Below are 72,089 nucleotides of genomic sequence, written 5' to 3'. Positions count from 1 at the left end.
AGATGGAACAGAGCATTGAATATTATGCTTCATTACTTAATAGCATTTTTTTTCGACAAAATCACTGCTACGTTTGACCCACTTATGGGCTACCTTATAAAATTTGGTGGGAGCAGTGATGGTGGGAAGCCATTGTCTTCCAGTACAATGCATGATGAACTTCTCTAGATCGTGACTAAAAAAAGAAGAAAAAGTGAATGAGTTTTGCATGTCTTGAGAGAAGCAAGGTATTTCGGTTTGTTTCAACTCCTATGGCGTAAGGATGTAAATGAATAGATTCTTTTAGATCGCACAAAAACAGATGGCAGCACCAACGAACGTTTAGTGAAGTTGCTCAACAACAGATGGCAGCACCAATAATATATTATGATAATGAACGCTGTTTGTAGTGTTTAACACGATTTCCTCTCCTGACCGTTAAATAGTACTTAGCAGAGCTGTCTACCAAGTACATTTGTAAATAATCATTTCCCCCACAAAATAAATATTCCCTACAGGTGTTTATATGCTGGGGCGCGGCTACTTAGATATGAATGCTCAGAGAGATTTCTCCCTTCACGTGTGCACAGAGCACTAGCACGGAGAAGGACAATGTAATCTTAAAAGTGGTAGATGGTGTGTAGATCAGGTGTTTGTTTCGAAAAATGTGGCAGAAAGAACTAGAGAAACAGAATTTGTATATGGCATTTATCGGATCTAGAGAAAGCATATATGGCAGCGAATAGACACGGATGTGTCATATATATGGTGGGTAAGAGGCCTAATGTTCTTGGAGAATGGAAGAGAGAGTAGTTATCTGGGAGAGCGATAATGGGTATGCTTGAAGATAAAGTCGTCCCGGGCTACAGATAAGGCTGTGTGGAGTAGGGAGGATGTGTCGGAAATGAAACGTTTGAGGACAATGCGTGGTGTCAGGTCGTTTGATCGAGTAAGAGAGATGTGTGGTAATAAGAAGGGTGTGGTTGAGAGAGCAGAAGAGGGTGAGTTGAAATGGTTTGGACACATGGAAAGAATGAATGAGGAAAGATTGACCAAGAGGATATATGTGTCAGAAGTGGAGGGAACGAGGAGAAGTAGGAGACCAAATTGCAGATGCAAGGACGGAGTGAAAAAGATTTTGAGTAGTCGGGTCTTGAACATGAAAGGCGTGCACGGGATAAAATGAACTGGTTCGATATGGTATGCAGGGGGCGACATGTAAAGAGTGGACTGAACCATGGTATGTGAAACGTCTGGAGTAAACCTGGAAAGGTCTGTGTGGCCTGGACATGGATAGGAAGCTGTGGTTTCGGTGCATTACATATGACACCTAGAGACTGAGTGTGAAGGAATGTGGCCTTTTTTTCGTGTGTTCTTGGCTATATCTTGCTAAAACGTGAAAGGTCGACAAGTTTGGGCGTTTCTGCACACACACACACACACACACATATATATATATATATATATATATATATATATATATATATATATATATATATATGTATATATATATATATATATATATTTTTTACTTTGTCGCTGTCTCCCGCGTTTGCGAGGTAGCGCAAGGAAACAGACGAAAGAAATGGCCCAACCCACCCCCATACACATGTATATACATACGTCCACACACGCAAATATACATACTTACACAGCTTTCCATGGTTTACCCCAGACGCTTCACATGCCTTGATTCAATCCACTGACAGCACGTCAACCCCGGTATACCACATCGCTCCAATTCACTCTATTCCTTGCCCTCCTTTCACCCTCCTGCATGTTCAGGCCCCGATCACACAAAATCTTTTTCACTCCATCTTTCCACCTCCAATTTGGTCTCCCTCTTCTCCTCGTTCCTTCCACCTCCGACACATATATCCTCTTGGTCAATCTTTCCTCACTCATTCTCTCCATGTGCCCAAACCATTTCAAAACACCCTCTTCTGCTCTCTCAACCACGCTCTTTTTATTTCCACACATCTCTCTTACCCTTACGTAACTTACTCGATCAAACCACCTCACACCACACATTGTCCTCAAACATCTCATTTCCAGCACATCCATCCTCCTGCGCACAACTCTATCCATAGCCCACGCCTCGCAACCATACAACATTGTTGGAACCACTATTCCTTCAAACATACCCATTTTTGCTTTCCGAGATAATGTTCTCGACTTCCACACATTCTTCAGGGCTCCCAGGATTTTCGCCCCCTCCCCCACCCTATGATTCACTTCCGCTTCCATGGTTCCATCCGCTGCCAGATCCACTCCCAGATATCTAAAACACTTTACTTCCTCCAGTTTTTCTCCATTCAAACTTACCTCCCAATTGACTTGACCCTCAACCCTACTGTACCTAATAACCTTGCTCTTATTCACATTTACTCTTAACTTTCTTCTTTCACACACTTTACCAAACTCAGTCACCAGCTTCTGCAGTTTCTCACATGAATCAGCCACCAGCTCTGTATCATCAGCGAACAACAACTGACTCACTTCCCAAGCTCTCTCATCCCCAATAGACTTCATACTTGCCCCTCTTTCCAAAACTCTTGCATTTACCTCCCTAACAACCCCATCCATAAACAAATTAAACAACCATGGAGACATCACACGCCCCTGCCGCAAACCTAAATTCACTGAGAACCAATCACTTTCCTCTCTTCCTACACGTACACATGCCGTATAACCTCGATAAAAACTTTTCACTGCTTCTACCAACTTGCCTCCCACACTATATATTCTTAATACCTTCCACAGAGCATCTCTATCAACTCTATCATATGCCTTCTCCAGATCCATAAATGCTACATACAAATCTATTTGCTTTTCTATATATATATATATATATATATATATATATATGTATATATATATATATATATTTTTTTACCGCTGTCTCCCGCGTTTGCGAGGTAGCGCAAGGAAACAGACGAAAGAAATGGCCCAACCCACCCCCATACACATGTATATACATACGTCCACACACGCAAATATACATACTTACACAGCTTTCCATGGTTTACCCCAGACGCTTCACATGCCTTGATTCAATCCACTGACAGCACGTCAACCCCGGTATACCACATCGCTCCAATTCACTCTATTCCTTGCCCTCCTTTCACCCTCCTGCATGTTCAGGCCCCGATCACACAAAATCTTTTTCACTCCATCTTTCCACCTCCAATTTGGTCTCCCTCTTCTCCTCGTTCCTTCCACCTCCGACACATATATCCTCTTGGTCAATCTTTCCTCACTCATTCTCTCCATGTGCCCAAACCATTTCAAAACACCCTCTTCTGCTCTCTCAACCACGCTCTTTTTATTTCCACACATCTCTCTTACCCTTACGTTACTTACTCGATCAAACCACCTCACACCACACATTGTCCTCAAACATCTCATTTCCAGCACATCCATCCTCCTGCGCACAACTCTATCCATAGCCCACGCCTCGCAACCATACAACATTGTTGGAACCACTATTCCTTCAAACATACCCATTTTTGCTTTCCGAGATAATGTTCTCGACTTCCACACATTCTTCAGGGCTCCCAGGATTTTCGCCCCCTCCCCCACCCTATGATTCACTTCCGCTTCCATGGTTCCATCCGCTGCCAGATCCACTCCCAGATATCTAAAACACTTTACTTCCTCCAGTTTTTCTCCATTCAAACTTACCTCCCAATTGACTTGACCCTCAACCCTACTGTACCTAATAACCTTGCTCTTATTCACATTTACTCTTAACTTTCTTCTTTCACACACTTTACCAAACTCAGTCACCAGCTTCTGCAGTTTCTCACATGAATCAGCCACCAGCTCTGTATCATCAGCGAACAACAACTGACTCACTTCCCAAGCTCTCTCATCCCCAATAGACTTCATACTTGCCCCTCTTTCCAAAACTCTTGCATTTACCTCCCTAACAACCCCATCCATAAACAAATTAAACAACCATGGAGACATCACACGCCCCTGCCGCAAACCTAAATTCACTGAGAACCAATCACTTTCCTCTCTTCCTACACGTACACATGCCGTATAACCTCGATAAAAACTTTTCACTGCTTCTACCAACTTGCCTCCCACACTATATATTCTTAATACCTTCCACAGAGCATCTCTATCAACTCTATCATATGCCTTCTCCAGATCCATAAATGCTACATACAAATCTATTTGCTTTTCTAAGTATATATATATATATATATATATATATATATATATATATATATATATATATATATATATATATATATATATATTTTTATTTATTTATTATACTTTGTCGCTGTCTCCCGCGTTTGCGAGGCAGCGCAAGGAAACAGACGAAAGAAATGGCCCAACCCCCCCCCCATACACATGTATATACATACGTCCACACACGCAAATATACATACCTACACAGCTTTCCATGGTTTACCCCAGACGCTTCACATGCCCCGATTCAATCCACTGACAGCACGTCAACCCCGGTATACCACATCGCTCCAATTCACTCTATTCCTTGCCCTCCTTTCACCCTCCTGCATGTTCAGGCCCCGATCACACAAAATCTTTTTCACTCCATCTTTCCACCTCCAATTTGGTCTCCCTCTTCTCCTTGTTCCCTCCACCTCCGACACATATATCCTCTTGGTCAATCTTTCCTCACTCATCCTCTCCATGTGCCCAAACCACTTCAAAACACCCTCTTCTGCTCTCTCAACCACGCTCTTTTTATTTCCACACATCTCTCTTACCCTTACGTTACTCACTCGATCAAACCACCTCACACCACACATTGTCCTCAAACATCTCATTTCCAGCACATCCATCCTCCTGCGCACAACTCTATCCATAGCCCACGCCTCGCAACCATACAACATTGTTGGAACCACTATTCCTTCAAACATACCCATTTTTGCTTTCCGAGATAATGTTCTCGACTTCCACACATTCTTCAAGGCCCCCAGGATTTTCGCCCCCTCCCCCACCCTATGCTCCACTTCCGCTTCCATCCGCTGCCAGATCCACTCCCAGATATCTAAAACACTTCACTTCCTCCAGTTTTTCTCCATTCAAACTCACCTCCCAATTGACTTGACCCTCAACCCTACTGTACCTAATAACCTTGCTCTTATTCACATTTACTCTTAACTTTCTTCTTCCACACACTTTTCCAAACTCAGTCACCAGCTTCTGCAGTTTCTCACATGAATCAGCCACCAGCGCTGTATCATCAGCGAACAACAACTGACTCACTTCCCAAGCTCTCTCATCCCCAACAGACTTCATACTTGCCCCTCTTTCCAAAACTCTTGCATTTACCTCCCTAACAACCCCATCCATAAACAAATTAAACAACCATGGAGACATCACACACCCCTGCCGCAAACCTACATTCACTGAGAACCAATCACTTTCCTCTCTTCCTACACGTACACATGCCTTACATCCTCGATAAAAACTTTTCACTGCTTCTAACAACTTTCCTCCCACACCATATATTCTTAATACCTTCCACAGAGCATCTCTATCAACTCTATCATATGCCTTCTCCAGATCCATAAATGCTACATACAAATCCATTTGCTTTTCTAAGTATTTCTCACATACATTCTTCAAAGCAAACACCTGATCCACACATCCTCTACCACTTCTGAAACCACACTGCTCTTCCCCAATCTAATGCTCTGTACATGCCTTCACCCTCTCAATCAATACCCTCCCATATAATTTACCAGGAATACTCAACAAACTTATACCTCTGTAATTTGAGCACTCACTCTTATCCCCTTTGCCTTTGTACAATGGCACTATGCACGCATTCCGCCAATCCTCAGGCACCTCACCATGAGTCATACATACATTAAATAACCTTACCAACCAGTCAACAATACAGTCACCCCCTTTCTTAATAAATTCCACTGCAATACCATCCAAACCTGCTGCCTTGCCGGCTTTCATCTTCCGCAAAGCTTTCACTACCTCTTCTCTGTTTACCAAATCATATATATATATATATATATATATATATATATATATATAGATATCTGGGAGTGGATCTGGCAGCGGATGGAACCATGGAAGCGGAAGTGGATCAGAGGGTGGGGGAGGGGGCGAAAATTCTGGGGGCCTTGAAGAATGTGTGGAAGTCGAGAACATTATCTCGGAAAGCAAAAATGGGTATGTTTGAAGGAATAGTGTTTCCAACAATGTTGTATGGTTGCGAGGCGTGGGCTATGGATAGAGTTGTGCGCAGGAGGATGGATGTGCTGGAAATGAGATGTTTGAGGACAATGTGTGGTGTGAGGTGGTTTAATCGAGTGAGTAACGTAAGGGTAAGAGAGATGTGTGGAAATAAAAAGAGCGTGGTTGAGAGAGCAGAAGAGGGTGTTTTGAAGTGGTTTGGACACATGGAGAGAATGAGTGAGGAAAGATTGACCAAGAGGATATATGTGTCGGAGGTGGAGGGAACGAGAAGAGGGAGACCAAATTGGAGGTGGAAAGATGGAGTGAAAAAGATTTTGTGTGATCGGGGCCTGAACATGCAGGAGGGTGAAAGGAGGGCAAGGAATAGAGTGAATTGGAGCGATGTGGTATACCGGGGTTGACGTGCTGTCAGTGGATTGAATCAAGGCATGTGAAGCGTCTGGGGTAAACCATGGAAAGCTGTGTAGGTATGTATATTTGCGTGTGTGTACGTATGTAGATACGTGTATGGGGGGGGGGGGGTTGGGCCATTTCTTTCGTCTGTTTCCTTGCGCTACCTCGCAAACGCGGGAGACAGCGACAAAGTATAAAAAATATATATATATATATATATATATATATATATATATATATATATATATATATATATATATATATATATATTGTCTAGCAATAACATTAAAAGAATATTTTGATTAAAGACACCAAAAAATTCTTCAGGCTGTTTACACAATACTTTGCAAAAGCTGTAAACCTTTTTCATACTGGGCAGACTGGTGAGGATCTCCCAGTCAGGTTTAAGAAGCAGAAGTGGCGTATTAGAGCAGGACTGGTGTTCAATGTCTTGTTTATTCACGTTAGAAATTATGAACACTGTATTGATTGAACCAGATACTTACTTCAGTTAAGACCTGCAACTCTCTGATCAAAAGTATCACTGAATGTCCTTCCTCACTAACGACACAAAGAATTACAACACGAACGTTAGTGAAGGTCTGTATACCTGGATAGCTCGGTCGTGGGCAAAAACAAACAAACAAGTCAACAGTTTTAATCTGTCTTGACCGCGTCATGAAATCTTGACCGACTTAGTACCACGCCCGACAAGTCACCAGAAGACGCATTACTGTCGACGGAAACATAACAGTTTCCGCTGATGTCGGTCGGTATAAACAGACAGAAAGGTGCCAGGGCGTTCATCTATCCCCAGAGATGTCCACTTCACGGGTGTGGGTGGGGGGAGGGGAAGAAGGAGGGGGGATACCTGGTATCTGGGGAGGGGGGGGGGGTATTATTATTACCTTTTCGTTCACATGTTCTTTCTGGGTTTAGAGCAAAGACACCGTCGATAGAGGAACAAATGAAAGTTAGAAAGACGAGGAGGTGGATGATCAAACGACGAGGGAGACAACGAACGACAGTATCCAACTGAGTTAACGTTGGTGCGTTAGCTGGGGAGATCCAGGTATGTTATGGCCTCGCGCCTGCCAGTGAAACACGACCGGCTGAAACAGCGTAGGTCTGGAGGGAGGTACTGTTGGTCCAGAGGGAGGCAGTGCAGGTCTGGAAGGAGGCATTGTGGGTCTAGAGGGAGGCAGTGCAGGCCTGCAAGGAGGAATTGTTGGTCTAGAGTCCAGAGGTAGGCAGTGTAGGTCTAGAGAGGCAGTGCAGGTCTAGAGGGAGGAAGTGCAGGTCTAGAAAGGCAGTGCAGGTCTAGAGAGGCAGTGCAGGTCTGAAGGGAGGCAGTTGGGGACATCCTGGAGGATGAAGGTGTATGAGAGACGACCTAGGAGATGGAACAACACAGGGCTTGAAGACTGGCATATACAGTAGTAGATGGTGAGGTCAAGGGTGGCAGGGAAGAATGCCCGTAGTGGGACAAGGGTCAAGAACGACGCCCCCTACAGACAGGCTGGTTACCTTTAAGGTCAGGGGAGTGCCCACGACACTTGCACACACCGCTGACTCGGCAACACTAGGCTTATCTGAAAGTGTACAGAAATATTGACTATCTGGTACCCATGGCAAACATTAAACACCTTCCTACTCGCCATCCATAGACTAATCTGCTAGAGACATAACACTAACAAAGGATAGAAGCAGGATATTTCTTCTCATAATATCAAAAAATATTGTAGGTTATCATTCCATGATAAAGTGAAAAAAAGAAACTAATTACGAAGAAAATAAACGATGTTGGGTCTATGAGATCTTCCCCGAATATGATGTATATCACTGAAATATAACATAAAGTTCCATAAAAACAAATAATAATAACAACAATACGACTACTACTACTAATAATGATGGACATTGAGTAGAGCACCGATACCATTAGACTAAACTTAACTATTACCTTTATATCATTCGTGTGCAAGTGGCCATCATTAAACTATATAAGATTCATCAGCTAACCTTATCATCTGACCGTAACATCATGACAAGATATAAAATAACTCCAAGTGACGTACCGGGCGAGTGTGATAATCCGACACAACTAACAGTTTACCAACAATGTTGTTCTTGTACGCTCCATTTTAGAATACACACAGTTTCTATGTTGAAAACATTTTTTTTTTTTATTTCGAAGAGTATATGTAAGTAAAGATAAAATCCATCTCTGTAAGTTATCTGCATTTGATTCATGTTTAGAAATCAGCAGATATCCAGCAGCTGTTCTGGGGTTACTTATGTCGACAGGACGCGAGGAGAGATCATGTGAATTGTTTTTTTTTTTTATGTAGTATGTAAGTACATGTAAATTTCTCACATATAACTGTATTTACTCTACTGTATCAAGTTGTGTGGTTGTTTCCAGTCACGACATAGGTTTGCAGACTAAAGTAACGATGGGCAAGATTAATCATCTTGTTGCAGCATCTGGTCTGGTGGAGTCGGGCGTCTCGTCGTTGTAGCGAGGAAGGTTAGGTCCCGTATATCATCCATCGCTGGAGGGAGCTGAGGTCGACGTACATCAGGCTCAGGCAGGGGCTTGGTGAAGAAGGAAGGGCATGAGGCGGGTTCAGAGCACTGGTGACTTCCTCAGGAGTTTCTTTTTGTCGCTTCCTTTGTGTGTTGAGGTATTCCTTTAACTTTCGTCCATTGTTGTAGATCGCTCGGGAGTGCAGGACTTTCACGATACACATTAGAGATGTTGGAAGAGGTATGTAGAGAGCCAGTCTCCTAGACCTGGATGCTGGATCATCATCTACATCCGGAACATTTTGAAAACCCACGTGGGGTCTGTACTCCTGGAAGAAAGCAATAGGCTATTCCAGGCTGTGGACTTTCTGTGTTCCAGGCTGTGGACTTCCTCCGTTCCAGACTGTGGACTTCCTCCCGGTGATGTTTACCAACTGCGTCACTTCCCCTAACAGATATCGGGGCAGGGATTGGTTGACGGTCAAACACTGGCATATATCGTGGCTATCGTCGCTCTACCCAGCCCAGTGTTCATAAATCCATCGTAAAAATGTCAGAGTCTTCATAAAATCTGTGCACCATTTTTTCTCGCCATACCTGACACCCCAGCGTACCACAGCGCTGGGTTTAGGGTGGCATGATGTAATATCCGTTAATAAGAACTTCCATTGCCTAACGTCTATGAATAAAAGAATAAAACTCAATGAAGAAAAAAATGTTTGTCTAGGTGGTGGTCGTCTTTGCCTGAGCCATATATATCAAAACTCTTGATTATCTAATTATTGAGAGAATAAGAAAAATAGCCTATTTTTTTTTTCAAAACATAGTTCTTTGACCCCAGAATCAAACAGCTTCTGCAATTTCTCACACGAATCAGCCATCAGCGATGTATCATCAGCAAACAACTGACTCACTTCCCAAGCCCTCTCATCCACAACAGACTGCATACTTGCCCCGCTCTCCAAAACCCTTCCATTCACCTCCCTAACAACCCCATCCATAAACAAATTAAACAACCATGGAGGCATCACGCACCTCTGCCGCAAACCGACATTCGCTAAGAACCAATCATTTTCCTCTCTTCCTACTCGTACACATGCCTTACATCCTCAATAAAAACTTTTCACTGCTTCTAGCAACTTTCCTCCCACACCATATATTCTTAATACCTTCAGCAACCTATACTCACAAATATCCCTCTATCCCCAGCATATGTAACACTGATAAAAACACTTGCACACTGAAAAACCTACAAGTTCTAAATTACTGCCCTCCCATCTCAATCTTAAGCTTCATCCCACCAGACATACTACTAACAGAAGCAACTTCCTAAACATGAATCACACTTTCCCATCTGTAATCCAGCTATCATCCATCCCTACAATACAACAAACACATTTTCCACATATCCACACGACCTTTAATACCCATGAATTCATATTCACCGAGCACTCACTCATCAGTTGCCCAGCACTCTTCACACCCACATCACTACACTCATCACTTATGCTTCTGACAAAAGGAGGTGGCTAAAATCTTGAACACTGCAGGAGCCTCAGAAATAGATGGGACTCCTCAGACAGGAAGTATACAGACACACACACACACACACTACATACTTATACATGTATTTATGTTACGAAGCTTTTAAGGGTAATTCAAATGAAGAGGAACTAGAGGGATTAGTGTTTTCAATATCAAGGAGTGGATGGAACTACAGGGGATGTAATGAGTCAAAGGGTGATGGATGGGGTTAAGGTTTTGGATGCAATGAGGCATATGTGGAAGGGTTAGCAAATGGATTCTAAGAAAAAGATGGGTATGTTTGACGTTCAAACAGCAACTAATCCTTTAGACCTGTCTTTAACACCGGAAAATGTTTTAAAGATATAAACCTCCAAATCTTCACGGAGGCACAATATTGTTAATTCTGGACTTGAAGCAAAGTATCTATCAAGTCTGTTCTTAAAGGTACTTAATGAAATATTTTCAACCACTTAAACTACACACTCCATGTTAATGATCTCAATGAAAAAAAACAAAATGCCTCATTTGAGGTAAATCGTGTGCCCAGGAGTTTGCATCAATCATTACAAGTCAGATGAATTAAGCCTAAAGTACCTTATTAGAGATAATTGAAGCCTTTGAAAATTTTGAATACCTGTATCATATCACCTCTTAAACTTCTCTTTTCTAAGCTACAATTCTTGAGTTGTTTAGTAAGCTCACAAAGGATTTGTTTCTCAGTCCAGGAATCATCTTCCTTGATACTGTACTTTCTCCATTGTTAATCTTTTTTCAAGAAAGGTGACCAAAACTGAACACAGCACTCAAGATAGGGATGCACCAATAAACTGTAAAATAATAAATTCCCACTACTTAAATTTGAAAGCCCCACCTATGAATCCAAAAAAAATTTACTTTAAAGCTTATCTACCAATTACTTGGCTTTAGGCAATAAAATTATTACACTTCGAGTCCCTTTCCTCACATACATTTTATAGCTCAACAGACATCATACTATAGCTTGCTTCTTGTGTTTAATTCTCTACGTACAACGTTGCATGTATTGATAGTGAAATTCACTTACCACTGATGAGCCCGTAAATCAGTTTGTCTATAAAAAAAGATGAATTGGAGCAACTAAGATCTGTTGTCAGAAAAGGAGACAGCAAGGGAGAGGGTAAGACCGAGAAAGATGGAAAGATGGAGTGAAAGAGGCTTTACGGTATCTGCATCTGGACATTCAAGAGGGTAACAGACACACACAGAAAAGAATTGGATCAATGTGGTAAACCAAGTAAAAGTTTGCTAGGTATGACCGGATGGTATGTTATGTTTTCAGTATATTATAAATGCCAACCTGAGAGTGTATGTGTGCAAATGAGGCAGTTGTTTGTCTGCTCCTGATGTTACCTCATTAAGGAAGAAGAGGCAACTGTGTATAGAAAAAAAAAAAATTAACAAACAAATGGACAGTGACCTCCAATTTACACCATATGTTACGAGAAAGCATGGCAGACAGCACTGACTCCCAACTACCTAACAAAATGTTCCATAAAATGCTGCTGTTCGATCCCATGGTATTCTAATCCATGCATATATGGTTACACATAATATTCAATTTGAACAATCATAAAAATATATTTATCCATTTACGAGGTTCCATAATGACTAAATATCAAACACAAGGTTGTCTTATTTTCCATCACATGTTAAATTTGGAAAAACAAGAGATCAAGCCAGGAGTACAGAAAGCTGCCACAGTCCCCAGCAACTGAAGGCTGCTGGAATCTCCAAAGTTTTTCTAGTGTCTAGGGAACAGAAGTACTTCTTTTAAGTGTTTTTCTCTGAATCTTTACTCCAGTTTTTTCTAGCCAATCAATGCATGGCTTCAATGACATTGTTCTTTTGGTAATTGGTTCTCATCATATGTCAATATTTGAAAGTGTTATGGGTAACATATAGTTTTATTTACATCTATAAGACATTTTGCAATTTTTTTCCTTTCCTTTTATCAATACTTGAGGATTCCAGTGGACAGTGTCAGTTTCTAATAAAAGAGTATGTAAGAATTTGTGGATAATTCAAAATGGGATGACTGAAATGTGGAAAACAGTATACTCACATGTGCATATGCTTGTGACAAGCTTTTTTTGTGCGAAAGTAGGGAGTTTTACAATTGTTGGAGTCCATTTCTAAACATCCCTAATGTAGTATTCTGCATTTCACTGATTGTAGGTATGAATGTATGTATATATGTGTGTGTGTGTGTGTGTGTGTGTGTGTGTGTGTGTGCGTGTACCATGTAATAAGCACACACCCACAGCATCAAACAGCCTGGTATACCATGCCCATGCCAAGCAACCTGGGTTGCAGTCAGCTACAACACTAGCAGATGACATTCTACATTAAGATGAAGATGTGTGAATGGGCAAGCACATGTATATATGTGTAGGTGTCAAACATGAATGTTATTTTCATACACACTAAAATATTACTAAACATTTTCAAACACCAAAGAAACTTGGTATAATACCAAAACATAAACTGACTGCAATACCATGTTAACATAATCATAAACCCCAACCATGAAATGGAGATAACACACACACAGATATTGAGAAAGATCAGAAAGTACCTATAAATCCTCTGATATTCCTATTACATACAGTTGCTTCTATGTGCGGGCTTATCATGGTAAATGATGTTTTGTTTAACCTTGGTTACACAACTGACAGGTAAGATCAACATCTAGCTGTTTATTGTGCAGTAATATACATAGTACCAGAAATATTTTATCAAGCAAAATACCTAAGTTATATCTTGTACGCTTTCAAGTCACAGTTTAGAGAATAATACCTGATTCATAAAAATATTTCCTAGACCATAGTAAGAAACTATGAAAAATTCTTTTTAAGTATAACATTTCCCTTTATGAAGTTTTCATGAAGTGCATTTTTATTAATTAGAAAGATACACCTCCAAGTTCAACACTACAATGACCTATCATCCATACGTTTATATTTACATATATTAGGAACAAAAGAAAATTACATAAGACCTAAACTTAAAATTTTTGTCGAAAGGCTACAGCAGTTCTGTAACACACATTCTGGGTGCTGACAATTCAATTTGAATCAAAGATCATAGAAGTTAACATTTCATCATCCCAGTCACAAAGCTGATCTACAGGCAAAGGGAATTTTCCAAGGTGATACCATCTTTTCATACTCAACAAAGATACAAGCCTCATCAAAGACTTGGATCGGAGACCTGACTGTCGGGAGCACCTATCAAAGCCATCAAAGTCACAAGAAGCTCTTGGAAGTGAAGTATCTGACATCTCTGGTAATCTTGTTTCCAAAAGTTCAAATTCTTTGCGTAGTTGAAGAACAGCTCTGACATCTTGCTTCTTTGGTGATCTCTTTGGAGATGTTACCAAGGAGGTTTCCTCTACTTTTACAATTTTTGGAGAAGACTTTTGAGGGGAATACACGGGTTTTCTTTTACCACTTGCACCTGTTGATAAGTATGATCGTATGTCATTCTTTGCATCTGAATATCTATTAGTCTTCTTTTTGCAAGTGACAGGCATATCTTCAGTTTGGGAAAGACCTAGGCTGGATACCAAACATTCATCTTCAGTTTTTTGAACTGGAGATTTCTTAACAGTAAAGAATGTGCGAATATCTCTCATTGTCCCTGGCGAACTTTCAGCTTTCATCTTTTTGGCAGGTGGTGATGTCACACCATAGGAGGCTTGTGAAGAAATATCTTCAGAATCTTCCTCCACACTCCTCTGCTGATCACTTATCATTACTTGAGCTTTCAGCTTTGCTCCTCGTGCTTGCCATTCTCTATCCTGCACAGACCTTGGTGACTTGGGTGCCTTGGAAACTTTGGGACTTGCGGGTGATTTGATAATGCTTGGACTTTTGGCCTGAGGACTGGTTGGAGTCACCTGTGTTTCACAACATGAAGATATTTTTTTCGGACTGGAAGACCACACACTATTATTTGCAGCAACTGTTGCATCTCTGGAATGAGTTGAGATATCACTACTAGAAGGAATTATCTGTGAGTCAATTACACCTGCTTGTTGATCCTGAATAAGCACTTGAGCCTTCAATTTGGCACCTCGACCATGCCATTCACGCAATGGGGACAATTCATTTTCTCTTAACAGAGAGACTTTAAGTGATTCCTCAGCCTTGGAACCCTTCGATTTCTTACACTCTTTATGAGGGGAGGTACCCCCTTCACTTTTTTCTAATAATTCACTAAGAGGTACACAGGATATCTCAGATATAGGAGGGTTTTCACTAACATCAGCAACTGGCTGTTGTTTCATTATTAAAGGCTGATCCACTTGGCATGTGCACGCTTGTTCCTCAGCATCACTAGGTGAGCTTACTCTCTTTGGACTGTGACTAATTACAGACATACTTTCTAAACATTTGGAACTTGAATGCCTTTCTCTCCCTGACCTGGTTTCTGCTTTCTCTTGATCCATTAACCTTTCATTGATACATTTTTCATTATCATCTTCTAAAGATGGTATTGTAACTGTTGCATCAGTAGCAACGTCCACTCTTAGTGGCTCAATGTTAAGAGATTCTGACAACTTACTACTTCTCCTTCTCTGTCGTCCTATTTTTTCTGGAGCTCTGCTTTCAGTTTCACCTTGCAAACTGGAAGGTGTTCCTTTGTTGAAAGTCTCTAAAGATGATTTGGTTTCCCCTTCTGGTGAATCACTCTGGGTTGAACCGTTATCTGAACTGCAGACATATGGTTCTCCATTTCCAGGGGTCACTGGATATGAATTTTGGTCTATCAAACTTTCATTATCTGTTTTTTTAATATTAACCTTTACTTCTGTTTCTTCTTTCCCACTCTGTCGCCTCAATCTTGTCGGCAAATGTTCCATTCTTAATCTGTCTCTGAGGTCAGATATTGTTAATCTGTCCCCTTCACAAAGTTTGTTCTCTTTTAAAATGACTGAACTATCACTTAACTGTCTAACTTTTCTCCTAGAATGATATCTAATATCCTTATCATTACAACCTAATTCAACATCCTTTTGAGAATCCACTGTTGAATTCATAAATGTTTCTGCAGATTTAGTCCTTGATCTTCTCCTCCTTTTAATGCTCAAAATTTTTTCAGATGTGATTTTGGTGGTTTCAGGCACAGGTGAGTATGATGCCAATGATTCTTCACTCTTTTCTATACTGGCTGTACATGTATCACTATTTACTCTAATAGCAGGTGAAAGCACTGATTGGCTCTTACAATCTAATGGAGACCCTGCATCTTCTGTCACTTCATCAGATACAATTAACTGCTTCTCTGACTTTAATGGAGACACACACGATTTTTCTAGTTCTAGACTGGCTTCAGAATCAAATTTATCATACTCTAACCTAAATGGAGATACACACACAGATCTTTCTAGTTTTGTACTGTTTTCAGAATCTAATCTACACAAAGACACAAATTTTGACATTTCTCCCTCTTGAGCAGCCTCTTCAAAGTTCTTTGATGGAATGGGTGACTTCAAACTTTCAGTCACATCTGATGAAATAAATGATGTCTCTTTTAATTCCAACTGAGCCTTCATATCATGTAATTCAACATCTTGAGAAGCAATCATATCATACAGAACCTTAGACTCGTGAATCTTTTCAGTGCCTTTAGTTTGTTCTGATGAAATGTTAGAGACTGGAGATACATTCTCTTCAGCCAATTCCAAGGGAAGGCTTTCAAGAGATTCTGTTATATCTTTTTTATCCTCTTTCTCACAATCATCTTGTGAATTACTTTGTCTTCTCTGTGTTTTATTATCATCTAATTTTGGACTTGCTGTAATCACTGCTGCATCAGACAAAATTGGTCCTCTAGGAGACAAAACTGCAGTTCCAAAAGCATCAATCTGACTTGTTGAGGGAATACTGTCTCTTCTGATATCCTCATTATTTTGTCGCACATCAGATTTTGCTATTCTAAGTGGTTTTAAATGTAAAATATTATCATTCTGATAGGCTTCTGAATTCAAGCCTTTCAGCACCTTCTCGCTACCTTTTAGTTTCATGGTAGAAGAAACTTGAGATTCTTTTTCATCTACATTCATCCTCTCTGAACTAACACCACAACTAGAGGCTTCTTTAGAGGTACTTACACTTACAAACTTATTTTCTCTAAGAACAACTGGTGTAAGGGATTTGTTTGGATTAAGTTTCCATATTTGTCTTGCTGGGGTGAAACCTACCTTGCTCCCCTTAACAGTAAGTATTGGGCTAGGTACAAAATTTTCGAGATCTTCAACATTGGGGAAAAGGAAGTGGCCTGGGTTGACATAAACAACATTGTTAGCATCTGTTACATAACCTATTTGGTTTGTAACATCTCCCAAGGCAGAATCACCCACAAAAATGGCATCCATACTTGCATATACCTTAAAATTTGGGTTGTGGGGTTCAGTAAGCAAAACAGACATTTGCTCATTGAGAGAAGGAAGAGTAAACAGATCAAGTTCAACTGTAGGAACATTTTCTTCCTCCTTTTTTGTCTTCAAAACTGGTTCATTTTCTAAATCTTCCTTATCAACTTCATCAAAAAGAGTGTCTATTTCAGAAAGATCTGGAGTTTCATCTAAGCGAATTTTTCTTGGTCGACCTGGTCCTCTCTTTTTTTTCCTCCAACCTCCTCTAATACCCTTGGGTGCTTGTCTTGAAGCTTTGGGTGTATAATTTTCATTGTCAGGAGCTTCTTTCAGCTTTCTTCTGTATCCTTTATGATTTAATGTGGGACTAGAGCCATTTGTTTCGGTGGCACTAAATACACCTGGCTCTACTGAACGCTTCCTCCCCCTTTTCTTCATTTTCATATTAAGGAAAGGAGGAGTTTCTGCTACACAATTCATGTCAGGCAAATTAGGTTTTAATACCTGCTTACGACTCTTCTTTGTCTGTGAAGGCTTTAGAGCTCCAGTTTCTCCACTTGATAAACTCTTTCCTTTCTCTTTGGTTTTTGTACATACTGACAAAGCAGAACTCGCATTACAATCTGCAGCTTGCAAATCATATAGCTTATTTTTTGACTTTATATTGGCAATTTTTTTAATTAATTTTAGATTTTGCCCATTTACTTTTGGTATCTTCTCTTGTGCTTCAACAGTTCTAGATACTGAAGTATTCTGAGTCATACTACAAGATGGTGGCATGTTTCCTCCTGTAATCTGTACAGTAGTTATGCCGTTTATATTTGACGTTGTTGTTGTTGTTGTTGCTGTTGGTACTGCTTGAGAACCACTAGGAAGTGGAAGTATCTGGCGTGCATTACCCAGAGGAATAACATTTCTTGACCCAACAGACTTCATAACTATTCGTGGTCCCACACTAACTATTGGTAACGAGTTTGATGTTGACTGATGCACTATAACCTTACCCATGCCAGGATTACCAGCATGATGGAATTGATGGACTTTGTGGTATAGGTTGCCACTAGATGTTGTTACTAACTTCACTGTATTGGATTTTGTCTTTGTATCAATGTTAGAGTTTGATATTTCGCCATTAGATGTCCTAACAGCAGACTGTCCACTGACCTTAATTACAAAATTTGTCGCCGTTTTCAGTGCATCCCTATTATTCCCTGTCCTTTCACCAGCAGGATTATTATGTATTATTTTAGAAGAAGTCTTGTTCACTTTAACAATACCATGGCTTTTCCTTAAATGACCACTCATACTATCTACATGCACCCACATGGAGCAATGTACACATCTCAGCATTCCTATCTCGATAAGTTTCATCTCATGTGTAAGATCCAGCAGAGCCTTCTCAGCTAGATGGCGATGGTAGCTCTTTGATGAAGGAAACCAATGACCACAGCAGTAGTTTTGGCGTTCTAGGCCCCCTAAACCAACCAGTTTGATTGGAGAGACACGGCGTCTGGTAGTATCTGAGTTGGCAGGGGATTCACAAGTGGTTAAGGAGGCAGGAGTTGTAACAGTTGTCACAACCACACTTATGGTAGATGGTCCACTTGCCTCTGCAGTATTTGCCATAGCCTGTAAAAAGTACATTTTTTCATATATATAAAAAAAAGCAATAAACATAAATTACTGGGAAGAAATACATACTTACCCACATCCCTATTTTGAGTAGGCTACTGGAGAATGCAAACATCTAAAACCTATAGAACTTGGCTTTAATAGGTTTGGCTGATCCATGAGAAACATGAATTTGATAGATTTAAGGTTAAAAAAAAAGAAAAAGAGGATGCTATGGTAACCATATGGAATTTGATATATTTAAGGTTAAAAAAAAGAAAGAGGATGCTATGGTAACCATACCTGCCAAGGGCCTTGATACACTTACCCATAAAACAAACTGACCTGCTATCAAGAGTGACCACACCTAATGCCCTGTCACACAAGTTTAACTATTTATTCACAGCTCAGGAAAAAAAATTATGAGAATTGTAGTGGCTCAACAGACTAAACATAGTGATGGGAAAGCAACATACACAGGCTGAGTGTACAGTAATGAGTGGCCTTGAAACAAAATGCGGCATGTCCAGAAATTTAATGCTTAAATGTCCGAGACCCCTGGGACCAACCACAAAAGAATCTAATTCCAGTTCATCCTTGAATTGTTTCTCAGCTGTGTAAGTATGTTTCATACTTCTGGCAGTGTACAGGAGTAATATTGGCAATCATGGCTTTGTTTATTAGAGGGAGGAATTTAAAAAAATTTTAATACTGCTTTCCCCCTGCTGCCACCACAAAAGAGTTTGTGACTGTTCCTGTAGCATATACACAGTATATTTTTTGTATAGTTTTTAGTTTCTTTTACTGTTCTATAGATGTTACCAACGAGTATCTTAATATGATTCAGACTAATTTTTTTCATTTCCCCAAGACATACATACCAGGGAAATGGGCAGGGATACCAAGTACAGCTTGAAAAGGATCAATACAGACTTAGTGAAGCCTGCATCCTGCAGCCAGCATTACATGATAAAATATGTCAATTACACATAAGCAAAAAATGGGTATGTTTGAAGGAATAGTGGTTCCAACAATGTTATATGGTTGTGAGGCATGGGCTATAGATAGAGTTGTGCGGAGGAGGGTGGATGTGCTGGAAATGAGATGTTTGAGGACAATATGTGGTGTGAGATGTTTGATCAAGTAAGTAATAATAGGGTAAGGGTTGTGTGGTAATAAAAAGAGTGTGGTTGAGAGAGCAGAAGAGGGCATTTTGAAATGGTTTGGTCACATGGAGAGAATGAGTGAGGAAAGATTGACCAAGAGGATATATGTGTCAGAGGTGGAGGGAACGAGGAGAAGTGGGAGACCAAATTGGAGGTGGAAAGATGGAGTGAAAATGATTTTGAGTGATGGGGCCTGAACATGCAGGAGGATGAAAGGCGTGCAAGGAATAGTGAATTGGAACAATGTGGTATACCGGGGTCGATGTGCTGTCAATGGATTGAACCAGGGCATGTGAAGCGTCTGGGGTAAACCATGGAAAGTTCTATGGGGGCCTGGATGTGGAGAGGGAGCTGTGGTTTCGGTGCATTACTACATGACAGCTAGAGACTGAGTGTGAATGAATGTGGCCTTTGTTGTCTTTTCCTAGCGCTACCTCGCCCACATGAGGGGGGTGGGGGTTGTTATTTCATGTGTGGTGGGGTGGCGATGGGAATGAATAAAGGCAGACAGTATGAATTATGCACATTTGTATATATGTATATGTCTGTGTGTGTATATGTATGTATACGTTGAGATGTATAGGTATGTATATGTGCGTGTGTGGACGAGTATGTACATACATGTGTATGTGGGTGGGTTTGGTCATTTCTTTTGTCTGTTTCCTTGCGCTACCTCGCTAACGCGGGAGATAGCGACAAAGCAAAATAAAAAGATAATAATAATAATAATACAAATGACAGGTTAAACTTTTTTTCAACTTAGCTTGTCAATCACAAAAGCTGTTCTCGTGCAGAGATAGCAACATACTTGGGACCCTGTTTATTCTTTATTTTCTAACCTAATTGCTTTTCCTGCTTTGGCAAAACTATATCAGGAACAATGAACTATGCCCTTATTTGCATATATTCACCCTCTAGGTATCATGTATAATGAACTGAAACCATAGTCTACCATCTACAAACCAGCCCCTGTATATGTTCCCTGGTTCAGCCCCAACATATACCATATCAATCCAACTCATTTTATTCCATACAAGCCTTTCTGAATACGCAGGCCCTAATACCACACAGCCTTAATAATGCCATTATTTCATTTCCTTAAATTTCCCCTCATTCCTTCCTCTACTTCTGACATGTATGTCACCTTATTCAGTCTTTCATCAATCATACTCTCCAATGTCCAACCATATCAGCACGTCCTGATCAGCCCTTTCAAACTGTATTTACTCACAAACAGGTATATACAAAAAATCTTTACAACTTGTTCACTAACAAATAAAAAGCAATGATGATAAAAGAAAATAATGAAATAATTATAGTAAAGATCATTAATCCCCACACAACTCCATTAAACTTACTTTTGGATATGATTAAATGGCTGCTCGCCATTATAAATGAACTGTTTAAGCTATTCAGTAACTGTAGTACAATAATTACAGGGTATTTCAAAAATGCATTAAGCAGCAAGCCAGAAAGTGATAAATGAGGGACAGGGGCAGGAAAATGTGGCCAAATTTGTCATATGCCTCTCAATCTCAATGCAAACATACTACTGTGCCCACACCTCATACATGCACTATCAATACGTTGACTTTTTGGTATGATCATGGTAAGAATACATTCAGGGGGGGGGGGGGGGGATGTATCAAGCTGCAAGCCAAAGGGAGGTCAGAAAGAATGATGAGTGCTGTGTGAGGGCTTCGTTTTCACAGTCTTCAGGTGACTTCTGGTTTGATCAGATGACTGATTTACACTTACTGAGCTGTTCTTGACTAAACAGTAGCAGTAATATTTATGTTTCATTATTTATTTATTATACTTTGTCGCTGTCTCCCACATTAGCGAGGTAGTGAAGGAAACAGACGAAAGAATGGCCCAACCCACCCACATACACATGTATATACATACATGCCCACACACGCATATATACATACCTATACATTTCAAAGTATACATACATATACACATGCACATTCATACTTGCTGCCTTCACCCATTCCCATCGCCACCCCACCACATATGAAATGGCATCTCCTTCCCCCCGTGCATGCAAGGTAGTGCTGGGAAAAGACAACAAAGGCCACATTCGTTCACACTCAGTCTCTAGCTGTCATATGTAATGCACCAAAACCACAGCTCCCTTTCCCCCACAAAACTTTCCATGGTTTACCCAAGATGCTTCACATGCCCTGGTTCAATCCACTGACAGCATGTCGACCCCCCAGTATACCACACTGTTCCAATTCACTCTATTCCTTGCACGCCTTTCATCCTCCTGCATGTTCAGGCCCCGATCGCTCAAAATCTTTGTCACTCAATCCTTCCACCTCCAATTTAGTCTCCCACTTCTTCCCTCCACCTCTGACACATATATCCTCTTTGTCAATCTTTCCTCACTCATTCTCTCAATGTGACCAAACCATTTCAATACACCCTCTTCTGCTCTCTCAACCACAATCTTTTTATTTCCACATATCTCTCTTACCCTTTCATTACTCACTCGATCAAACCACCTCACACCACATATTGTTCTCAAATATATTTCCAACACATCCACCCTCCTTCAAACGACCTTATCTATAGCCAATGCCTTGCAACCATATAACATTATTGGAACCACTGTTTCTTCAAACATACCCATTTTTGCTCTCTGAGATCTCTGAGATAACGTTCTCGCCTTCCAAACATTCTTCAGTGCTCCCAGAACCTTTGCCCCCTTCCCCACCCTGTGACTCACTTCCGCTTCCATGGTTCCATCCACTACCAAATCCACTTCAAGATATCTAAAACACTTCACTTCCTCCAGTTTTTCTCCATTCAAACTTACCTCCCAATGTTCTTGTCCCTAAACCCTACTGAACCTAATAACCTCGCTCTTATTTCCATTTACTCACAGCTTTCTTCTTTCACATACTTTACCAAACTCAGTCACCAGCTTCTGCAGATTCTCACCCAAATCTGCCATCAGTGCTGTATTATCAGCAAAAAACTGACTCACTTCCTAAGCCCTCTCATCCACAACAGACAGCATACCTACCCCTCTCTCCAAAACTCTTGCATCACCTCCCCAACAACCCCATCCATAAACAAATTAAACAACCATGGAGACATCACACACCCCTGCCGCACACCGACATTCACCGAGAACCAATCACTTTCCTCTCTTCCTACTTGTACACATGCCTTAAATCCTCGATAAAAGTTTTTCACTGCTTCTAGCAACTTACATCCCACACCATATACTCTTAATACCTTCCACAGAACATCTACTCTTATTATATGCCTTCTCCAGATCCATAAACAACACATACAAACCCATTAGTTTTTCTAAGTATTTCTCATATCCCTAGGGATAGGGGAGAAAGAATACTTCCCATGCATTCCCTGCATGTCGCAGAAGGCGACTACAGGGGACGGGAGCGAGGGGCTAGAAACCCTCCCCTCCTTGTATTCAAACTTTCTAAAAGGGGAAACAGAAGAAGGAGTCATGCAGGGAGTGCTCATCCTCCTCGAAGGCTCAGATTGGGGTTTCTAAACGTGTGTGGATGTAACCAATATGAGAAAAAAGGAGAGACAGATAGTATGTTTGAGGAAAGGAACCTGGATGTTTTGGCTCTGAGTGAAACGAAGCTCAAGGGTAAAGGGGAAGAATGGTATGGGAATGTTTTGGGAGTAAAGTCAGGGGTTGGTGAGAGGACAAGAGCAAAGGAAGCAGTAGCACTACTCCTGAAGCAGTTGTGGGAGTATGTGATAGAGTGTAAAAAACTAAACTCTAGATTGATAAGGGTAAAACTGAAAGTGGATGGAGAGAGATGGGTGATTATAGGTGCCTATGTACCTGGTCATAAGAAAGATTATGAGAGGCTAGTGTTTTGGGAGTAGCTGAGTGAGTATGTTAGCAGTTTTGATGCAAGAGACCGGGTTATAGTGATGGGTGATTTGAATGCAAAAGTGAGTAATGTGGCAGTTGAGGGTATAATTGGTGTACACTGGGTGTTCAGTTGTAAATGGAAATGGTGAAGAGCTTGTAGATTTGTGTGCTGAAATAGGACTGGTGATTGGGAATACCTGGTTTAAAAGAGATATACATAAGTATACGTATGTAAGTAGGAGAGATGGCCAGAGAGCATTATTGGATTACGTGATGATTGATAGGCGCGTGAAAGAGAGACTTTTGGATGTTAATGTGCTGAGAGGGGCAACAGGAGGGATGTCTGATCAATATCTTGTGGAGGCGAAGGTGAAGACTTGTAGAGGTTTTCAGAAAAGAGAATGTTGGGGTTTAGAGAGTGATGAGAGTAAGTGAGCTTGGAAAGGAGACTTGTGTGAAGCAGTACCAGGAGAGATTGAGTGTTGAGTGGAAAAAGGTGAGAGCAAATGACGTAAGGGGAGTGGAGGAGGAATGGGATGTATTTAGGGAAGCAGTGATTGCTTGTGCAGAAGATGCCTGTGGCATGAGAAAGGTTGGAGGAGGGCAGATTAGAAAGGGTAGTGAGTGGTAAGATGAAAAAGTACGATTGTTAGTGAAAGAGAAGAGAGAGGCTTTTGGACAATCTTTAGAGGGAAATAGTGCAAATGACTGGGAGATGTATAAAAGAAAGAGGCAGGAGGTGAAAAAGACGGCAAATGAGAGTTGGGGTGAGAGGGTATTGTTAAATTTTAGGGAGAATAAGATGTTTTGGAAGGAGGTAAATAAAGTGCGTAAGACAAGTGAACAAATGGGAACATTGGTGAAGGGGGCTAAAGGGGAGGTAATAACAAGTAGTGGTGAAGTGAAAAGGAGATGGATTGAGTATTTTGAAGGTTTATTGAATGTGTTTGATGATAAGAGTGGCAGATATAGGGTGTTTTCATCAAGGTGGTGTGTGAAGTGAGAGGGTCAGGGAGAATGGTTTGGTAGACAGAGAAGAGGTAGTGAAAGCTTTGCAGAAGATGAAAGCTGGCAAGGCGGTGGGTTTGGATGGTATTGCACTGGAATTTATTAAAAAAGGGGGTGACTGTGTGTTGACTGGTTGGTGAGGATATTCAATGTATGTATGGTTCATGGTACATGCCTGAGGATTGGTGGAATGCATGCATAGTGCCATTGTACAAAGGCAAAGGGGATAAAGGTGAGTGTTTAAATTACAGAGGTATAAGTCTGTTGAGTACTCCTGGGAAATCATATGGGAGGGTATTGATTGAGAGGGTGAAGGCATATATAGGGCATCAGATCAGGGAAGAGCAGCGTGGTTTCAAAAGTGGTAAAGGAAGTGTGGATCAGGTGTTTGCTTTGAAGAAATATCTTTTTACTCTCCCTAAAGTTTAAAGGTACTCTCTCACCCCAACTCTCATTTGCCCTCTTTTTCACACCTTGCACCATTCTCATGACCTCCTGCCACTTTCTTTTATACATCTCCCAGTCATTTGTACTCCTTCCTTGCAAGTATCGTTCAAATGCCCCTCTTTTCTCTTTCATTAACAGCTTTACTTCTCATCCCACCACTCACTAATGTTTCTAATCTGCCCAACTCCCATCTTTCTCATGCTACATGCATCTTTTGCACAAGTCACCAATGGTTCCCATATGTCATTTGCTCTCACCTTTTGCCATTCTACACAATTCAAAATTACTGTAGTTCCTACTTATACAAACCACTACAGTAAACTGACCTTTGAACTATCCATAATGATAGAGTCTTCTTAACACAAGCTTATGAGATTATTTGCTGGACTATCTTCTAATGCAATCTGAAACAGAAACATCAGAATTGTAACATTTTCATGTCAAAGAAGGATTTCCCTGCTATATTACTTACAGCAAAATATTCTTTATGATGCAAACAAACAACAACAAACAGTGACAAAATCAAAACCACTTACTTTTTGTAACTACATCTTTATATCATATTGGTACTATACTCCATACATAAAATTTCCATTTCAATTAATATTTACAATTCTAAAGCTCTGGCAGAGGCCATCATCACTTGCAAGGTAAACCTGGGGGTGGCAGTTAGATATGTCCAGCCCATAAACATTTCCATACAATTTCAAAACCCTAAAGATGAAGCTCAAATATTTAGGGGGCCCCTCATATGGGGATTTATCAAATAAAAAAATAAATGTCAGTCTTATAAATTCGTAGGATACATCAAAAAAGTTAATAAAAGATTGTATTCAGGCAAGTTATGTGGTGCTGCACAGACTTTTGAAGTTCATGCAGCAGCTTATGGTGCACTGACTTTCAATGCTGTTCTCTTAACAAATAAAATAAATATCACCTCAACACCCAACCAGTAACATGCCTATTTATGTATCTCACATATGTATTTGCTTTCACTTCATAATAACAACACTTCACACTTTTGGAGACTCTGTAACATGATAACCAGTGAATAATAAATAATGATAGTGTAAAATGTTTGATGAAGCACCATATGATTTTCAGATATAACACATATTCTAAGTATTTTCTTCAGTTTTATAGATGGCATTTTTAATTCACAGCATAATATCAATAAAGTCTTTATGAGTTTTCTAACCCAACAGCTCAAGCAGGGTTGGGTCACTGATTAAGCAAGATGTTGGAAACCACAGTCCAAAGGCCAACATAATCACAGCCTAGTTGGCCAGGTACAATTTTAGATATTTGTCCTAGGCACTCTTGAACTTCTCTACTGTGCATCTCATAGTGTTTACAACAGTAGGTAAGACGCTGAAGAATCTCAGGCCCCAGATGTTTAAGAGGTTCTCTCTTTTTATGCATACTACACACTTGAATTTCAGACATACTCTAAAAAAGTCTTCCATGCCTGTAGTGCCAAAAGGATGTTATTTCTAAGTGTAAGTTGGAACCAATGTCTCTCTCTTCCCTAATAAACTTTAGAACCTTACTTTTATTTACATTTGCTTTTCCAAACTCAGACTCCAGCTTGTGTAAATTATCACTCGAGTCTGTCACCAGAGTTATCTTATCAGAACACAACAAGTGACTCAACTCCAAAGGCACCCCCATTCCTAAAAGACTGCAAAGCTACCCATCTAAGACCCTGACATTCAACTTCCTGACCACTCCCTCTGTAAATAACCCATACAGCCACAGTGATACCACACACTTTTGCTGCTAACCCACATTCACCTGGTGACACTTGGCCTTCTCTCCTCCTACTGCAAACATGCCTTACACTCTTGATAAAAACTCTTCACAGCAACAAGTGGCTTTCCTTCCACATCACATAACTGATAAACCCACCAAAAGGACTTCCATCAACCCTATCATACGCTTTCTCCAGATCTATAAAGGCCACATACGAATCCTTCTCATTCTCTAAGTATTTCTCACAAATTCTTCAAAACAAACATTTGATCTACATATCCTTTTCCATTCCTATAGGTCATACTGTTCCTCTCCAATCTGATTCTCTGTGCACACTTCCACCCTCTCAATAACCACTTTCCCAGTAAGTTTACCATGTATATTCAACTAATTCATTCACTTTTGAACCACTTGCCTTCATACAATAGCACTATACAGGCATTCCACAAACCCTTAGACAACTCAATATGAGATATACATACAGTGAAAAATCCAAATTAACCAATCAACAACACTGTCATCCTTCTGAGAGAGATATTCTTTACATATCCCTGGTATTTCCTCACACAAGCTTCCTTTCCATGCTTACCAACATTCAAACTTCATCCTATACAAGGTATTCACCACCTCTTCTCTTTTCACAATACTTCATCCCATGGCTCTCATTTTGCATACCTCCACCTCCCAAAAACCCGACATCAGCTGCCATATCATTACTTAACTACATACAGTAACTCTGCAAAATAATCACTCCATCTACTCTTCACCATTACCACTTCCCAATCTGTCCCCTTCAATGATGGTCTGATTTGTTCTCGTTTTCCTTACGCCATTCACCTTCCTCTAACATATATTCTTTTTCTCCCTAAAGTTTGCCAATAGTGTCTCATCCTAACTCTCATTTGCCCTCATTTTCAGCTTCTGCACCTTCCCCTTCACCACCTTCCACTTCATTTTGTACATCTCCCAATCACTACTCCCTTGCATGAAAAACCTTTAAATTTTTTTCTCTTACACAAACAACTTAACTTCCTCATCCCACTGCTCTCTACCCTTCCTCTTGTGACCACACCCCAAATTCCATAAGCCACAGGCTTCTCTTGCAGATCTAAGCAATGCTTCTCTGAATACCTCCCATATCTAGTCCAGACCACAAGTTAAATCTACTCAAGCCTTTTGCCATATTTTACCCTATCTCTCCTGGTATTTCTTCATGCAAGCATCCTTTCTCAGCTTACTCAATTTCACCACCCTCTTCCAACCCAAGTGATTCCCTTGTTCTACAAACATTCACCCTTGACCTAACAAGCAGTGATCACACATCCCACCTGATGTCCCTCTCAGCGCATTTACATCCAAATGCCTCTCTTTAGCATGCTTAAGAACTAGGACAAAATCCAATACAGCCCATATACCAGCCCCTTCAATAATTTTGCTTTAGTATATCCCTCATAGGCATTCAAATCATTCATCACTATTACTTGATCCCTCATCATAATTACTGACACACTCACCACGCTCTTCCCAATCAACTCGCCTTTCTTCCTCACACCTCATCATAAAATACAATCATCCACCTCTTGTAATCTACTTTCATTTTCACTAATCACTCTGGGGCTCACTTCCTTATACTATCTATCTATCTATCTACATCCCATTCACACATTCGCACAATTCTTTCTTCAGCAGAAGTACAATCACTTCCTTTGCTTTCACCTTCATTCTAACCCCAGACTTTACCCATAGTGCATTCCCAAACCAATCTTCCCTCTTCCATTAGTTTCACTCATGAGCTAAACCATTCAGGTTCCTCCTCCTATGTATACTATCTATCCTTTTTTCTTATCTTCATTACATCCATGAACATTCAAACATCCCAGCCTTAGCCTTCAAGGAGGATGAGCACTCCTCACTAGGCTCCTTCTTCAGGTCCATCTTTAAGGAATTGATATACAAGAAGGTTGGATTTTCAGCCTCTTGTTCTAGTGAGGTAATTCAAGCTCTCTTGACTTAAAAGTAAAGCCATTTGTCAGATATTTATACTTGAATGATGCAGTCCTCATTCAGGATTCCTTAATTTCTTTTTCCTTTCTATTATGCTCTTCTGGCAAGCTTATAATGAAAAATAAAATGAGGAATCTTTACTTGTCAATAGTAACTCCTATGACAGACTCAACACAAGTTATAGAACCACTTTAGCCAAGCAAAGATGAAGTGGCCTTTAACATTTAATACCATAAAGTAGTCATTAAGTTTCAAGGATTCCAGTGTACTGACATTTTTGCACAAGGGAATATACCATCAAGAAGTTGCTTCTGTGATCATAATGCAAACAATATGAAAACATTTCTTACCACTTGTACTGTAAGGGTAGTGTTGATAGAGCAATGTGTTACACAGCTTCAATTGCATACGTGCTACTCCTATTATGGCCAGACAAAAAAAGACTGATGTTGCCTTTAAGATAATTCAAATCTGTTTCCACACGTCATTCAGCATCCTGAGGTGAAGATAAAAGCTTTGTAATTTTTTTGGAGTCTACATGAATTATAAATCAATCATATATCTTTCCTCTACAAATATATGACAAAATATAGTCTGTAGGGGTGGGGAGGCCCTGGGAAGTAAGTCAGCTGTTGCTTGCTCATGATAAGGCACTAGAGGCAGCCTCAACAGAGAAAATGCAGAAGATGGTGACTGAATTTGGAAGAGGGTGTGAAAACAGAAATCTGAGAGTGAATGTGGATAAAAGCAAGGATATTAAGTTCAGCAGAGTTTGAAGGACAAGTCAGTTGGAATGTATGTTTGAATGAAGAAAATTGGAGGAAGTGAAGCATTTTTGATACCTGGGAGTGAACATGACAGCAAATGGAGCCATGGAAATAGAAGTGTCATAAGGTGGGGCAGGGTGAAGTTTCTGGGAGCACCAAAAAATGTGTAGAAAAAGAAAATGCTATTTGGGAGGGGGGAAAATGAGTATGTAAGGAGGAATAGTAGTCTCAACAATATGGTTAAGAGGCATGGGCTAGAGATGGGTTTTGTGGATTGAGATTGATGTGTTGGAAATTAAATGTTTCAGAACAATATGTGGTGTGATGGAGTTTGATCGAGTGTGTAATTAAAGGGTCAGAGAGATGTGTGGTTAAGAGCAGAACAGGATGTGAATAATCTGGACATATAGAGAGAATGAGTGAAAAAAGGTTGAAAGAGGATATAAGTGTCAGGTTGGGGGAATAAGGGGAACAGGAAGACCAAATTAGAGATGGAAGTTTAAGTGAAAAAGATTTTGAGTGATCAGGGCCTGAACAAGCACGAGGATGAAAGACGTGCATGAGATAGAGTGAAATGGAACGATGTGGTGTACTGGGGTCAACGTGCTGTCATTGGAATGAATTAGGGCAAGTGAAATGGCTGGGGTAAACCATGGAAAGTTGTGTGGGGCCTGGATGTGAATAATGATCTGCAGTTTCTGTGCATTACACATGACAGCTCAAGAATGGACGTGAGCAGACGTGGCCATTCTTTGTCCGTTCCTGGTGCTACCTTGCTAACGAGGGAAGCAGCAAATATGTATGAAAAAAATTACAATTAAATCATCTATTAATCCAAGACTGTTTATATATATCTGTGTCTTCAACTTAGTTGTTGAGTGCCAAGTAAATAAGGAATACAGCTTCATCTGCAGACATGGAGGTTCAACTTGCAGTTCCGGTTACCACTTGGGTCAATGCATCCCCCTAGAAACCCAAGGTGTAACAATGGGGGTATGTATGCTGAAGAAATCTAGAAGACAAAGAAATTAAATCAATAATACAAAATCACAGAAAGCACTCAACACCATGAGACTGGGAAAATGAACTAATGAAAAAGTATGACTGGAAGTGGTACTGTGTAAACTAACAAAGATGAATAATCAATAGTGAACTGCAAAGAACTGGATATCATTAATCAAAAGGAGATATTAATCCTGCTCAGTACTATATAAACTAGCAAATGAATAATCAATAGTGATCTGCAAAGAACTGGAAATCATTAATCAAAAGGAGATATCAACCTTGATCACATTTATTGTTTTCCAAAGGATACGCAGTAGTAACAAATGAGAAATATAACACGATGTTTGGGTCTGATTGTGGACAGGGAGTTTTCGTGCAATATACATGACAACTAGAAAATGGATGTGAGTGAATGCGATCTTTCTTCATCTGTTCCTGGCATCACCTCACTTACATGAGAAACAGCAACCAAGTATAATAAAAAGAAAAAAAAATCAAAATCATCTATATATATATATATATATATATATATATATATATATATACATATATATATTTATTCCCGCATCAGCAAGGCAGCATCAGGAAACAGATGAAGAACGGCCCATCCACTCATATAGACATATATATAAACACCTATACACACACATATACATATATCTACATATCAACATATACATATATACACTTTTTGGAAAGGATCACAATTTAGCGCGTGATCAAGTATATTCCTACGAGTACATGGGGAAATGAAACAAGATAAGTTCCCAAGTGCACTTTCGTGTAATAATGACATCATCAGGGTAGATACAAGAAAGAAATATAACAGTCAGTTGACATACAACAAACAGTTGTTGCAAGGAAGCCATTTACTAAGTAAGTGAAAAGTCAGTCACTACATACACACATATATATATATATATATATATATATATATATATATATATATATATATATATATATATATATATATATATATCTTTCTTTTTTTTTCTTTCAAACTATTCACCATTTCCCGCATTAGCGAGGTAGCGTTAAGAACAGAGGACTGTTCCTTCTTTTGGAAAATTAAAAAAAAAAAAAACGAGAGGGGAGGATTTCCAGCCCCCCGCTCCCTCCCCTTTTAGTCGCCTTCTACAACACGCAGGGAATACGTGGGAAGTATTCTTTCTCCCCTATCCCCAGGGACATATATATATATATATATATATATACTTTGTCGCTTTCTCCCGCATTTGCGAGGCAGCGCAAGGAAACAGACGAAAGAAATGGCCCAACCCCCCCCATACACATGTATATACATACGTCCACACACGCAAATATACATACCTACACAGCTTTCCATGGTTTACCCCAGACGCTTCACATGCCCTGCTTCAATCCACTGACAGCACGTCAACCCCGGTATACCACATCGCTCCAATTCACTCTATTCCTTGCCCTCCTTTCACCCTCCTGCATGTTCAGGCCCCGATCACACAAAATCTTTTTCACTCCATCTTTCCACCTCCAATTTGGTCTCCCTCTTCTTGTTCCCTCCACCTCCGACACATATATCCTCTTGGTCAATCTTTCCTCACTCATCCTCTCCATGTGCCCAAACCACTTCAAAACACCCTCTTCTGCTCTCTCAACCACGCTCTTTTTATTTCCACACATCTCTCTTACCCTTACGTTACTCACTCGATCAAACCACCTCACACCACACATTGTCCTCAAACATCTCATTTCCAGCACATCCATCCTCCTGCGCACAACTCTATCCATAGCCCACGCCTCGCAACCATACAACATTGTTGGAACCACTATTCCTTCAAACATACCCATTTTTGCTTTCCGAGATAATGTTCTCGACTTCCACACATTCTTCAAGGCCCCCAGGATTTTTGCCCCCTCCCCCACCCTATGATCCACTTCCGCTTCCATGGTTCCATCCGCTGCCAGATCCACTCCCAGATATCTAAAACACTTCACTTCCTCCAGTTTTTCTCCATTCAAACTCACCTCCCATATATATATATATATATATATTCCTATGAGTCCACGTGGAAAATGAAACACGATAAGTTCCCAAGTGCACTTTCGAGTAATAATCACATCATCAGGGGAGACACATGAGACAAATAACAGTCAGTTGATATACATCAAAGAGACGAAGCTAGGAAGCCATTTGGCCACATTCGTTACCGAGGTAGCGCAAGGAAACAGACGAAAGAATGGCCCAACCCACACACATACACGTATATACATAGACGTCCAAAAACGCACATATATATATCTATATATCTCAACGCATACATATATATACACACACAGACATATACATATATACACATGTACATAATTCATAGCCTGCCCTTATTCATTCCCGTCACCACCACGCCACACATGAAATGACAACCCCCTCCCCCGCATAAGCGAAAGGTAGCGCTAGGAAAAGACAACAAAGGCCACATTCGTTCACACTCAGTCTCTACCTGTCATGTATAATGCACCGAAACCACGGCTCCCTTTCCACATTCAGGCCCCACAAAACTTCCCATGGTTTACCCCAGACGCTTCACATGCCCTGGTTCAATCCACTGACAGCATGTCAACCCCAGGTATACCACATCGTTCCAATTCACTCTATTCCTTGCACCCCTTTCACCCTCCAGCATGTTCAGGCCCCGATCACTAAAAATCTTTTTCACTCTATCCTTCCACCTCCAATTTGGTCTCCCACCTCTCCTCGTTCCCTCCACCTCTAACACATATATCCTCTTTGTCAATCTTTCCTCACTCATTCTCTCGATGTGACCAAACCACTTCAGAACACCCTCTTCTGCTCTCTCAACCTCACTCTTTTTATTACCACACATCTCTCTTACCCTTTCATTATTTACTCGATCAAACCACCTCACACAACATATTGTCCTCAAACATCTCATTTCCAGCATATCCACCCTCCTCTGCACAACTCTATGTATAGCCCATGCCTCACAACCACAAAACATTGTTCGAACCACTATTCCTTCAAACATACCCATTTTTGCTTTCCAAGGTAACGCTCTCAACTTCCACACATTTTTCAATGCTCCCAGAACTTTTGCCCCCTCCCCACCCTATGATTCACTTCCGCTTCCATCCGCTGCCACATCCACTCCCAGATATCTAAAACACTTCACTTCCTCCTATATATATATATATATATATTATTTTTTTTTTATTATACTTTGTCGCTGTCTCCCGCGTTTGCGAGGTAGCACAAGGAAACAGACGAAAGAAATGGCCCCCCCCCCATACACATGTATATACATACGTCCACACACGCAAATATACACACCTACACAGCTTTCCATGGTTTACCCCAGACGCTTCACATGCCTTGATTCAAATCCACTGACAGCACGTCAACCCTGGTATACCACATCGCTCCAATTCACTCTATTCCTTGCCCTCCTTTCACCCTCCTGCATGTTCAGGCCCCGATCACACAAAATCTTTTTCACTCCATCTTTCCACCTCCAATTTGGTCTCCCTCTTCTCCTCGTTCCCTCCACCTCCGACACATATATCCTCTTGGTCAATCTTTCCTCACTCATTCTCTCCATGTGCCCAAACCACTTCAAAACACCCTCTTCTGCTCTCTCAACCACGCTCTTTTTATTTCCACACATCTCTCTTACCCTTACGTTACTCACTCGATCAAACCGCCTCACACCACACATTGCCCCCAAACATCTCATTTCCAGCACATCCATCCTCCCGCGCACAACCCCATCCACAGCCCACGCCCCGCAACCATACAACATTGTTGGAACCACTATTCCTTCAAACATATATATATATATATATATATATATATATATATATATATATATATATATATATTTTTCTCCATTCAAACTGGAGGAAGTGAAGTGTTTTAGATATCTGGGAGTGGATCTGTCAGCGGATGGAACCATGGAAGCGGAAGCGGATCATAGGGTGGGGGAGGGGGCGAAAATTTTGGGAGCCTTGAAAAATGTGTGGAAGTCGAGAACATTATCTCGGAAAGCAAAAATGGGTATGTTTGAAGGAATAGTGGTTCCAACAATGTTGTATGGTTGCGAGGCGTGGGCTATGGATAGAGTTGTGCGCAGGAGGATGGATGTGCTGGAAATGAGATGTTTGAGGACAATGTGTGGTGTGAGGTGGTTTGATCGAGTAAGTAACGTAAGGGTAAGAGAGATGTGTGGAAATAAAAAGAGCGTGGTTGAGAGAGCAGAAGAGGGTGTTTTGAAATGGTTTGGGCACATGGAGAGAATGAGTGAGGAAAGATTGACCAAGAGGATATATGTGTCGGAGGTGGAGGGAACGAGGAGAAGAGGGAGACCAAATTGGAGGTGGAAAGATGGAGTGAAAAAGATTTTGTGTGATCGGGGCCTGAACATGCAGGAGGGTGTAAGGAGGGCAAGGAATAGGGTGAATTGGAGCGATGTGGTATACAGGGGTTGACGTGCTGTCAGTGGAGTGAATCAAGGCATGTGAGGCGTCTGGGGTGGACCATGGAAAGCTGTGTAGGTATGTATACACGTGTGTGGACATGTGTATGTACATGTGTATGGGGGGGGGGGTTGGGCCATTTCTTTCGTCTGTTTCCTTGCGCTACCTCGCAGACGCGGGAGACAGCGACAAAGTATAAAAAAAAAAAAAAAAAAAAAAAAAAATATATATATTATCCCTGGGGATAGGGGAGAAAGAATACTTCCCACGTATTCCCTGCGTGTCGTAGAAGGCGACTAAAAGGGGAGGGAGCGGTGGGCTGGAAATCCTCCCCTCGTTTTTTTTAATTTTCCAAAAGAAGAAACAGAGAAGGGAGCCAGGTGAGGATATTCCCTCAGAGGCCCAGTCCTTTGTTCTTAACGCTACCTTGCTAATGCGGGAAATGGCGAATAGTTTGAAAAATATATATATATATATATATATATATATATATATATATATATATATATATATATATACATATGTATATATATAAATATATATATAAAAAAAAATATAACCCTCTCCCACAAACGATTAGTGGCAAAAGATGGCGACAAGAGTGGATGAAGGCAAGCATGAATATATATATGCGTATCTATGTATATGTCTGTGTACGTATATGTGTGTGTATGGGTGTTTATGTATATAAGAGTGGATGAGCCATTCTTCGTCTCTTTCCTAGCACTACCTCGCAGACGCGGGACACAGCAATTAAGTATAATAAAACATATATATATATATATATATATATATATATATATATATATATATATATATATATAATATATATAATATATATATATATATATATATATATATATATATATATATATAACAATAATAACAATAACAATAATAATAAAAAATACAACCCCCCTTCCACAAAGGATTAGCGGCAAAAGACAATGAGAGAGCAAATGACACCATTCCTGAACATATACCTACATAATAATTGACTAAACACCTCCCTCCACAACAATGACAAATTGGTTAGCTAACTTCATAGGTGGCCACTAAGCCAGAGTCTACCACAGCAGCTTCCCCTCTACAATGCTTAAGTTCACTATAACAAGTTCCCAAGTACCAGTTCTTTCTCGAACCCTCCTCAATTTCTTCCTTCACAACCTCCCATTTCCTCCAGCATAGCAAACTGTTAAGATTCTCATGTATGCAGATGACCTGACAATCACTTCACAGCACCCTGGTGTCAGTGAAGCAACGATAAACTTCCAATACTATTTCACAAAACTGGGCCAATAGCAAATCCAGAAGAAAATGTCTGCATCTAATCCTTTTGACCCAAGAAAAACACAAATCCAACTTGCAAACTCCCATCAGCTTGAATGGCCAATCACTCCCACTGAACAAAACACTAACTATTCTCAGTACCACACACAACATACACGACATTCACTTTCCAAACCACAAACATCAACACATAAGGCACAATGAACTAAAAGCCTTCAGAATGTTGACTGATGCCAGAATTGGGCATGAAAAAGAATCCTTTCATCCTCTACAAACGACTCCCTTTCTTCTCTAACTAAAACCTTAACTGTCTGTCACACACTATGTCAAAAGTAAATGTAACAAAACAGCAAACCAAACAAAATAACACCTTGAACAATCACTAGCTGCCTCACAACCACAAACACTCAACACTTACACAAAAAAATTTCCTACTCACACAATTCCATCTCAATATGCTCGACACTCATTTCTTTGCAAAAGCAGTAGACCTTTGCACCCCAACCACTTTAAAATACTAACCACCAATCCCTCAGTAGACAAAGAAATAGCCTATCAGTGTCTCACACTACACTAAACTTTACTTACAGATCATCCTACCCACAGCAAGCATTGCCTTTACAAAACCCATAAAAGCTAAAATGATTCGACATGCACTAAACTCCTGCCCTTCCAACTCAGACTTAAACACCATCTCATCAGTCATACATCCACACTTTATGTACGCTCTGGACACTACCCTTCCTACATTACCACAAACAATGATTTCACACAACTCACAACCCTTCATGCCCATGGTGCAACAACCACATTGAAGACACTGAATACATACTGCTCATGTGCCCTGCACTTTCCCTACCAAGGGACACACATTACTACACTTTATGAATTATGTTCCACCTGGAAGAATGGCTAGGTCCTTGAGTGGTGATGGAGTTTCTTAAAGTAAAAGGGGATGCCTGCAGTAAGAAGTAGTATGTACATATGTGATTACTGTTTGAGTGTTATGGGAAGAAAGGTGTTGTGTTGCCCCATCTCTTAACATTTAGTGTGCATTTATATGTGTGTGTGTGTGTGTGTGTGTGTGTGTGTGTGTGTGTGTGCAATAAATCACCTCTCAGACACACTAATTCTTTAGTTATACTAGTATAAACTTTAATTCACATCAATTACAATATCTGATTTCAATAACAATGCTGTGGTGAAGTCCTTTTTTCCTTAAATATTGCAATTATCTTCAAAGTGAAGTCCTTTTTTCCTTAAATATTGCAATCATCTTCAAAGTCATTCAGTACTCCCATTTTACCAATGCCTCTATGAGAAGATGCAACCTATTCACAACACTTTTCATGAGACTCATTCTCAAACACATTTCTCTCATATTTCTATATCATTGAGCACTTATTTGTATTCACAATAAAAAAAAACAAGTGAATTCCTTCCTTCTTACTTATCTTTTTCACCTGTAAAGTGCTTATTAACCAATATCAACATGATTGGTGTTCAGAATTTGTATCGTTTGTTCAACAACCCTTTGACTTCAAGTGAAAAGAGTCAGTCTATTGCAGGTAAAAATGTAGGACAGGAGTTACTTATAACAATCGCTTCTGAGTAAATGTTCCATTAAAGGTAACACTCAGTTGGCGGTGAATCAATTCAGCATTCAAAAGTTTCAAGGAAGCAGGCGGAGTTCAACTGTCTTGTACTTCACCTTGTACCACTCACAGTTCATAAGGAAGCACAAGCACTCGTCTGACTGAAACAGGCAGCACTGACGTACTTTGTGGTGAAATAGAGAGAGCAAAGTCCTCATGTTTTATAATAAAACAAGTAGTATTTACGCACTGTGCTGTAAAGTAGGTCGTAATCACGTTTTACACCTGTTAGTGAGGCTTGTCATGTTTTGATATCCAACCGAAAATACTTCCACTTCACTAAATCACTAAAATACTAATCAAGCAATTTCTAACGTGAAACACGGAACTGGAACACACTTGACAGAATGACACTTGTTCTCGTAATAAGTTTCTATGAAGGCAAGGTGTATTCACATGAATCTTAACTCAATCCGAAACCGTATAACATGATAACGTAGTGAAAGTTGCGTGACAGAGTAACAGGGGCGAGTGAGGGGGGGGTGCACTGCCCTATATGTTGAGTCTGTACGACACCAGCCGTCTGTATGACCTGCCTTCACCTGTCACCCACCACAGGCACTCCAAACACAGAGTTCGGTGACACCTGTATGTGTAAGGGTTAGTAAGGGTTATGTGTGTGTGTATGTCTGTGTCCAGCGGGGGGTGGGGTACGGGGCCGGGGGTGCCCCTCTGGTGACGGAGGTAAACAAAGCGCCATGCTGTGTTGTGGAGCTGGCAGCCACCACCAGCGGCCGCTGCTTCGCCATACCCCCCTCCCCGCCAATATAACCTACCACTTCTCAGGAGTCCTTAAACCGAGGGAGCACCTTCTTACCTATCTGACGCTGTCCTGTTTCATTTTATACGGTCTTGAGGATCCACCGAGTGAAGATCAGCGTCCAGAAACGTATAGGAGCCATTAAAACTTGAAAATTAGAACGAGCGGTTCCACTGGTTTGTTTAGGCGCGCTATGTCCTCAACACTGGCTATCCGAAACTAATATTCACTGCATTTTCTAGTCTTCATATTTTTCTCACTTATGACACAATGCAAGAAGTGCATATTCCGAAGGTACGCAATTTAATAAATAATTTGAGTGCCGTATTTCAGTATAAAAAAGGTCCGTATATGCGTTTCAGTATGTAAAATCGGAACGACAATGGGAGATAGGACGATCTGCGTCTCGAACAGCCTCAAGGCCATCGATCCGGCATTGCGCCCTCTGCAGTGTTGCCAGATCCCAGTAATAGGATTTGATGTAAGCAATTATTGTACAACTACATTGTAATGTAGATGGTTATTCCACCTCCTTTGTCCATTGTGGCAACTGCAGTAGCCGAGGTTGGAGTTACTTCAGTATATTTGTGCGATATAGTAAGCTTTTTTCAGCCTCTGGCTCCCTTCAACACACAGGACCTCAAAAAGAACTGCATATTTAAAACTTATGAATGTACACTTCTTAACGCAATATGTTTGACGGTCAACCAAAAGCAGGTAAACCTAAGATAGTTTCCTATTGACTGAACTTGGACAGAGGATATCCGTCATAGGAAGTGTGTAATGGGAAATACCTGTGCATTTTTGACTTGGCATCTGGAGCGCTGCGCATACAAAGATAACTTGCATAATTACATTGCTGTTACATTTTGCGTCAAAGCTAAGTTGACATGTTTGTTACGTATGAATATAGTCTGCAAATCAGGTATGGTTTTCGTGCAACAGTTTTTGCTTTACAAATATGCAGGTAGAATCTTCCTCCACGCATGACTAGTGGTATCGCTTATTTAATAGGCGGTGAGGTTTTAGTTATTCCGTTTAGGTCATTGCATCATGTGAGCGAGGTACAGTGGAAGCATTGTTGTCTTGGGAGATTACCTTGTGCATGTTAATTCAAGTTATAGGTCACTTTAACTGTTCTGATCAATATGCTCAGTGCAATGCATACCGATCTGCTGTATGTAATTATAATCGCTCACGACTCTAGATGGAGAAGATATTCAAAATGGTATCTGCAGAAGTTAACACGACCATAATCACCGTACATTCTTGAGCGCATACACTGAACAATCAAATACAAGCAGAGTAAACAAAGTCAGTGTCCCAAGGGAATTCTACTCCGGATGGCGTCAGTCGACCTTTTACTGGAAAAAATCTAAGGACTGACAAACATTGATTTAATTTATCATTCAGATAATATTTCCTCCAACTGATTTGACAGTAAGTAACTGGAGGTTGAGGGGTGATTTAATACGTCTTGGTCATGTCAATGTACCTCGGCCGCTGGGGTAAGGAGAAGCAACGTGTCAGACTGATTCTATGTAGATCTCCAAATATTTTACATAATACGAACAAAAAGAAATATCAAAACGAAGTGATGGAAATACGAGAGATTTGATGTCTGCTGATTTTAAACTACAGATGATGTCTACCTGGCAATGGCAACACTGTCTGCTGACATCAGAGAAAATGGTTCATTCTAATCCATGTGCTTTTTGGCCGCCTGACTTGTTCAGACAAGTCTAGTTGCACATAGTTCGTATATACCCTAAAGATAAAAAATGGAATCAATAATTCTTTCTAAAGAAAAGAATTGAGCACATTACATAAGTTAAGGTAATCCATATGAAACGAATCAAATTCGCTTGCCAATTTGAATGTTTTTTCTTTTCATTAAGCAAATCTTTAAGCTCACAAGGGCCATCTATGCTGTGATCGTGGATGCAGCCGTACAGTTATCTTAAAAGCCGAAGGTACTGAACATTATTCGATTATTAGTTATAACGTTACACTGACTACTTAATAACCATAATAACCCTGATGATTGAGAGCTTAAATACGCAACCAAACTTGTCAGCTGATGACATAACTGTAAAAAGACTGTGGCAATTAATTTTGCTGTTCACTTGAAATACTTGAGGGTACTACAACGAAGACGGGAAAACAAACTTTTCACTCGTCAGTCCAGATTAACAATCTTAAGGAATATGAATATTCGTGACATCTATTCTTTTCTCAAGTATTATTATTTCCACTACTGGATCATCTTGCATCATCTTGGGAACTCGGTCACGAAAACAAACCCTTATACCATAAGTTAAATCTAATATGGTTTCAGCAGAGGAGTCTGAAAACAATGGGGGGAAATGTGACATCTGTTAGTGTACTGAGGTAGTTCGGTCCAAAGGCTCCTGCAACCAGCTGTTTGCATTTCATTTTCAATTTGATTTTTTATTTTCAGTGTCTAAATAATCAGCAGTGGACAACTTATTAATTACAGTACGGCGTATGTCTGAGTGGTCAATATTTCAAATATAATTGTTGTGACTCTAATACACCAACGCTTATTAGGTGAGGTCTATGACAAAGCTTTACAAAGTGATTTGTTCATGGGTTAACTTTAGTTTAGCTAGACGTTAAGATAACAACCACTGCTTGTTTATCGATGCCGAAAAATTATGGAACAGTTAGGGAGTTATGAGATTTTGCTAAATGCAAGAAAACTGAAAAGTATATAGGACGGCTAACCATTGCCAGGAGAGTCCTGTATTTCTAAATAAACAGAAGATACCCGAATCTGGAAGTAAATAGAAATAAGCCATTTCAGCCTGAATATTACTGTTGATTTACATGGCTAGTGTCATCATAGCACAGCATAATTATTCCCAGACCTTTCCAGGACCAAAAAGAAAATAGCTCATGTCCTGGTTTTTCAGAGGTTAAGGTAACCAGTCATGATACTGAGCAGAGAGAGGCTCAGCCTGTACAGTGTGCTCTCAAATCAGTCAGTGACTCAACGTTTACACCACACTTGACGGAGATAATGCGACATACAACGATGGCTTTGCATCCGAGGGACAATTAGTTAGCACAGAGAGAAAAATAAGTCCCGTATGGCAACAGCGTTCGCCTAGCGGTTTGCTTTGCTTCGTTCAGTGATCCTTGTGCGGCGCGTCAGCTGTGCTAGTGAGTTAAAGTGGTTGAGGGCGATGGGTACGTCATGTTACTTCACCTTGCCCTAGGCGTTCTCTAAGCTTAATACATTACTAAACTACAATATATATATATATATATATATATATATATATATATATATATATATATATATATATATATATATATATTTTTTTTTTTTTTTTCAAACTATTCGCCATTTCCCGCATTAGCGAGGTAGCGTTAAGAACAGAGGACTGGGCCTTTCAGGGAATAATCCTCACCTGGCCCTCTTCTCTGTTCCTTCTTTTGGAAAATTAAAAAAAAAAAAAAACGAGAGGGGAGGATTTCCAGTCCCCCGCCCCCTCCCCTTTTGGTCGCTTCCTACGACACGCAGGGAATACGTGGGAAGTATTCTTTCTCTCCTATCCCCAGGGATAATATATATATATATATATATATATATATATATATATATATATATATATATAGGGGAAATCGCAGTTCAATATGAGTTTAGATTATATTTATTCAAACATTACACTACGCATGTTTCACGGAACAAATCTGCCTCATCAGGTGTAAATAATTTACAAAGTTTCAAGATCCAACGCCAGCATAAAGGCTTGTGTGCATCCTCTTTCTGTCATAACAGATTAGAAACTGTTTCTACTCAGGCATGGCGTCAGTAAGACGATATACGCAAGCCTTTGTGCTTGTGTTGGAATTTGAAACTTTGAGGATTGTTTATACCAGATGAGGCAGATTTTTTGTCCTCTGTGGAACAGGTTGTGTAATGGAAAGTTTGAATAAATTATCTCAACTCCTACTGAGGTGCGATTTCCCCTTCATGAAAGATTATCACGGATTAGTTATTTGTCTTTTGTTTGCTAGCTGAGATGGTACGGGCAACTGAGGCCCTGATCAAGGCCATCTCATTAACGCCATATATATATATATATATATATATATATATATATATATATATATATATATATATATATATATATATATATATATGGGGGGATAGGGGATTAAGAATACTTCCCACGTATTCCCTGCGTGTCGTAGAAGGCGACTAAAAGGGGAGGGAGCGGGGGGCTGGAAATCCTCCCCTCTGGTTTTTTTTTTTTTTTTCCAAAAGAAGGAACAGAGGGGGCCAGGTGAGGATATTCCAAAAAAGGCCCAGTCCCCTGTTCTTAACGCTACCTCGCTAACGCGGGAAATGGCGAATAGTTTAAAAGAAAAAAAAGATATATATATATATATATATATATATATATATATATATATATATATATATGGTTTGGATGGTATTGCAGTGGAATTTATTAAAAAAGGGGGTGACTGTATTGTTGACTGGTTGTTAAGGTTATTTAATGTATGTATGACTCATGTATGAATCAAGGCATGTGAAGCGTCTGGGGTAAACCATGGAAAGCTGTGTAGGTATGTATATTTGCGTGTGTGGACGTATGTATATACATGTGTATGGGGGGGTTGGGCCATTTCTTTCGTCTGTTTCCTTGCACTACCTCGCAAACGCGGGAGACAGCGGCAAAAAAAAAAAAAAAATACATATATATATATATATATATATATATATATATATATATATATATATATATATATATATATATTCTTTCTTTCAAACTATTCGCCATTCCCCGCGTTAGCAAGGTAGCCTTAAGAACAGAGGACTGGGCCTCTGAGGGAATATCCTCACCTGGCCCCCTTCTCTGCTCCTTCTTTTGGAAAATTAAAAAAAAAAAAAAAAATATATATATATATATATATATATATATATATATATATATATATATATATATATATATATATATATATATACGTTGAAATGTATAGGCATGTATATGTGCTTGTGTGGACGTGTATGTATATACATGTATATGTGGGTGGGTTGGGCCTTTCTTTCGTCTGTTTACTTGCGCTACCTCACTAACGCGGGAGACAGCGACAAAGTACAATAAATAAAAAAAAAATAAGTGAATATATATACTAGCCTGAGCCAAGTACCCACATTAACAACCAACCTATTAGGGTGGATGAACAGCAGGGCTGAGTGTGGACTGACTGCCATAATCAGGATTCGAACCTATGCCCTTGATCCTGGGCTGCCCGTGAATGCGTCACGGTCAGGAATGCTTACCGATACACTACGGAGGACACCTCTCCGTTTCTCGCATTGGCGAAGTAGCGCCAGGAACAAACGAAGAAAGGCCGTCCATTCTCTAGCTGTTATGTGTAATGCACCGAAACCACAGCTCCCTATCCACATTCAGGCCCCACAGACCTTTCCATAGACGCTTCACCATGCCCTGGTTAAGCTTACATTTGACACCACGTCGCCCCCTGTATATCACCTCCTTCCAATTTACTCTCCCGTTCCCGTCGGTATTCAAAGGACATTGTTGACTGCAGAATGTTATAAAAGATAAAGGCAATCGTGATATTCAATGCCCCTCCCCCCCTCCCCTCCCCGCAAAGGTCTTTGCTCGTAAGGTCAACCTTAGATGCGGTCATGGAAGTCCATCAATATGGTTGACGGTTTGTACATTCAAAACAATAGGTAGTAAAACCGAGTATTTCGCTAAACATATAAAACCCTCAGATGACGAGGGTAAAATGGATTCTATCTATCTATCTATCTATCTATCTATCTATCTATCTATCTATATACATATATATAAATATATATATATATATATATATATATATATATATATATATATATATATATATATATATATATATATATATCGTGCGCATTAAACCAGCTTTTAAAACTGTAAGGGAAGAAACTGTGGAAAATATGGCCAAATGATGTTTTCTTTTTCTTTTTTTGATTTCCTTTTTCAGTTACTATAACCTGATTATAACGTAAACATCATGACACATGCTGTCTGTCCATTTCAGTACATTCAGTGTTCGACAGCAATGGATGCAAAATATATGACACGATTGAAAGGATTAGAAAATTTGACCTATACAGAAGGGGTTATGGGCTTGTGAGACGCGCCCAGCTACTGCTGCCTCCCATAGATTCTATAAGACGAGATATATGACAACTGACCATTATGATAACTCCTTTTATCGAAAAAAAAAATGAAGCTATGAAATTCTATTGTCTCACCTTCTTCCAACAATATTCTCAATTTTAAGATTCAAAATCACACATGCCTTGAATACAGAGAAGAGTCAGGGATGACTTAATCACAACTTTTACATTTTTCAAAAGGTCGATGACGTAGACAGTGAACGGTTATGCAAGAGATATAGGGATACAACAACCAAAAAATATAACATGAAATTAAGCAAAAACTTTCTTTAAAAAGACGAGGAAATTCTTTATAATACAAGAGTGGTGTGTGAACGTAATAAAATGCTTGACAACACACGGATATGAGAATGTTCAAGAGATGGGGGCCCCACGAGTGTACAACCCCTCCCTGTACAGTACAAATAGTTACGTAATTGCACACACGGAACAATGATTTCACTCAATCTTCTTTTTTTCATACTTTTTGTTTTATCATTCATATGGTCATGATAACAGTTATGTATACATTCCCGTACCATGGCTAACAACAATAGAAAATGAATTTTAAGAAAGACCTTTCGATAACGAGATAATGGTACGTTAACGTAAAGGTTTTTATTTACTGGTTCTCTAGTTCGAAGCTCTCCCAAGCGCCTGCAATAATCACACGGTAATGGCAGGAGCGCGGTGTTAGTTCCGCCATGACACACGACTTGCCTAGTATCGGTCATGGTGACGTCAGACGCCACGTATTTCCTGTTTCTGCACCGAAACCAGGGTTGGGAAGGGGAGGAGTCTATTATATAATGATGATCCAAATCTTACGTATATTCGATAATAAATGAATCGGATGTTATCCAGTTATAATTCCACGTCAAATTTGCTCTTGACATCTAAAAATCAAACAACCTTGCTTTAAATTCTCTTTCTCAAGTACAAGGTTAAAAGACCTGGTTGTAATTTCTTGCCCTAATACTTTGATCTCAAACACTGATATACGTCTTGTAAGAATTTTCTTGACTTACACATGAACGTCTTATACTAAAAAGGATTTAAATTACGGTCATATATTCGGTTAAATTGTACTAGATTAAGTTGGACTAGAATATTTATAGCGACTGGTTTGGCTATACAGAATAAATACTACCCCGCCTCAACATAATGGCTGGCAATCAGGGTTAAACCTAATAAGGTCAGTGCGCATCTATGGCTTCCGTGCTGGATACATTAGTAAAGTCTGCTAGGCTAACGTTAGCTGCCGACACCAAAAACTGCATTGACATAGTGCTTCCATTAGCCGTCATTCTCTCTCATTTATTTTGAAATGTTTAATTGTTTGTGGATTTTCAGACCTTCATCCGTAGGAAGGTCAGGTTTAAACTAAGATTTCGGTAGACCAAGCAGTAATGTTTTGAATCCATGCCTTGTACATAAGCAGTTTAAGTTAAATAATAAGGATGTAAAAGAAATAAATATTGCATCGAGGTTATAACTGCTGTAAAAAAAATCTAATCATTATATCCTGAGTAATATTGTAGTAATCTTGGAACACTGCAATGTCATCTACAATGTTTTCCTGATTATTGTACTGACAAGTCGAAATATTCCATTAATTTGTATTATCAATTGTGAATACGAATGATCTATGTAAATGATGCAAATTTTGCTTTAAATAAATTTTCTTAAGGTTCGTCTCACCAAAATACTTATGATTATCGCTTTCAAACTGATAACAACTAATTTTGGGAAGGTCTTGTTGACTGCGTTCGGGAGCAGGGCATGGTCTGACATACTGCTGGGGCAGTTCACCTTGTTAAACCCTTCCTTCCTTCCTATGTACTCGAGAGCAAAAAGCGATTTTTCCCTTAAGAAACTATTTCGTTTTTCCATGAATATTGGCGTTATAATACTCCTTGCAAGCTTTCTATCATCGTGGTAGTTATTATATTGATCTTGACACACTTCTATGCATAGACCCTTCTGAAAATTGAGCTCGGCAGTGAAATTTCCTTCCAAAGATGCCCTGCCCAAGAGTGCGGTGATCCAGACGCGCACGATTGCCAACTGGTAATTTTCATGATCAAATTAGTAAAAATTTGGCCATGAAGAAACAGTTTGGTAATGGGAAATTGTGGTTTGGTATTCTGGTAATGGAATGGCCAACAATGGTAATAATGAATCCGGGTATGCTAATAATATACTCTCTATTTCTCTCACTATACTCTGTAGATTCATCAAAATTTCCATTATATCCGATGCTGGCGATATGCAAGGGACACAGGACGGAAGTACATTCAGGCAGACAGACACCAACGTGTCATGACGACTGTACGATACGTTCAGTTTTCGTCCGCGTGAGCTGAGGTCGTCCGCCAGACTATGATAATGTTTACAGTAATTATGGACCCCAAAGTAACGCTTATTCCCTCTGTAGTTTGTGTCTAAGGTAAACATAACGGGAAGAAAATACGCCAAATTTGTCCCATATTTATCCATTATCATCACTAAAACCCCTAGGTAATTTGTGATGCTAGAACTAAGCGTGTACGAATGTTATATATATATATATATATATATATATATATATATATATATATATATATATATATATATATATATATATATATTTTTTTTTTTTTTTTTTTTTTTCTTTTGCTTTGTCGCTGTCTCCCGCGTTTGCGAGGTAGCGCAAGGAAACAGACGAAAGAAATGGCCCAACCCACCCCCATACACATGTATATACATACACGTCCACACACGCAAATATACATACCTACACAGCTTTCCATGGTTTACCCCAGACGCTTCACATGCCCTGATTCAATCCACGGACAGCACGTCAACCCCGGTATACCACATCGATCCAATTCACTCTATTCCTTGCCCTCCTTTCACCCTCCTGCATGTTCAGGCCCCGATCACACAAAATCTTTTTCACCCCATCTTTCCACCTCCAATTTGGTCTCCTACTTCTCCTCGTTCCCTCCACCTCCGACACATACATCCTCTTGGTCAATCTTTCCTCACTCATTCTCTCCATGTGCCCAAACCATTTCAAAACACCCTCTTCTGCTCTCTCAACCACGCTCTTTTTATTTCCACACATCTCTCTTACCCTTACGTTACTTACTCGATCAAACCACCTCACACCACACATTGTCCTCAAACATCTCATTTCCAGCACATCCACCCTCCTGCGCACAACTCTATCCATAGCCCATGCCTCGCAACCATACAACATTATTGGAACCACTATTCCTTCAAACATACCCATTTTTGCTTTCCGAGATAATGTTCTCGACTTCCACACATTCTTCAAGACTCCCAGGATTTTCGCCCCCTCCCCCACCCTATGATCCACTTCCGCTTCCATGGTTCCATCCGCTGCCAGATCCACTCCCAGATATCTAAAACACTTTACTTCCTCCAGTTTTTCTCCATTCAAACTTACCTCCCAATTGACTTGACTCTCAACCCTACTGTACCTAATAACCTTGCTCTTATTCACATTTACTCTTAACTTTCTTCTCTCACACACTTTACCAAACTCAGTCACCAGCTTCTGCAGTTTCTCACATGAATCAGCCACCAGCGCTGTATCATCAGCGAACAACAACTGACTCACTTCCCAAGCTCTCTCATCCACAACAGACTTCATACTTGCCCCTCTTTCCAAAACTCTTGCATTCACCTCCCTAACAACCCCATCCATAAACAAATTAAACAACCATGGAGACATCACACACCCCTGCCGCAAACCTACATTCACTGAGAACCAATCACTTTCCTCTCTTCCTACACGTACACATGCCTTACATCCTCGATAAAAACTTTTCACTGCTTCTAACAACTTGCCTCCCACACCATATATTCTTAATACCTTCCACAGAGGTAGCTGTGTATGATCGTGGCCACACGAGAACACATGCATGTCACACGGTAGCTGTGTATGATCGTGGCCACACGAGAACACATGCATGTGTCACACGGCAGCTGTGTATGATCGTGGCCACACGAGAACACATGCATGTGTCACACGGCAGCTGTGTATGATTGTGGCCACACGAGAACACATGCATGTGTCACACGGCAGCTGTGTATGATTGTGGCCACACGAGAACACATGCATGTGTCATACGGCAGCTGTGTATGATCGTGGCCACACGAGAACACATGCATGTGTCACACGGCAGCTGTGTATGATTGTGGCCACACGAGAACACATGCATATGTCACACGGCAGCTGTGTATGATTGTGGCCACACGAGAACACATGCATGTGTCATACGGCAGCTGTGTATGATTGTGGCCACACGAGAACACATGCATGTGTCACACGGCAGCTGTGTATGATTGTGGCCACACTATCTAATCTTCAGTAAGACACGACTGCATATAAATGGGAAAGTCCACAATGGTATGATACGTGAATCATTATAAAGTCTTACCAGTCATTTTCCAGGTCTGCAGTCTGAAATCCTTAAACTGTTTTATTTGTTCATAATTCTCGCGATTGAACTGCAAATATTTCCCCGAGATTTGAATCTATAAGTCCTGTCTATGAAACCAAAAATTTGGTTTGCCCTTTTCACCGCATCTCCCATTGGTTGTCACCGGAAAACATTACACCGTTTTTTTTTTTCTTTAACTCATTTACCTTTGGATCATGAGAATTTATTCTTTAGTGTGCTAACTCTTTATAATTATCGATATCAAATTTCACTCAGCTCATCTATGAGACCAGTCTATCAGTGTGTATATGTCAGTTTGAAGTTGTGGACGTTCGCTTTCAGTTGTATATTTATTTCCTAAATCTGCGGGCAGCTCACAATGTAACCCAATATTGATAACAACAAAATAAATAAGAAAGAGAACCGGTTCCAGAACTGATCCCTGTGGAACAACACTTGTTACGCGTAACCATTCAGAAGTTTGGGCATTGTTCGATGACCCTTTTGTTTACGATCAGTCAACCAATAGCCTAGCCCCTGAGTACAACCTCATCTATGGTACCATGACACCTAACCTTTGTTCGTAACCTTCCACGAAGAACTGAATCCATCCTCCCCCATTCTTTTTTTTTTTTTTTATTTAAACCGATACATCACCTACTACACCTTCATCATACATGCTCATTGTATCATAAAAGAAATAAAGTAGTTCTTTTTTTTTCACGAGCGATTTCATCCAAAGTCAGGATGAAAATATTTCTTGTATTGAACGATGGTTTTTGAAAATATTTTACAATTTTGTCTCGAATGATGATTTCCGTAAGTTTTCCAGGCACATTTTGAGCTAACTGGACGATAATTTCCGGGGCAGTGACTTACTTTCCTTTTTTCCCGATATTCGTGTCACTCTGCTACTTTCCCTGCAGCAAGTGACAATGAATCCAGCAACCAACCTCATTTTTCATTTTCTTTCATCGTCCTTGAATAAATTTTGTCTGGTCCTACGACTTTGTTTACTTCGTTTCATTCACTGTTGAGAGTAAACCTTCAACTTTTATGTCAATATATTGTAGAATGTCCTCCTTTCTTAGACTCAAACTGAATTCTGGAAATGAGTTATCTTCATTTGTAAATACAGACGAATGTATATTTATATTTGATTATTTTGCTTTGTCACTGTCTCCCGCGTTAGCGAGGAAGCGCAAGGAAACAGACGAATGGCCCAACCCGCCCACATACACATGTATATACATACACGTCCACACACGCAAAATTACATACCTATACATCTCAATGAACACACACACACACACACACACACACACACACACACACACACACATATATATATATATATATATATATATATATATATATATATATATATATATATATATATATATATATATATAGGTATATATATATATATATATATATATATATATATATATATATATATATATATATATATATATATATATATATATACACACAGACATATACATATATACACATGTACATAATTCATAGTCTGTCTTTATTTATTCCCATCGCCACCTCGCCACACATGAAATAACAACCCCCTCCCCCTCATGTGTGCGAGGTAGCGCTAGGAAAAGACAACAAAGGCCCCATTTGTCCACACTCAGTCTCTAGCTGTCATGTAATAATGCACTGAAACCACAGCTCCCTTTCCACATCCAGGCCCCACACAACTTTCCATGGATTACCCCAGACGCTTCACATGCCCTGGTTCAATCCACTGACAGCACGTCGACCCCGGTATACCACATCGTCCCAATTCACTCTATTCCTTGCCCGCCTTTCACCCTCCTGCATGTTCAGGCCCCGATCACTCAAAATCTTTTTCACTCCATCTTTCCACCTCCAATTTGGTCTCCCACTTCTCCTCGTTCCCTCCACCTCTGACATATATATCCTCTTGGTCAATCTTTCATCACTCATTCTCTCCATGTGACCAAACCATTTCAAAACATCCTTTTCTGCTCTCTCAACCACATTCTTTTTATTACCACACATCTCTCTTACCCTATTATTACTTACTCGATCAATCCACCTCACACCACATATTGTCCTCAAACATCTCATTTCCAGCACATCCACCCTCCTGCGCACAACTCTATCCATAGCCCACGCCTCGCAACCATACAACATTGTTGGAACCACTATTCCTTCAAACATACCCATTTTTGCTTTCTGAGATAATGTTCTCGACTTCTGAACATTCTTCAAGGCTCCCAGAATTTTCGCCCTCTCCCCCACCCTATGATCACTTCCGCTTCCATGGTTCCATCCGCTGCCAGATCCACTCCCAGATATCTAAAACACTTTACTTCCTCCAGTTTTTCTCCATTCAAACTTACCTCCCAATTGCCTTGACCCTCAACCCTACTGTACCTAATAACCTTGCTCTTATTCACATATACTCTTAACTTTCTTCTTTCACACACTTTACCAAACTTAGTCACCAGCTTCTGCAGTTTCTCATATATATATATATATATATATATATATATATATATATATATATATATATATATATATATATATATATATATATTTCAGATCTCTGCAATGTCCTCGTTGTCTGGAACCAAGACGCCGTTTTCTGTAATCACTGGACCAGTTGAAGGGTAATGATCCATTTGCTCCGACCGTAACTTTTAAAATTCATTAGGGTTCATCTTGGAATTTTCTTCACTAGAAAGTTTTCATACTGACGTTTATTTTGAAGCATGTATTTTAGTTTCTACATGCATTTTTTTTTTTTTATAGCATATTCTCTCACGTTGCTTGATGGTCCATTTGAGTTTCTGTATTCTACTTTCTTATGAGCGTTTCTTTACTTTACCACTCCACAACTCTGCTCTCACTCTGGATAACACCGCATACTATGCCAATGGCACACTTGCTCTACTGCTTTGAAAGTTTTACTGAAGCTTTTCCAAACTACGTTCTTGTCGTTTTCATCCAGGGTCTGCCGCACGTCAAGAGCGATGCAAAGATCGTCAACTTTTGACAGTTTAGGATCTGTTATTCTGTCGGAATTATGAAGATGACCAGCACTACGGGCAGTGCTGAAGATATCTCAAAAATGATTTGTCAGTGATCACTCGCACCAAAAATGTCTCCCGCCGGTGGAACCCTCGTTTTCTGCAAAAACTAAATGTCATAAGATCTCATCGCAAGTCGTTTTCTCAGCCAATTGGATTTGGGTATTATCAAGCAAATGTAGATAGAATTCGCGCCCGGAGCCACTGGAAAGGAATTTCCTCCCTGACCTTATTTGCGCCACCCTCAGCTATACCATTAACCACCCTTAGCTATACCATCAGCCACCCTTAGCTATACCATCATTTTACAGGTTTCCCAACTTGTGAGATCCGTACCTCATTCAAATCCTACCACATTAATAGACGAGTTTCTGTTCTCTTCCACTATCGCAAACAGCCTCGTTAGCACCCAGTGGTACAGCTGTTGCGGTGTGAATTCAGTTGTATTTCAGCCACTGTTCTCCTGAACTGGGTGCGTGTGTCGCCGTCGGGGCGCATGGCATGGACGCGAGGCACGCAATAACTGGTTGCTGCTTCCCATAGATTTTGTGTGGAGAACAACTCAACGAGGATTGTCCACTCTGATGATAACGCCTCGTACAGCGAGGAGGATGTGGCTTTATCTCCTGTCTTTTTTCCTGCCACCATAACCTTTACCACTTCAAGACTCGGGATCGACAAACACTGGCATTTAATGAGGCGTTTACTTTCATCGTACCGTGTCAGCTATGTTAGAAATGAGAGCAAAACTCTCTCTCTCTCTCTCTCTCTCTCTCTCTCTCTCTCTCTCTCTCTCTCTCTCTCTCTCTCTCTCTCTCTCTACGGATCTGCGCTAAATCTAACCCAAAAAGAAAGTTTAATTTCTTTTTTATGTGACTTTTCAACCATGACATGATATCTTCCAGGAATAAAAAACAACGGGTCATAGTTTCTCCAGTTAAAGTATCGTGGTGATGTTCATCACAAGATTCTCCGAAATTACAAGTTATCCGGAGATCTATCTATCTGTCCGGATATCAGTACAGGAAGCACATTGTTGTGGGAGGAGGAGGAGGAGTAGGATCGGCGGCCATTGTGTGGTAACGCATCCGCTCGCGTTCGTGTGGCACAGACGCCTCGAGCCAGTTGCTCTTACGTTGATGACGTTTACACAGCAACGGACGCCTTTGCTTCATCGTGCCATAGTTTCCATTTCTGTCTATGTATCATCCTTATTCTTTCTAACAGCGTAACCTATTCTTAAAGCGACAACTTATTAGGTTTGAGTGAGCGAAGGTGTCCAGCTTTGTTGATTTTAAACAATTGGCGGATTTGGACGTCTCCATCTAACTACAATAATTAATACAATTATGAAAAGTTTCTTATTCATGAACGACTTTGAAAATAAAGAGTAAACTCTCGTACATAAGGGGCCACATGAAAGCCAGGACTTACATAAGAATAAATAAAATAAAATAAAATGTGAAGACATTACGTTCATGGCATCACTTCAGGAAAATATGGCCACTTTTTTCGCATCAATAAATCCGGACTTCCGCCCCTCCCCCATGGCTCACCCCCACAAGTAAATCCTCCTAACTCCAGTTCTCTACAAGTAAATAATAACATTTTCTAAACCAACTAAAGAGGAAATTATTCCAATTTCTAAGAGAAGGTACAACTGGCAAAAAAGTGGTACTTTCTTATTTGTTACAAACGCACATAGAAAAGCATGGAGATGATGTCTCTGTCTCCCTGTAACTTATATCCTCCATTAAAAAGATAAAGAAATACAGTATAAGAGTGTGACCCATCTATCAGGCAACATCAATATAACCAAACTTTTCCTATTTTGTTTTATGTGTTGTTGTTATGAAACATCTAAAATGATTACAACAGGCCTTTTGTAGTGTTCTTAATGTTTATTTTTAAAGTTAACAATTTCATCCACACAAGATGAGTGTTCCACAAATGTCTACAAGTCTGGTCACAGCTGTTCACGTTCTGTATGAAGTCTGTTGGGGATGAGAGAGCTTGGGAATTGAGTCAGTTTTTGTTCGCTGATGATACAGCGCTAGTGGCTGATTTATGTGAGAAACTGCAGAAGCTGGTGACTGAGTTTGGTAAAGTGTGTGAAAGAAGAAAGTTAAGAGTAAATGTGAATAAGAGCAAGGTTATTAGGTACAGTAGGGTTGAGGGTCAAGTCAATTGGGAGGTGAGTTTGAATGGAGAAAAACTGGAGGAAGTGAAGTGTTTTAGATATCTGGGAGTGGATCTGGCAGCGGATGGAACCATGGAAGCGGAAGTGGATCATAGGGTGGGGGAGGGGGCGAAAATTCTGGGAGCCTTGAAGAATGTGTGGAAGTCGAGAACATTATCTCGGAAAGCAAAGATGGGTATGTTTGAAGGAATAGTGGTTCCAACAATGTTGTATGGTTGCGAGGCGTGGGCTATGGATAGAGTTTTGCGCAGGAGGATGGATGTGCTGGAAATGAGATGTTTGAGGACAATGTGTGGTGTGAGGTGGTTTGATCGAGTAAGTAACGTAAGGGTAAGAGAGATGTGTGGAAATAAAAAGAGCGTGGTTGAGAGAGCAGAAGAGGGGGTTTTTAAAAAGGTTTGGCACATGGAAGAATGAGGGGAGGAAAAAATTGAACCCAAAAGGAAAATATGTGTTTTTAGGTGGAGGGAACGAGGAGAAGAGGGAGACCAAATTGGAGGTGGAAAGATGGAGTGAAAAAGATTTTTTTGTGACCCGGGGCCCGAACATGCAGGGGGGGGTGAAAGGAGGGCAAGGAATTTGAGTAATTGGAGGGGATTTTGGTTTTACCGGGGGTTTAGTGCTGTCAGTGGATTTAATCAGGGCATGTGAAGCGTCTGGGGTTTAAAAAAAAGGAAAGCTGGGGTAGGTATGTATAGTTGCGTGTTTTGGATGTATGTATTTTAATGTGTTTTGGGGGGGGGGGGGGGGGGGCCCTTTCTTTGTCTGTTTCCTTGCGCTTTCCTCGCAAACGCGGGGACGCAACAAAGCAAAAAAAAAAAAAAAAAAAAAAAATATATTTTATAAAAAATATATATATAATTTATTTTATTTTATATATATATTATTTATTTTTTTATATTTTGCTTTGGGCGCTGTCTCCCGCGACATAATTTATAATATATATTATAAAAAATATATTATATTATATATAAAATTTTTATTATATTTTATATATATATAATAATATATATATATAAAAAATATTTATATTTTATATAATATATATATTTAATATATATATAATTTTTATATATATTTTTTATCTTTTTCTTTTTCTTTCAAACTATTTTCCCCTTTCCCGCGTTAGCGGGTAGCATTAAAACAGAGAACTGGGCCTTTGAGGGAATATCCTCACCTGGCCCCCCTTTTCTGTTCCTTCCTTTGGAAAAAATTTTAAAAAAAGATAATGAGAGGGGAGGATTTTGCCCCCCCCTCCCTCCCCTTTTAGTCGCCTTCTACGGGCACGCAGGGGAAAACGTGGGGAAAATATTTTTCTCCCCTATCCCCCGGGAAAAATATAAAATATATTATATTTTATATATATATTATAAAATATATATTATATATATATAAAATATATATTTTTTTTTTTTTTAAAATTTTATTTTTTTTTTTACTTTTCCTTTCTTTCCCGGCGGGTTTTTCGAGGTTTTGGGGCCCCAAAGGGAAAAAGACGAAAGAAAAGGCCCAAACCCCCCCCATCACATGTATATAAAAAGTTTCCCCAACGAAAAAAACAACCTGCACAGGGGTTTTTATGGTTTACCCCAGGGCGCTTCCCCCATTTCCTTTATTCAAATCCACTGACAGCACGTCGACCCCGGTATACCACATCGTTCCAATTCACTCTATTCCTTGCCCGCCTTTCACCCTCCTGCATGTTCAGGCCCCGATCACTCAAAATCTTTTTCACTCCATCTTTCCACCTCCAATTTGGTCTCCCACTTCTCCTCGTTCCCTCCACCTCTGACACATATATCCTCTTGGTCAATCTTTCCTCACTCATTCTCCATGTGACCAAACCATTTAAAACATCCTTTTCTGCTCTCTCAACCACATTCTTTTTATTACCACACATCTCTCTTACCCTATTATTACTTACTCGATCAATCCACCTCACACCACATATTGTCCTCAAACATCTCATTTCCAGCACATCCACCCTCCTGCGCACAACTCTATCCATAGCCCAGGCTTCGCAACCATACAACATTGTTGGAACCACTATTCCTTCAAACATACCCATTTTTGCTTTCTGAGATAATGTTCTCGACTTCTGAACATTCTTCAAGGCTCCCAGAATTTTCGCCCTCTCCCCCACCCTATGATTCACTTCCGCTTCCATGGTTCCATCCGCTGCCAGATCCACTCCCAGATATCTAAAACACTTTACTTCCTCCAGTTTTTCTCCATTCAAACTTACCTCCCAATTGCCTTGACCCTCAACCCTACTGTACCTAATAACCTTGCTCTTATTCACATATACTCTTAACTTTCTTCTTTCACACACTTTACCAAACTTAGTCACCAGCTTCTGCAGTTTCTCATATATATATATATATATATATATATATATATATATATATATATATATATATATATATATATATATATATATATTTCAGATCTCTGCAATGTCCTCGTTGTCTGGAACCAAGACGCCGTTTTCTGTAATCACTGGACCAGTTGAAGGGTAATGATCCATTTGCTCCGACCGTAACTTTTAAAATTCATTAGGGTTCATCTTGGAATTTTCTTCACTAGAAAGTTTTCATACTGACGTTTATTTTGAAGCATGTATTTTAGTTTCTACATGCATTTTTTTTTTTTATAGCATATTCCCTCACGTTGCTTGATGGTCCATTTGAGTTTCTGTATTCTACTTTCTTATGAGCGTTTCTTTACTTTACCACTCCACAACTCTGCTCTCACTCTGGATAACACCGCATACTATGCCAATGGCACACTTGCTCTACTGCTTTGAAAGTTTTACTGAAGCTTTTCCAAACTACGTTCTTGTCGTTTTCATCCAGGGTCTGCCGCACGTCAAGAGCGATGCAAAGATCGTCAACTTTTGACAGTTTAGGATCTGTTATTCTGTCGGAATTATGAAGATGACCAGCACTACGGGCAGTGCTGAAGATATCTCAAAAATAATTTGTCTGTGATCACTCGCACCAAAAATGTCTCCCGCCGGTGGAACCCTCGTTTTCTGCAAAAACTAAATGTCATAAGATCTCATCGCAAGTCGTTTTCTCAGCCAATTGGATTTGGGTATTATCAAGCAAATGTAGATAGAATTCGCGCCCGGAGCCACTGGAAAGGAATTTCCTCCCTGACCTTATTTGCGCCACCCTCAGCTATACCATTAACCACCCTTAGCTATACCATCAGCCACCCTTAGCTATACCATCATTTTACAGGTTTCCCAACTTGTGAGATCCGTACCTCATTCAAATCCTACCACATTAATAGACGAGTTTCTGTTCTCTTCCATTATCGCAAACAGCCTCGTTAGCACCCAGTGGTACAGCTGTTGCGGTGTGAATTCAGTTGTATTTCAGCCACTGTTCTCCTGAACTGGGTGCGTGTGTCGCGGTCGGGGCGCATGGCATGGACGCGAGGCACGCAATAACTGGTTGCTGCTTCCCATAGATTTTGTGTGGAGAACAACTCAACGAGGATTGTCCACTCTGATGATAACGCCTCGTACAGCGAGGAGGATGTGGCTTTATCTCCTGTCTTTTTTCCTGCCACCATAACCTTTACCACTTCAAGACTCGGGATCGACAAACACTGGCATTTAATGAGGCGTTTACTTTCATCGTACCGTGTCAGCTATGTTAGAAATGAGAGCAAAACTCTCTCTCTCTCTCTCTCTCTCTCTCTCTCTCTCTCTCTCTCTCTCTCTCTCTCTCTCTCTCTCTCTCTCTCTCTCTCTCTACGGATCTGCGCTAAATCTAACCCAAAAAGAAAGTTTAATTTCTTTTTTATGTGACTTTTCAACCATGACATGATATCTTCCAGGAATAAAAAACAACGGGTCATAGTTTCTCCAGTTAAAGTATCGTGGTGATGTTCATCACAAGATTCTCCGAAATTACAAGTTATCCGGAGATCTATCTATCTGTCCGGATATCAGTACAGGAAGCACATTGTTGTGGGAGGAGGAGGAGGAGTAGGATCGGCGGCCATTGTGTGGTAACGCATCCGCTCGCGTTCGTGTGGCACAGACGCCTCGAGCCAGTTGCTCTTACGTTGATGACGTTTACACAGCAACGGACGCCTTTGCTTCATCGTGCCATAGTTTCCATTTCTGTCTATGTATCATCCTTATTCTTTCTAACAGCGTAACCTATTCTTAAAGCGACAACTTGTTAGGTTTGAGTGAGCGAAGGTGTCCAGCTCTGTTGATTTTAAACAATTGGCGGATTTGGACGTCTCCATCTAACTACAATAATTAATACAATTATGAAAAGTTTCTTATTCATGAACGACTTTGAAAATAAAGAGTAAACTCTCGTACATAAGGGGCCACATGAAAGCCAGGACTTACATAAGAATAAATAAAATAAAATAAAATGTGAAGACATTACGTTCATGGCATCACTTCAGGAAAATATGGCCACTTTTTTCGCATCAATAAATCCGGACTTCCGCCCCTCCCCCATGGCTCACCCCCACAAGTAAATCCTCCTAACTCCAGTTCTCTACAAGTAAATAATAACATTTTCTAAACCAACTAAAGAGGAAATTATTCCAATTTCTAAGAGAAGGTACAACTGGCAAAAAAGTGGTACTTTCTTATTTGTTACAAACGCACATAGAAAAGCATGGAGATGATGTCTCTGTCTCCCTTTAACTTATATCCTCCATTAAAAAGATAAAGAAATACAGTATAAGAGTGTGACCCATCTATCAGGCAACATCAATATAACCAAACTTTTCCTATTTTGTTTTATGTGTTGTTGTTATGAAACATCTAAAATGATTACAACAGGCCTTTTGTAGTGTTCTTAATGTTTATTTCTAAAGTTAACAATTTCATCCACACAAGATGAGTGTTCCACAAATGTCTACAAGTCTGGTCACAGCTGTTCACGTTCTGTATGAAGTCTGTTGGGGATGAGAGAGCTTGGGAATTGAGTCAGTTTTTGTTCGCTGATGATACAGCGCTGGTGGCTGACTCATGTGAGAAACTGCAGAAGCTGGTGACTGAGTTTGGTAAAGTGTGTGAAAGAAGAAAGTTAAGAGTAAATGTGAATAAGAGCAAGGTTATTAGGTACAGTAGGGTTGAGGGTCAAGTCAATTGGGAGGTGAGTTTGAATGGAGAAAAACTGGAGGAAGTGAAGTGTTTTAGATATCTGGGAGTGGATCTGGCAGCGGATGGAACCATGGAAGCGGAAGTGGATCATAGGGTGGGGGAGGGGGCGAAAATTCTGGGGGCCTTGAAGAATGTGTGGAAGTCGAGAACATTATCTCGGAAAGCAAAAATGGGTATGTTTGAATGAATAGTGGTTCCAACAATTTTGTATGGTTGCGAGGCGTGGGCTATGGATAGAGTTGTGCGCAGGAGGGTGGATGTGCTGGAAATGATATGTTTGAGGACAATGTGTGGTGTGAGGTGGTTTGATCGAGTAAGTAACGTAAGGGTAAGAGAGATGTATGGAAATAAAAAGAGCGTGGTTGAGAGAGCAGAAGAGGGTGTTTTGAAATGGTTTGGGCACATGGAGAGAATGAGTGAGGAAAGATTGACCAAGAGGATATATGTGTCGGAGGTGGAGGGAACGAGGAGAAGAGGGAGACCAAATTGGAGGTGGAAAGATGGAGTGAAAAAGATTTTGTGTGATCGGGGCCTGAACATGCAGGAGGGTGAAAGGAGGGCAAGGAATAGAGTGAATTGGAGCGATGTGGTATACCGGGGTTGACGTGCTGTCAGTGGATTGAATCAGGGCATGTGAAGCGTCTGGGGTAAACCATGGAAAGCTGTGTAGGTATGTATAGTTGCGTGTGTGGATGTATGTATATACATGTGTATGGGGGTGGGTTGGGCCATTTCTTTCGTCTGTTTCCTTGCGCTACCTCGCAAACGCGGGAGACAGCGACAAATCAAAAAAAAAAAATATATATATATATATATATATATATATATATATATATATATATATATATATATATATATATTATTTATTTATTATATTTTGCTTTGTCGCTGTCTCCCGCGACATAATTATATATATATATATCTTTTCTTTCTTTCATACTATTCGCCATTTCCCGCATTAGCGAGGTAGCGTTAAGAACAGAGGACTGGGCCTTTGAGGGATTATCCTCACTTGGCCCCCTTCTCTGTTCCTTCTTTTGGAAAAAAAAAAAAAAAAAAAAAAAAAAAAAAAAAAAAAAAAAATGAGAGGGGAGGATTTCCAGCCACCCGCTCCCTTCCCTTTTAGTCGCCTTCTACGACACGCAGGGAATACGTGGGAAGTATTCTTTCTCCCCTATCCCCAGGGATAATATATATATATATATATATATATATCAAACGCGGGAGACAGCGACAAAGTATAAAAAAATATATATATATATATATATATATATATATATATATATATATATATATATATATATATATATATATATATATATATATATATATATTTTTTTTATACTTTGTCGCTGTCTCCCGCGTTTGCGAGGTAGCGCAAGGAAACAGACGAAAGAAATGGCCCAACCCCCCCCATACACATGTATATACATACGTCCACACACGCAAATATACATACCTACTTAGCTTTCCATGGTTTACCCCAGACGCCCCACATGCCCTGCTTCAATCCACTGACAGCACGTCAACCCCGGTATACCACATCGCTCCAATTCACTCTATTCCTTGCCCTCCTTTCACCCTCCTGCATGTTCAGGCCCCGATCACACAAAATCTTTTTCACTCCATCTTTCCACCTCCAATTTGGTCTCCCTCTTCTCCTCGTTCCCTCCACCTCCGACACATATATCCTCTTGGTCAATCTTTCCTCACTCATTCTCTCCATGTGCCCAAACCACTTCAAAACACCCTCTTCTGCTCTCTCAACCACGCTCTTTTTATTTCCACACATCTCTCTTACCCTTACGTTACTCACTCGATCAAACCACCTCACACCACACATTGTCCTCAAACATCTCATTTCCAGCACATCCACCCTCCTGCGCACAACTCTATCCATAGCCCACGCCTCGCAACCATACAACATTGTTGGAACCACTATTCCTTCAAACATACCCATTTTTGCTTTCCGAGATAATGTTCTCGACTTCCACACATTCTTCAAGGCCCCCAGAATTTTCGCCCCCTCCCCCACCCTATGATCCACTTCCGCTTCCATGGTTCCATCCGCTGCCAGATCCACTCCCAGATATCTAAAACACTTCACTTCCTCCAGTTTTTCTCCATTCAAACTCACCTCCCAATTGACTTGACCCTCAACCCTACTGTACCTAATAACCTTGCTCTTATTCACATTTACTCTTAACTTTCTTCTTCCACACACTTTACCAAACTCAGTCACCAGCTTCTGCAGTTTCTCACATGAATCAGCCACCAGCGCTGTATCATCAGCGAACAACAACTGACTCACTTCCCAAGCTCTCTCATCCCCAACAGACTTCATACTTGCCCCTCTTTCCAAAACTCTTGCATTTACCTCCCTAACAACCCCATCCATAAACAAATTAAACAACCATGGAGACATCACACACCCCTGCCGCAAACCTACATTCACTGTGAACCAATCACTTTCCTCTCTTCATACACGTACACATGCCTTACATCCTCGATAAAAACTTTTCACTGCTTCTAACAACTTTCCTCCCACACCATATATTCTTAATACCTTCCACAGAGCATCTCTATCAACTCTATCATATGCCTTCTCCAGATCCATAAATGCTACATACAAATCCATTTGCTTTTCTAAGTATTTCTCACATACATTCTTCAAAGCAAACACCTGATCCACACATCCTCTACCACTACTGAAACCACACTGCTCTTCCCCAATCTGATGCTCTGTACATGCCTTCACCCTCTCAATCAATACCCTCCCATATAATTTACCAGGAATACTCAACAAACTTATACCTCTGTAATTTGAGCACTCACTCTTATCCCCTTTGCCTTTGTACAATGGCACTATGCACGCATTCCGCCAATCCTCAGGCACCTCACCATGAGTCATACATACAATAAATAACCTTACCAACCAGTCAACAATACAGTCACCCCCTTTTTTAATAAATTCCACTGCAATACCATCCAAACCTGCTGCCTTGCCGGCTTTCATCTTCCGCAAAGCTTTCACTACCTCTTCTCTGTTTACCAAATCATTTTCCCTAACCCTCTCACTTTGCACACCATATATATCTTTTTCTTTTCTTTCAAACTATTCACCATTTCCCGCGTTAGCGAGGTAGCATTAAGAACAGAGAACTGGGCCTTTGAGGGAATATCCTCACCTGGCCCCCTTCTCTGTTCCTTCCTTTGGAAAATTAAAAAGAGATAATGAGAGGGGAGGATTTCTAGCCCCCCGCTCCCTCCCCTTTTATTCGCCTTCTACGACACGCAGGGAATACGTGGGAAGTATTATTTCTCCCCTATCCCCAGGGATATATATATATATATATATATATATATATATATATATATATATATATATATATATATATATATATATATATATATATTCTTTTTTCTTTCTTTTATACTATTCGCCATTTCCCGCATTAGCGAGGTAGCATTAAGAACAGAGGACTAAGCCTTTGAGGGAATATCCTCATTTGGCCCCCTTCTCTGTTCCTTCTTTTAGAAAATCAAAAATGAGAGGAGAGGATTTCCAGCCTTCCGCTCCCTCCCCTTTTAGTCGCCTTCTACGACACGCAGGGAATACGTGGGAAGTATTCTTTCTCCCCTATCCCCAAGGATAATATATATATATATATATATATGTATATATATATATATATATATATATATATATATATATATATATATATATATATATATATATATATATATATATATTATCCCGGAAAGCAAAAATGGGTATGTTTGGAGGAATAGTGGTTCCAACAATGTTGTATGGTTGCGAGGCGTGGGCTATGGATAGAGTTGTGCGCAGGAGGATGGATGTGCTGGAAATGAGATGTTTGAGGACAATGTGTGGTGTGAGGTGGTTTGATCGAGTGAGTAACGTAAGGGTAAGAGAGATGTGTGGAAATAAAAAGAGCGTGGTTGAGAGAGCAGAAGAGGATGTTTTGAAGTGGTTTGGGCACATGGAGAGAATGAGTGAGGAAAGATTGACCAAGAGGATATATGTGTCGGAGGTGGAGGGAACGAGGAGAAGAGGGAGACCAAATTGGAGGTGGAAAGATGGAGTGAAAAAGATTTTGTGTGATCGGGGCCTGAACATGCAGGAGGGTGAAAGGAGGGCAAGGAATAGAGTGAATTGGAGCGATGTGGTATACCGGGGTTGATGTGCTGTCAGTGGATTGAATCAGGGCATGTGAAGCGTCTGGGGTAAACCATGGAAAGCTGTGTAGGTATGTATATTTGCGTGTGTGGACGTATGTATATACATGTGTATGGGGGGGGGGGGGGCCATTTCTTTCGTCTGTTTCCTTGCGCTACCTCGCAAACGCGGGAGACAGCAACAAAGTATAATAAAAAAAAAAAAATATATATATATATTCCTATGAGTTTGCCAGGTGTATATCTCAAGGCGTTTTCGCTCATGACCGTTGAACGATATATTCATACATACACCTGACACTTTCGTTTATATTTTCCTCAACATTTGTATTATATGTAAATTAAACAAACTAAAACGAAGACAATACAAAATCTGAAATCTCTTTCGGTTTCTCGGGCAATATTTTGCTTTTTTTGTATAAACAAAGATACGACAGAAAAAAAAAAATATATATATATATATATATATATATATATATATATATACATATATATATATATATATATATATATATATATATATATATATATATATATATATATTGAAGCGTCCTTACCTTCTTAATTATGTACAACTGTGTAATTATCAATTAAATTGGAGCTACTACGTTATTCTGATCACACCAGGATGCACAGACATGACACTTGACGCTTGCCTAACCTCATGCACGATCCGTACAAACTGCGTCCCTGACATCCGGATTGACCGAATGAAATCCGGATGGGGGGGGGGGGGGGGAGAACACCATAGACTGAGGAGACCCATTGCATTCATTTCCCTCATCGCCCCCCCCCCCCCTCCGGTCCACGAACGAATCATATAACATCCTTGATGTAGACCCAGCTCAACCAGGAACCATTCAACATTCTCCCTTCCTTCTCGCACACACGTCACACTCTCATGCATTTAGTAACTTTCCATTTACATCATGTCCTCGTACTGCCTTCCCACAAGGCCTTTATACCAACCTTATCATTATCGCTTTTTTTTTTTCCCCCAGATCCATAAGTGACACATACAAGTCACTCTTTTTATCAAATAATTTCTTACCCAACTTCATGCAAGCAAACACCAGATCCGCACATCCTCGACCACAGTTAGAACCATCCATATCTTACATTCTCTAATACAATCCACCACGAACACTTCTGTAGTTCTAACAACATTCACTGTTTGGTTGCCTCTCACCTTTCTACAACAGCACCACTACACAGCCATTTTCGCCAATGCTCAGGCACCTCAAATTATCATGATTATTATAATCATTGTAGTGATCGTATTCATTCCCTTTGCTATTTTTTTCTTTTAATTTTTTCCATATGGCGGATATCTCAGTAAAGCATTTATGCAACTGACATTATCATTTTGGTGTGTTTTGCTTCTAACAACACCTCAAGACGTTATTCAATGAAAAGTCATCTAATTTTTCGAATTATCTCATTTATCGAAACTTTTTCGAGTCATTCTGCAACATATTGTGTGTTACGGCCAGCGTTACATGGTAGAGAACGTTACGGAAGATATAAATGCGTTACATCATTATTTGTGACCATCAATTATACTGCAATACTTCAAAACATTCATGATTTACATATGCAAATTACTATCATGGGGCTACGTGAGAAAAGAGCAAAGTTTAAATCAGTAAAATCATTATCAGAATCTGTGAATCGCAACGTAAGTGACAGTTGTTTTTGTTATATGTCATGTGACTTAGAAGGGGACGTTACGGAGAATATGAATGTCACATAAACATCGGTGAACGGAATTTGCTGGCGTCATAAATGCTCCATAAAAAGAACTGAAGTGAGTCATTCATTCCTGACGGGAGTTAGATTCCGCCTCAGACGTCACTTATCAAAGAAAACGAGATTTTAAGTATATTTTGCTTTAGAGAAAATAAATGATTATAGGGTACGCTTAAGAAAACTGGTGTATTTCTAATATTTTTCACTGGTGTATTTCTAATATTTTTCACTGTATGTATATCTGTCATATAATCACAACATCCCCACCTTTAATGCACAGGCTCACATAGATCTTAGATGTCTCTTGGAAAGAGATGAATACAATGGAGAGAGAGAGAGAGAGAGAGAGAGAGAGAGAGAGAGAGAGAGAGAGAGAGAGAGAGAGAGAGAGAGAGAGAGAGAGAGAGCGTGCCATATGTTGCATCTCACCTGTGTTGTGATGACCAAGTGCAGCAGCTACAATGTGTTGCATCTACCATGTGTTGTAATCACGTGTTGCAGGTACTTGTGTTGCAACCACCAAGTGTTGATCCTACTACATATATCTTCTACCACGTGATGCAACTACTATGTGTTGCAAGTATCACGTGATGCAAGCAACATGTGTTGCAACTACTACATGTTGAATCCACCATGTGCAGCAACTCTCACATATTGCAGCTATATGTTGCAACTAACACGTGTGCAACTATCATGTGTTGCAATTACAATGTGTTGCAATTACCACACACTGCACCTGCCATGTGTTGGAACCATAAGTGTTGCAACTACCGTGCGTTCCAATCAACCAATTGTTGCAGGTACTATGTGTTGCAACTAACATATTATTGAAGTTACCACGTGTTGCAAACGTCTTAAGTTGCACCTACCACGTGTTGCAAACGTCATATGTTGCAGCTACCACGTGTTGCAAACGTCATATGTTGCACCTACCACGTGTTGCAAACGTCATATGTTGCACCTACCACGTGTTGCAAACGTCATATGTTGCAGCTACCACGTGTTGCAAACGTCATATGTTGCAGCTACCAGGTGTTGAAAGTACCAAGTGTTGCAGCTACCTCGGTGCAATTACCATGTATTGCAGTTGCTATGTGTTGCAGTTACCGTGTGCTAAAATTGCTGTGGGTTAATTGAAGTCATTTCTGTGGAATTTGTAGAGTAAACTGTTTACATTAAATGGCTAAACTGATGTCCAGACTGGAGGGAATGTTTTCACAATAGAATAAAGCGCTTTCATAACGTCTTAAGTCCGATTTCCAGACCTTCCAGGTTGACTTCCACTTCCCCTTCCAGAAGACCCCAGGAGCTGGACCACCGCACGCAACGACAAGGTCTCAGGTTTTGGTCTTATGGTATCATTAATGGACTAGTTTGGCAAGCACGGCTATGTTTTCGCGCCAAATGTTGCCAACAGATCTGCGCCAGGGAGGCGATACCGCCACCCGAATGACAATAACATCTTACACACATATATATATATATATATATATATATATATATATATATATATATATATATATATATATATATATATATATATATCTGTGGAAGGTATTAAGAATATATGGTGTGGGAGGCAAGTTGTTAGAAGCAGTGAAAAGTTTTTATCGAGGATGTAAGGCATGTGTACGTGTAGAAAGAGAGGAAAGTGATTGGTTCTCAGTGAATGTAGGTTTGCGGCAGGGGTGTGTGATGTCGCCATGGTTGTTTAATTTGTTTATGGATGGGGTTGTTAGGGAGGTGAATGCAAGAGTTTTGGAAAGAGGGGCAGGTATGAAGTCTGTTGGGGATAAGAGAGCTTGGGAAGTGAGTCAGTTGTTGTTCGCTGATGATACAGCGCTGGTGGCTGATTCATGTGAGAAACTGCAGAAGCTGGTGACTGAGTTTGGTAAAGTGTGTGAAAGAAGAAAGTTAAGAGTAGATGTGAATAAGAGCAAGGTAATCAGGTACAGTAGGGTTGAGGGTCAAGTCAATTGGGAGGTAAGTTTGAATGGAGAAAAACTGGAGGAAGTAAAGTGTTTTAGATATCTGGGAGTGGATCTGGCAGCGGATGGAACCATGGAAGCGGAAATGGATCATAGGGTGGGGGAGGGGGCGAAAATCCTGGGAGCCTTGAAGAATGTGTGGAAGTCGAGAACATTATCTCGGAAGGCAAAAATGGGTATGTTTGAAGGGATAGTGGTTCCAACAATGTTGTATGGTTGCGAGGCCTGGGCTATGGATAGAGTTGTGCGCAGGAGGATGGATGTGCTGGAAATGAGATGTTTGAGGACAATGTGTGGTGTGAGGTGGTTTGATCGAGTAAGTAACGTAAGGGTAAGAGAGATGTGTGGAAATAAAAAGAGCGTGGTTGAGAGAGCAGAAGAGGGTGTTTTGAAATGGTTTGGGCACATGGAGAGAATGAGTGAGGAAAGATTGACCAAGAGGATATATGTGTCGGAGGTGGAGGGAACGAGGAGAAGTGGGAGACCAAATTGGAGGTGGAAAGATGGAGTGAAAAAGATTTTGTGTGATCGACGCCTGAACATGCAGGAGGGTGAAAGGAGGACAAGGAATAGAGTGAATTGGATCGATGTGGTACACCGGGGTTGACGTGCTGTCAGTGGATTGAATCAGGGCATGTGAAGCGTCTGGGGTAAAGCATGGAAAGCTGTGTAGGTATGTATATTTGCGTGTGTGGACGTATGCATATACATGTGTATGGGGGTGGGTTGGGCCATTTCTTTCGTCTGTTTCCTTGCGCTACCTCGCAAACGCGGGAGACAGCGACAAAGCAAAAAAAAAAAAAAGAATTATATATATATATATATATATATATATATATATATATATATATATATATATACATATATATATATATATATATATATATATATATATATATTATCCCTGGGGGTAGGGGAGAAAGAATACTTCCCACGTATTCCCTGCGTGTCGTAGAAGGCGACTAATAGGGGAGGGAGCGGGGGGCTGGAAATCCTCCCCTCTCGTTTTTTTTTTTTTTTCCTATTTTCCAAAAGAAGGAACAGAGAAGGGGGACAGGTGAGGATATTCCCTCAAAGACCCAGTCCTCTGTTCTTAACGCTACCTCGCTAACGCGGGAAATGGCGAATAGTTTGAAAAAACTATATATATATATATATATATATATATATATATATATATATATATATATATATATATATATATATATGAGGAGAACGATTTTTTACGAAACTTTCTTTTCAAATCAGGTTTTGATGAAAATACGAATACAAAATAGGGTGTTTCTTTCATGATTATATAGGAAGGAATTGTACCCCCCTGCAGCTAACAGACGCACGCGTTGTATAGAAATAGATGATAAATAATGCTGGACAGATTGGAAATGTCTTACTTACCAAATCCATTTGTAGATACCATCTCTCAAACAAGGTCGAAGATATTTTTTCCCACTAGTTCAAAGGCCCTCATGAAAGTCTGGCAATATTTTCTGATAGTCTAAGCGAGTTTTCCATATCTTCTGATATTCTTTATCTTTTACGGAGCAGCCTCTTACGTTCGTCTGTCACAAAGTTAACGCAAACTATCTCTCTGTACTATCACTGTTCTGTGGCCACTCTTTCCTGCCTGCTTGCTTGCTCCAGCAGGATAACCACAGTCTGGACGTGTTGTGATGATGACGTGGACTCGAACCCTGGGAATACTAAGAAGCGTAACACAGGGAGACCGACCTGTCGGCACCACAACGAGAGAATTCTCGTTGGCTATTTACACAAAGTAAAATGGTTCTCGCAATGATGTAAATATTATCAATGTACACAATATAATGAAACTAATTCGCTGTATGAAAACTGAATATAATGAATATAATCCATTACAAATTAATTCAATGTCTCCCTGGCTATTCGCCTACAAACATATACAAACAACTGTGCTGTGCGAGCAAGAACGACTCCGCCAGGCGGACAGCCAACATTCCTTCTACTTTCCCTGTGTTTTCATTTCTAATCTTTATATTTCGTTTATTCTTCTTTCGTTACCTAACAATCTTAATCTCTTACGATACACATAATTTCATCTCTTACTTAACATAAACAAGAAGGGTTGTATAATGGAGCGAGGGCGTGCGTGTGTCTATGGTCTTGGATTCAACTTGAACACCTAAAGAAGGAATTGAAGATGATGTTGACAACTAACTAACTAACCAACTAACCAATTTTCAACTGGTACATCGAGCATAAACAATCAAACTCAAAAAGAGTATAACCCATATATTTTTTTTTTTTTTTTTGCTTTGTCGCTGTCTCCCGCGTTTGCGAGGTAGCGCAAGGAAACAGACGAAAGAAATGGCCCAACCCACCCCCATACACATGTATATACATACGTCCACACACGCAAATATACATACCTACACAGCTTTCCATGGTTTACCCCAGACGCTTCACATGCCTTGATTCAATCCACTGACAGCACGTCAACCCCGGTATACCACATCGCTCCAATTCACTCTATTCCTTGCCCTCCTTTCACCCTCCTGCATGTTCAGGTCCCGATCGCACAAAATCTTTTTCACTCCATCTTTCCACCTCCAATTTGGTCTCCCTCTTCTCCTCGTTCCCTCCACCTCCGACACATATATTCTCTTGGTCAATCTTTCCTCACTCATTCTCTCCATGTGCCCGAACCATTTCAAAACACCCTCTTCTGCTCTCTCAACCACGCTCTTTTTATTTCCACACATCTCTCTTACTCTTACATTACTTACTCGATCAAACCACCTCACACCACATATTGTCCTCAAACATCTCATTTCCAGCACATCCATCCTCCTGCGCACAACTCTATCCATAGTCCACGCCTCGCAACCATACAACATTGTTGGAACCACTATTCCTTCAAACATATCCATTTTTGCTTTCCGAGATAGTGTTCTCGACTTCCTCACATTCTTCAAGGCTCCCAGAATTTTCGCCCCCTCCCCCACCCTATGATCCACTTCCGCTTCCATGGTTCCATCCGCTGCCAGATCCACTCCCAGATATCTAAAATATATGAGACTGTAATAACCCATACATGAGATCATAACCTATATAGGAATTTTCGAAAAAGCTGAATTCTTCTCAAATTCCTTACGTCTTCCCAAATAAGAGGCTTTATACTACGCTTTAAGTGTAATACCTTCTACCGCCTTACTGGACCCATATAATTCCTACCACTCTATCGCTACTCCCCATGGAGATAAAATGATCTCCAGCGCCACTATCTCTCAGCAATAGTATGATTTCTGTGGTCAGTACCGCAAGGACGGTCGAACATAACACACAGCTCATGTCTACACCCGGAGGTAGGCAAGGGTATCCTAGCATCGTTAATTAACTATCTATATCAGCTGTTATCTACGATCATTTGACGATTCGCCCTTACCCAAGGGCTATCTTAGGGTAAGTTAGGTAAAGTTAGGCTAGAATTGGTGACGTGTGTACCTTAACTAAGCTTAATTTAACCTATCTACCTTAAACTAATAAAACCTAATTTGACCTCACCTAACGAAGCCTAATTTAACCTAACCTACCTACCTTAACCTAATAAAGCCATATTTAACCTATCCTATCTACCTTAACCTAATAAAGCCATATTCAACCTAACATACCTACCGTAACTTGATAAATCCTAGTCTAACCTAACTTAGCATAAAGGAGTGAATGACTTCTCAAGTGATACATTATATCTTTTTTTACGCTATTTCATGTGATGCTCTGACCTGCTTCGATGCAGGATCGTTCCTTACGGTGGCCTTAACCAGCTGTAATAACCTCCAGATCTCGATATATAATATATATATATATATATATATATATATATATATATATATATATATATATATATATATATATATATATATATATATATATCTAGCTGCAATCCCTCACCCCGTGCATATGTACACTCATATCCTAGTTCCAAGTTGTGTGTGTGTGTGTGTGTGTGTGTGTGTGTGTGTGTGTGTGTGTGTATGAGTCACATGACTTGTGGCTGAACTTTGACCCTTTGAGCACGACGATACGAACCCTGGGCGACACGGACTGACCTTTGACATGATCACCGCATCTTTTAGGATTGCACCATTGTGCTTTGGTGTGGTAACGCGTGCTGAAGGCTGGTAACGCGTGCTGAAGGCTGGTAACACGTGCTGAAGGCTGGTAACGCGTGCTGAAGGCTGGTA

General features: G+C 40.2%; 1 protein-coding gene across 5 annotated transcripts; it reads right to left on the bottom strand.

Moving 5' to 3' along the window:
* Positions 1-12,842: 12,842 nt before the first annotated feature.
* LOC139755138 (uncharacterized) lies at positions 12,843-69,481 on the bottom strand. 5 transcript variants are annotated; one of them, XM_071673279.1, is made up of 4 exons: positions 69,265-69,481; positions 29,257-29,402; positions 25,477-25,554; positions 12,843-18,676 (listed from the first exon to the last, which is right to left on the bottom strand). In XM_071673279.1, exons 3-4 carry the CDS (start codon positions 25,489-25,491, stop codon positions 13,733-13,735), a joined length of 4,959 nt encoding a protein of 1,652 aa, XP_071529380.1. In that variant the 5' UTR covers positions 25,492-25,554; positions 29,257-29,402; positions 69,265-69,481; the 3' UTR covers positions 12,843-13,732. The 5 variants fall into 5 exon arrangements, with proteins under 5 accessions (XP_071529380.1, XP_071529379.1, XP_071529382.1 ...); XM_071673278.1 differs by lacking the exon at positions 69,265-69,481 and adding an exon at positions 38,908-39,563; XM_071673281.1 differs by lacking the exon at positions 69,265-69,481 and adding an exon at positions 38,430-38,595.
* Positions 69,482-72,089: the final 2,608 nt, after the last annotated feature.

Source organism: Panulirus ornatus, chromosome 18, assembly GCF_036320965.1.
Source record: "Panulirus ornatus isolate Po-2019 chromosome 18, ASM3632096v1, whole genome shotgun sequence".
Lineage (NCBI taxonomy): Eukaryota > Metazoa > Arthropoda > Malacostraca > Decapoda > Palinuridae > Panulirus > Panulirus ornatus.
Note: the sequence above shows the minus strand (reverse complement) of the source record. Positions and strands in the feature narration are given on the sequence as shown.